A 60439-nucleotide genomic window follows, 5' to 3' on the forward strand; every position below is an offset into this window, starting at 1 on the left:
CAGGATTGAAAACTCTCGGGATGTAAAAACCAGACAGACACCTCTGATAGTGGTACAGGGCAAGGTACTGTGTGCTTAGTCAGTACTAAGACAAAGTCCTGGAGTGCCTCTGGGAACTCAAGGGTGGACTCAGTTTTGGGGGAACTTTAACTGAATCCTTTATAACGACAGAACTTCCCAGCGTAGCCAAGAGTGAGAAGTGTCAGCAGAATGGTGAGAGGGGATGCTGACTTAGGTGTGGTATTGCAGAGTATCTCTGCTCCATATAACGTATATTCCTGCAAGTCAGCAGAAGGGAGCACTCTGGGCTGTGCTTCCTTCCCTGTCTCAGTAAGCCCTTCTGCCATGTTTGGAGGTCCAGAACACTGCTGCTCTTTCTCCCCTCTTCCATCAGAAGAAGGATGTGGTGCTAATTTGTCCATAGGAAACATAGGACCCACACTAATGGAAGCCTCTGATGGCACACCCTTCCCATAGATAGAGGTCTAGGAAACATGAGCTAAAAAAGGAGCTGGAAAATGCTGCTTCCTCCTACAGGCAATCTTCCACACTGAGATACTTTTTTATGTACCTGTCATGTTTTGTGGCAGACTTCAAACTGAAGAGTCAGGCTATTTCTAAGCTGTGCTCCATTGTGGGGGTGGTTGTACTGAAACAATATAAAAGAAAAATAACTGGGTTCTCTACCCTGCTGGGTCCTCAAGGAAGTGAGAAGTTTGCATATAGTGGAGTTTCTGAAGAATATAAATACTCCTCTAATAAAAAACTAATCCAGAAGAGATGGGGTGCTTTTGGGTCCACAGCACATACAAGCACACATCTTACTTGAAGGACACATCCCATGCTATTGTTAGGTACAAATCCATTAAAGCAGTTTATATGGTGCATTGTTGAAGAAGGGGAGTGTCAGCTGGAAAATGCTGATATTTAAGGCACTATCCATTAATTTTTTTTTATTACAGTGTATGTTATTGCTGTATGTAGGATATTGGACATGATTATTGGCTTTTTCATTATTCCTTCCAGGGATTCACATCAAACTTCTCTGTAGATTTTCCCGCACAATGGTATCTTAGAGAACACTAACTTTGAGCCTGAATCAAGGGAGCAACTGTTGTAGCAGGTGACTACTGGAACTTTGTAGCAGTGACTTAGTTCGGCCAAATGGCCCTTAACTTTTACCAGAGCCCTTTCTCGATGTCCATGAGGTTGAGCACACTGCTTGCAAAGCTCTGTACAGAATCGCCTGTTAAAGCTGTTACAATAAATCACTTGCTTCAAAAATAGACCTTGTATTTAGAGAAGTCATGGAGCCAAGTTACTCCAAGCACACATGTTCCCTCAGTGTATATTTCTGCAGCTCTGTTAATATTTAATTTTAACTGTATGCTACACAGAAGTTATTTTTGCAGGGGAAAAAAAAAAAAAAAAAAAAAAAAAAAAAAAAAAAGCAAAACAGCTATTGCATTACTAAGTCTGTTTCTAGCTGGCACAATAAAAGATAGAGGGGTTACCTTACTAGTGCTACAGAGCTTCATAGCTTTGACTTTAGGTGTGCAAAATTGGAGGTTTCTTCCTGGATATATCACTTTGCAAAGTGATTAGAGATGTTGTAAGACTGATATACATTCTGCTGTTAAAGATTTAAAATACAAAATATGTGTACAAGTCTAGACTTCTTGTGCTTCACATGTCTAGTAGACAATGAATCCAAAGTTATGACAGCTGGAAGTTTAATTCAGAGTTTGGCAAAAATAGTCATCTCTTGGGAAAGCTATAAAGCCCATCACAGTATTTTTACAATTAGATGTTTGTTATTTCTAAACATAAAAACACTATTTTAAATCATAAAATACAATTTAAAACTATTTCCTTACCTCAAAATACACTGGCCCAAAACTGTAATGCAACATAACATAAAACAATATCAACACGAAGCCATTTTTAAAAGAAATAATATGGGACAGAGAAATAAATGGTTTTTACTCTATCACCATAAAGCACTGTAGCCACCCTAAGCTTGTGGCTGCATTGGCTGAGGAATCATGAACAGACATTTCCAGTCCTTTTCACACCCTTTTGAATATGCAAGCTTGAATTATAACAGGCCATTTCAAAGATAGAACGAGCCATAACATTCTTAATTCACCTAAAATTGATCTTTTTTATAAAAAAGTGGTATTTTCAAAGCCATGTTTTGGACTGCTGTTACTTTGGGTGAGCAGCTGTAAGACCAGAGAGAGGTTGGAATGAAAGCTACCATGTGCTGTTTCACAACACCTCACTTTCTGAATTGCAGTACCCTTCCTATTAAAGACCCTCACATAGACAGTGCCTCCCCGGTCTATCAGGCTGTGCTTAAAACTCAGAACAAGCCTGAGGATGAATCTGAAGACTGGAGCCGCCGCTCTGCCAACCTGCAGTCTCGGTCTTTCCGCATCCTTGCCCAGATGACTGGAACGGAGTACAGTAAGTTGAATAACAGAATAACCTCCTTATCCTGATTTTAGATTCATGTCTTTCTTCTCTTATCCCAGTATTAGCAAATGATGCTTACGGAAGACTCATGTCCAGCTTGTAGTAATTGTTAGTGAGGACTAAGATCAAATAACTCTGGATGTAACTTGAGAGAACAAGAAAATCAAAGTGTTTAAGCTCACCTTATGCTTTATGAAGAAAATTATTTGAAAGTATGAGACTAATACAGGAAAAGAGCATTTGGGATCCCATTGTGCTTACAAATGAAACCTCTGCAGTGTAATCTTCCATTTTTCAGCAGCTTAGACATACAAAACTGTCCCCTTCCTTAGAAAAAAAGATAAACAACTTATGTGGCCTGTCTTTTATAGAAGTGACTTCTGGGGGTCAAAAAAAAAAATAAAAAATCCTGAATCACCATTTGTATTGAACCTATGATTCTAGCAGCCCTGTTATCTGAAGCTAGATCTGCTATGACTGTCATGGGAGCTAGAACTTTGTTACCTGTTGTCTGTGGAAATGTTTTTCTGACCACCTTGTACTAACTGCAGAGTTTGTTTCTGAGCTAAACAGAAGGAAGTTTAGGGCCTCTTCCACATCAGGGGGAAATAGTTTTTCTTCCTCATGTGAATGGGTGTTGCCTCTCAAGCTTTCCTAGGAAACAGCAGGCCCTCATTGTAGAATCATTGCCTACAGCTGGATAAAACATGGATAACAAATGAATGAGAAAGTAGTTGTAGTAGTTTCTTTCCTCTTAACATCCTTTTTCCTAGCTGTAGGATACTGCTCCTCTTTATGCTGTTCTTACATTGTCAACTACTGCGAAGTCAGCACAAATGCACCTTTAGATAGGGTTTTGATCCATTTCTAAAGAACTTATGATTTTGTCATAAAGTCAATTCCTTTCCTTCTTTCTTAAGTAAAACATTTTTTGTCTGCAGTGCAAGATCCGGATGAAGAAGCCCTGAGGAGGTCAAGGTAGGCAACTCTCTGTGAAAAATATGGCTTTCTCCTTACTGATAATTAATGTTTTAAAGCAGCATTAATATGAAAATACATTATTTTACTTTTGTCTTACAATATTTTAATGCATTTACCTAAAGATCACTAAAATTAAAATGCTACCAGCAAGAGGCATTTGAAAGAAAAGGATAACAAATTAGCATGGTTTTAAGAAAGATAGTGCAACATTTCTGAAGTGTGTGTTCAAATCTGAAAGCTCTCTGCATATGCAACTTCTATGAACTTTCCTGGGTGTGTGGATGCAATGACTTCCTAAGGCCAAAACCTGTGTAACTACTTAGTTGTGTAACTGGATAAAAATATATATTGTATGATAGCATTGAAATTTGTGAGCAATTTATTTGGATTACCATATGATTTATATTTGATTCTTCTGAAATGATACAGTAAAGGAGTTGTGTCCATCCATATCTATAATAATTTGCCTATTTTTGTTTGGAATAAATACAACCCAAATTTGTTGAATATGGAAGCACAGGACTGCTTTTGCTAGTGGTTAAATGTATTTTTTTCATACAGTCGACTAAAACCACTGAAAAGCGGATATGTTCAGAGACATAATAAGGAATTAAAAACTATCACCAACTTAAGGTGTCTTGCAGAGCCAGGAAATAGATTTATTAGCGATTCTTACATTGAGCTTAAAAACTGCAGTTGAATCAGAGCAGCCTGCATGCAAGCCTGATTTTCTGTTTGCATATTTCAAATCCTTATATCACATTAGCTACTTTAAACTCCTGGCTGTGTTTGAGATGTTTCTAATACTCAATGCACTTTCTCTTTGCTTTCTTCTTGTTGTTGTTTCTTTTTCCCCCCCTACTGCCTTGTGGCTTTCATAAAGGTCTGAGCTTTTGACCACAGTGCAAGTTACAGATGTTGAATCAGTGAGAAAGTTGTCTGTTATCTTCCCTGTGAAAATACAAGTATACTTTCAGCTTATGTTTGCTATAAGCCTTCCATTGCAGTTCACTGAAGTTCATGGCTAGATGCCTCAACACTGGGCTTCACATTACATCCCTCAGGGATTGAAATCTTCCCTCAAATGTGGTAGCCTAATTCTTATTAAATGCATTGTGCATTATCTGCTTTGATGAAATAGAACATATCCAAATCCTTTTTGTGATGGGATTTAAAGTGTTGTGCTGAACTTAGTCCCCCATACACATCTGAGAGTAATATGTTGGTTTTTTTAAGCAATAATCTTTGCAGCTGTAGGCTGTGGCCTTGGAAAATACTAGGTATTAGTAACTAAACGTTGTATCAGATATGTTGAATATAATTCTCTAGTAACACATCAGCATGTGTAAATTGCACTTTCCCATCAGTGTAACTTAAAGTAGGTGACGGTACCCGCTGTGTTTTGCATGTTTTTGTAGTTTTGAGGTATTCCTGCGTTATTCTTTTTTTCACAAGGACAGGTTCATGAGTGTATTTAGGCACAGATGTATTACCCAAAGAGGTTTAAGGGCATTCACTGGTAGAGGCAAAAATATACCCTGAGTAGTTACATGGGTATAGTGCAATTGGCTTGAGCTTTGATGCAAGGAATGAAGCGGGGTCTTCTTCCTACCCAACTGATATTATTTGCCCCATTCTTGTGGCACGATACCTGCCTCAAATGTTGCACATGTTCCACTGCAGATTTAGTAGCAGTAGCCCTGCCTAGACATGCATCCATCATACAGTGATTTTGAGGCCTATTGGCCCGCTTCTGTATAATGTTTTGGCAAGGCCCCTGCCACTTTCCAGTTTTTAAGGAACTGGATGGAAGATGGATGGAAGAACTTATGCCAGATGCACAGAATCCATACTCCACTCTTCCAGCATAATAATGGAGTAGAAACTCCTCTTCACTGTCTGCTCTAGACAGCCTGTACATCACATCTTTCTCCATACCCATAATTTGGGATCACCTGGAAGGCTTGCTGGGCTCCTGAAAGCAAAAGGTTTCCATGGAACTGTGGAACCTGAGTTTTGCTATATTCAGTGTCTTATTAATCCCATGTTGTGCTGGCATTCTGGAAAAAGCCATCATGTTTCAAATTTTAAAATGCCAGAGATTTCACAGTGTAGGGAATTTTGGTCTCAGAGCATGCTGTGAGCAATATTGTCTTTTTTGTTGGCTCTTCAGTGTAGTCTGCAAGAACTGCATGAAATGGCGGGGGGGGGGGTATGGAATGAAAAAAGCCCCAAACAGCTTATTTTGGGAAAATCTGTTTTACATACAAATAGTCACTTCTAGTTTGCTGCTTCTAACTTCGTGACGTATGCTCTGAACAGAACCCATAAAGCTTGGGAGTTTGCAGGTGGAAGAATATTCCTTTCAGTTAATATTAATATTAATACATGCATCGTGTGACTGTTCTTTGCTCATGCCACTGCTATTTTGAAGGCACACATAAGATGATAACTTGCTATGAAAATTCTGCTGCTGTTATGACAACTGTTACAGAATATTTTCTGGAAAGATGGGATCCATTTCAAGCCAAACAAATGTTTCTGAACACCTTTGCCTGGAATGGAGTGGTATATCTTTAAAGCACTGTGGGAATTCCTAGATTTCATGTAAGACCCACTGTGGCTAGTATGCTCCAATGTACCTTGAAAAAATGCCACCATGAAGTTTCAGCATTTCTGCTAGGAATACTTCATATTTTTAATTACTTAAAAGCATAAAAAACAGTTTGAGCAGTATTACATCAAGACTCCTATAGGACTGCTACCTGCAGGACAGAAGATTTAGTAATATCAGTGAAATTACTTTGTTGGCATTTACTCTGTTTATTGTTTTGTGCTTGGTTCAGCCTGAGGAGTAAAACCAGTCCAGTCTCTTCATTTCTGTTTGGCTGGTTTCACTCAAGTTTTGCTGCATTAACAGAGTTGCCTTCCGTTTTAGTTGTAAATACTGAGGGGAGAATTATCCTGTTTATAATCAAATATTTTTTTAAAATAACAAGAACATTTTCCATTATTTTTGATAGACTTCTTGACTCTGCTCTCCTCCCAATCCCTTTTTATTTACAAAACCTGAATTTAAACTATAGAGCATCTATAGATTAAGATTAAATCCTGAGGCGTGTGCTGAACATTGCTTAGCACCCCAGTCTGCAATCAAAGGTAGCTAGGGGTGTTTGCAGGAGGTAGTAAATACTTCTCAGGACTGTGCTTTGAAAATCCTGTGATATTCTGCTTTTGGACAAAAATGACCAGAAATATTCATGCAAATGTCAACACTTGCACTCATGCTGTGAAAAGCTATAGAAAAGTACTGCTGAAACCAGTGGCTGGTGGTTCTTAGAGGAAGGACAGCAGGAGACATATAGATATATATAGATATAGATATGCTGACCTACATATTACAGTATGGAAAATATATGCATTAATTTTGGTCTTGTACAGATTTAACTTTCACTGACTGCTCCGTGGGGTGGAGGGAAGGAAAAGCTGAAGGAACCTGCTGGCAGGAAAACAATGGGATTACATTGCATTTCTAGCAAAAGCAGCCCTGTAATATCAAGCAGAAGTCAAAGAATATAAGCTATATCATTACTTCTCAGAATTTAGTAACTACAAATCCTTTCATACGTGGTCCATAAAGAATCACCCAGCCCTCTTTGTGCTGATTTGAAAGCTGAGAGAAAAACATCCAAATAAATTGCCATTGCCCTAGTTATATAGCAAGAGAGTGGTAGCCATGGTCCCTAACCCCTTTCTTTCTCCCTCCTTTCTTTCTTCTCTGTGTGTCTCTCTGTCTCTCTCTTTCTGTCTGTCTGTCTCTCTCTCTCTCTCTCTCTCTCTCTTTCTTCATGCCACAGGGAAAGATTTGAAACGGAACGTAACAGCCCACGCTTTGCCAAATTGCGCAACTGGCATCACGGCCTGTCCGCGCAAATCCTTAATGTTAAAAGTTAAAAGCCCACATTTAGCAGACAAATACGTGAGGCAGAGAATTACAGTAAGAAAATTAATTGCTGCCCAGAGTTAGAGCATAAGAGTGTCGTGTCATACACACTGCAAAGATTTACTGCTAGAGCCTTTCTCTGTCTTCAGTAGACTTCTGTTGTTAGCCCGGTTGCCATTCATTGTCACCAACAGTAAAAATAAGGATACAGCCCATTTCATGGTCTTCATTATAAAGTAGATTAGCTTTTGTCCTTTACTACATCAAATGTAACTTCAGTATACAGCGCAATCACTGTTGTGCTCTCTTGACTTAATTCTATGAGAAAATGAGAAGGAAGTTATTGATGGAATTTTTTTAGGAGGAAGAGGAATGAGACTTTTACTAAGTCTTCACTGCTGTAAAGATAACTAGGAGAAAGAAAGATTGAAAGGAAAACTGGTTGAGCCTGCCCTAGGCTTTGCTAAATGTACAACATATTTAGTTTGCATAGTTGAATGATGCTGTTTGAAATAAGATATTAGTAATGTAAAGTTATATTTCTTCCATATATTACACGGATAGAAGTAATTTGCTAAAATCATTACTGTATGCTTTTTGTTGGAAACCTGAATTTGTCATTATATGAAAACCAGAGATAGCTGTGATTGCACAGGATCTGTGAGGAAATGACATTTTGCTAGAGGTGACTTTGGATTGAGAATAATACTTAGTACTACTGGTACACTGAAGTTTTTTAAAGCATCTTTTAAGTTTTAAGGAATATATAAGTATTAAGGAATATGTTGCCCATTCTGTTGCTTTTGCTTTGACCCACATTTTTCTGTATATAGCAGCATGCTTTATCTGAAATAAAAGGTTTTAAAACTAAAATAACTATGTGCCTGTTTTACACAGTACTTTATTCTGGTTTAAAACAATTCCTTCAACTGATTATTAAAAGGAGAACGTTTCTTTCCACAATCGAAAATTTGACCAAAAAGCTTTCCCCTACTACCTGCAATGCTTACTGATCTTTAGGTTACCTGACAAAGCAGTTGAAAGAACAACAGAAATGAAATAGTATTGTATTTGGTATGAATGAAAACAAAGCATAATTAATAGATGTTAGATGACAACATAGTGATAATATCATTCAACACTGCTATTTGAATAATACGCCTTCTCTGGCAATAATTATTAATTTGTGCCCATGGCAAAGGCAGTTGAGATGCTGGTGCTTAGAATGGGATCTTCTTCTTTCAACATTACAACAGTGCTTTGCTTTTAAGCTGTATCAGCCAAGATATGGCAAACCTATACCAAAGGCCCCAAATATTTTTATTTTCTGTTTGAAGTGACGAGCTCCTTTTTTAGTTTACGTTCTGGTGATTAAATGATACAAAAAATGCAACTCGGTTAAACGGTTTGTGGTTTCCATAGAAACACTTGATGTTGGCCTTCAACAACCTACATTACCCATCCTTAGCACTGATTGAAGGAAAAGGTTCTGGTAATAAAACACTGGACTCTGCAATGGAAGGTTGACTCTGTTGCAGCCCTGTCTTCAGCCCTCTGCATATTTTTTTTTCATTAACTTCTATTAACTGCAAATTAGGTACCTTCATCTGGTAGCAGGAATTCTGATCAAAGAGATTAGTGCATGAGATTAGATTGAAACTCTCAAACTTTTTGCTGCTTCCAAACACTTGGAATTTTTATCAGCAGTTCATACAAGAACAAAGTTCATTCAAACTCCCATTGTTTTTCTGTGTTATAGAAGGAAGGAAAAGTTCCATTCATGAAGGATTTTTCATTAATCAACCAAACACTGGAGTTGTAAAGGAAAAAAAATATCTATCTATTGTACTTAAAAAGAAAAAGTATTTTTTTACTATTATTTAAGAGTACATGAACACTAGATAATTTTAAAATGCATTTCACTTAGATAAGTACCACAGCAATTCAGTAAGCATACCATTTAATATACAACAGTACTATATCTTTTCCTTACGGGAACACAAACATGCTAATCGTACCATCTTATTAGTGCCTTTGGAAATTCAGCATAACTGCATAAAATAGGAGCAGCATTTTAACTTTTCCTGAATGTTGCTTAGATCAAACTTTGGTTCAGAGTGGGTGGATTTTATTTTTTTTATGGGAAATTGTGATAAAATTTAAAATATCCATAGGCAATTAATTTTTCTACATAAATATCAAATTTACCTAATTTTAAAAAATCTTCCAGTTCTGATTTTCAACCAAATTAAATGGTTTTCTGAATAAGCAGCAATACAGTGTTTTCACTTAAATAGGAATTGTGTATCTTTAATGTTTTATGAACATAATATAGACACAGTTTGTTTCAAATGGTCTTTATGCATGTACTATAATGAGAGAGAATGGCTAGATTATATCTCAATGTTTACACTTGATGTTATTTTAAAAGGTATTTTTTAATAATCAGAAAAGCATAGTTTGATCAGATATGGAAGTAATGCAGATGTAATTAAGGAACCCATTCCCCTTAGCTCTCTTTCAGTGGCTTTAATGATAAAATTTTAGTGCATATAAACCTTATAGTCAGAGAAATAGTTATAACTTTTTTCCTGGAGGATACAAAACAGAATCTAAAATCTCTCCAACTTTGTGGAATTTCAATTCTTTGTGTAGTTACAGGTGAAAAAGTAATAGAAAAATTTTCAATAGTTGGTAACTTTGGGAACTTTTGCAATAATAAAGACCTTTTGTGAAAGCATTGTCATTAATCCCTAAAGCAAGACTGTTTACTACAGCATATTTCTACTGCTTATTCCAGTCCCTCCCAAATAATCTCTTAAGTGATGGGCTTTGTTGATTAAATGGTCAAATTCCTCAATCCAGTTTCTTGGTTATATTTAGACTAATAATACCTTAACTCTTACTCCTCAAAAATCTGCCTTTATGTTGTCATGGTGATCCTCAAGACCAGAAAATGAATGTTATAGATCTTTCTTTATGTAACTATTAAGAGGCTTTGTTTTTCCCTCCTGAGCAGGAGACAGACTTTTTAAGATGGAGAAATTTGGCTAGATTTGTCATTCTGTTACATGTCCTTGCTAGAGGCTGTAACAGACTTAGTCCTGATAAGAAATTAACAACTTTAAGAAACCACTGGCAAAAGGTTGTCTACCTTATTTTTAATATATCCAGGCTTATTTCACTGTAAGGTGCTTCTAATGGACCAACTCCATCTTACAGTGTTTCTTGACCATTTGCAGGTCTGCTGTTTAGCATAGAAAATTTAGTCTCTATTAATGACAGGCTTAAAATAGGCTCTTCATTGAAGACTTGATGAGTCATGTCATTTTTTGATATAGCACTGATGATAGGCAGGTGTATCTGTTCCACACTGAATATATTTTGAACAATGACTGTTCTGCTGAGCAGAGGACAATGGTTGGTAAAAATACTGTCTTCTAAGTAGCCTCCATGCCAAAAATAGAAAAAAACCCTCAGGACGTGGACATTGATATTAACCCCCTGCCCCTCACAACACTGCCAGTAAAGCATAGTGTTAAAAGCACTTAATGAAGATACAGCAAAGCTGATGCCAGTAGGAAATCAAAACCAAAAGGCCTTCCAGGTAAATCTGCTTGTCTGGTTATGACACAGGGAAATGCACATTTTCTGCTGTGGTATAAGCCCATATGATCTAAACTAACCTGTTCCCTCAATACTGCTGCCTTGCCTTCTACTCAAATGGTCATCTCCTCACCTCCTACAGCGCTTCGTTTGCAGCAGGATACTGACTGCATGTGGTGTGTGCTGCTGGGGTGTGGCTAGAGTGTGACTTCAGGAAAGCAGGGACTAGAACTTGACTTCCTTTCCTGCATGAAAAGTTTATGAAAGGAGAAAGGTTCTTTGGTTGCTTCCCTTGCCTCCCTCTTTCCACACCTGCCTGCATGGGAAGGAGAGTAATCTTTTGCTATTTAATAAATAGAGAGGTCACTTTCTCTTAGTTGTGGTTTCTCTCTCATTATGCATAAATGTGTGGAGTATTTCTTCAGTGGCAAAGAATAAGTATTTCAGGGACTACTTTATCACCCTGCAGCCTTCTCCAGGGCAGAAGAGGCATTCATCATTTTTTTACTTGTGCACTTAGGTTCCCACAGGGACTAGGTTGATTTTATGGCTTCTTTAGTGGTGTTTACCATGAGTTTCAGTGACTGAGACTATTGTTACATGTATCAGAAAATGCATGGATACTTGCACAAGCTTTAGTTGGCAAAGTTAAGAAGGTAGAATTTTGGTTTGGTACATGGCAGTACCCAATAATTACTTTCTTTAATCTGTTAGACTTTAATGAAGAGCTTTCTTCAATATACATGAAAATGAATTGACTAAAATTTGCTGACAAGCACAATAACATTCTTTGTTCTTCTGCTCCTTATCAAAGCCATCTGACAACACTAAGACGAGCTAAGGCACCTTGATCCCCTTCCTTTGCTAGCCAGAATTTCCAATTATTAGCATTTCTTACCTGTACAGTTGCCAAAAGCTGCATAACTATATGCTAATGAGATTACCAAAATCCTTTTGAAAGATATTCCTTATTTTTCCATAACAGCCCATGAAATAAAGCAGACTTCTATAGATAGCTTTCTCGTTTAAGGAGTATAACTGCAATAAGAGTTATAAACACATCAGTTGAATATATTCTGATCCCCACTTACATTTTAGTACCTAAAAAGTGACAAAAAATACAGGAATAGTGAAATAACTTGATTGTATCTATGAAATTATGAATGAAACCAGAGGGGAAAATTGACCAAATATCATGTCTTTTTTCTCCAAAATACTCCTGGAAGTTCTGTGGGAAAAATTAATCATAAAATTCTTGTTTTCAAGCCAGTTCTCTCTAGAACCAATTGGTGAAAGATGGCAACCATAAGGTATGGTGTATCTACTTGAATGTAGTTACTTAAAGTTGAAAGAATGAGGCCCCCAAAAGAAATCAGCAAATACCACAAAGGTTTCCTCAAAACAGTTCATAGAGAAAGTCATGCATAAGCTAACAGAGCTCGGTAAAGCTCAAGATTCAGTCTTGGGGTGGGAGGGTGTGTACTGACCTGTATTTAACATCTTGTCTTTACCATCTCAGTCTCCTGCATGTTTCTGTGCAGCACTTAACTTCTGCATGTGCAGAATTTAGTATCACTCTTGTTCCTACTGTGCAATCTTTGAGATTCTCGTATGCATCCTCCTGCTGATGCAGATGGCTAACCAAGACACCAATGCACACTGCTGCCTTTCTCTCTGACTACTCCCTTGTGCTGCCTTGGGTCCAACAGGGAAAAAACAGTTCTTGCATGTAGCAGGCTTTCCATCAAGCACGTGTAACCCAGGGGTACTCAGCTGTGGTCTGTGGATCATCAGGCTGATTCACAGAGCTTTGCTTAGGGTGAGCTGGAGAACTGGCTGCTAGCATAGCACTGCACTGCTTCCTTTGACTCCACTTCTAAATTGCATTAATGTCAGCTAAATTACCCTAAATACTAATAACTTCCTGATACTTCATTTCCACATAAGAATTTGTTATAGTTGACCCAGAATGTTATATGATGACCAATAAGAGAGAGAGAAAGTAAAAAAATCCTGACGAGAATGTATGGAATAAAATGTAATCCACATTCTGAAAGAATGACAACTGCTCTAATTCTTACTGCTTACTTACTTGTTTCAGATGCAGCTTCCAACTTACGATAATTACACGTAGAGAAAGTATTAATTTTCTTATCATTGATGTGAACAAATTAAAAAGTAGCTCCAAACACCTACCAGCTGAAATTGAGATCTATGGGTTCTTCTCTAAGCTTCCCTGGGAGAAGTGAATTCATAAGGAGAAAGAACACTCCAGTGAAAGGGAGATAATATTCTGAAACATATTGCATCTCCAATTGCTCCACATACTCAGAATTTTGCAGTCTTTGTTCTTACTGAAGTCGTGTTTACCAACAAGGTAAATTGGAGTACATGTACATGCATGCCAAATTTCACTATGTAAATCTTGGAAAAGAGTTATCTTAACTTTCACCAACAGCAGTGCTGCTGTATTTCCAGCTGCATTTATTTGACTGTTAAATACAACATACAGCATACCAGCAGAAGCCACTAAAATGCATCCATAGGAGGTATTTGCCTTGATTTTAGTGAGCTGCTCTGGTTAAGTTCCATACTACTTGTTGAGAATGAGTTGCTGGTTGTTTTTTCTTCCACTGAATATATGATGCTGTTCCTGTTCTGTGGCACTGTCTGCCCAAACAAGGATACCTTCTGGGAGAAATGTATTTCCCTCTTCTGGAAAGCAGACATACTAGCAGGATATATTGCAATCATTTTGGCGTGGGCTGCTCACATTCTTAACTAGTGGCTGAAAAAGAGAGACTAGCTCTTCTACCCTTTTCTTTTTCTTTTTTTTTCTTTTTTTTTTTTTTTTTTCTGATCGCAAGCTGATGTTTTAATTAAACCAGCATGATAGTTGTCTTCTGTCCTCTCCAGTTAACTGCCTGTGATTTCTTTGTCTGTCTTGTGATATTTCTGTTAAGAAAAGAAATATAGCTTGGGGAAAAAAAGACAAACAATCTTAATGGGTTTTTATTCATCTGACCATGGCAAAATTCTCAGCTGCAAATATAGGAAGGTAGAAGTAGCCTCACTGGATGAGAGCAGCAGTGACTCTAGCTCAGTGTCCAGTTTCCAACATGTCTTTGAAACAATAAATGTTTGGAAGGGAATAACAAAATAGCTTTCACACACCTTATTCCCAGAGACCCTATAAGAATTTTATTTACAATAATGTTGTGACTTATGCTTCTTTAAAAAGAAATAGTGTTTGTAGGCGAACATGTTTATGTAAATGTAAGTACTTTAGGATGAAAGTAAGAATTGTAAGTCTAATAAGGACAAGTCCACAATATAGAAAACATAATATTTTATTTCAGTAGATATAGACCCTAATAATCTGTAAGTCTTAATAACTATTTCCTTTTTGAAAGAAGGACAGTATACATCTTAGGTGTTCTATAGAAGACTATTGGGTGATCAATACAGGAAAATAGTGATCAACTTAATGGTAGTTTTTATTTTTAAAATCCATAATCTCTTATTAAAGAGGGTGAGCTGATTTTTTAAATATATAATCAGTTGGGATTCAGGAGAGCTTATTTCATTTCTTTGTCCTGCCATGGACCTTCTTTTTGACCAAGAGCAATTATATTAAGTTCCTCCTTTGTAAAATGAGAAAAATAGTCTTGCTCCATGAGAATATGGAGAGTAAAAAAAAATGAATCAGTATCCACTTACTGCTTCAGTACTGAAAGAGAAGAGTCAAAGGACTGTGTGATATCTCAGGATGCCTGGTGTTCCTTATGTCATCAAATCTTAATTACATATTGAATTATTTGGTCTCTACATCACTTTAGTGGAACTGAGAGGAGCTATTCAAGGGAGAGAGTCTAGATCTGTTCTTCTCTAAGGGAAATGGAGGATGCACAGGCTCCATATATGAGGTCACCTCTTACGTGTACATGTTTCTTTGGGAATCTTCTACATTTGGTTTCTAAAAATATAATAGAACAGGAAAGTATTCCAATGTCCAGTACATACAGTTCAGATTCAACAGACTCGTTTATTGGAAAATCTCTGAAGTTTCTTCTGGCTCTTTTTAGGATCAAATACCACACACAAACTTGGATTGCAAATTAATTTTTAATTTCGTTTATCAAACTATTACAGTTCTTAGTGTGTGAGAGGGAAAGGCTCTGTTTCTACCATTTGATTCACTCTGTCTTCATGACCATATCATGTCATGTACTTGAATGAGGAGGAAACATTTAATCATTTCCATTGGTAATACACTGTGTAATTGGGAAGACAGTGTATTGTATAAAAAAAATCTTGTTTGAGATATATGTCCAACACCTTATAATCTGTGGGAGTTGCATTGTTCTTTCAGAACAGTCATTGCTGAAGGCCCATCTATCAAAAGCCATTTCAGCCGGGGACTAAAAGGGCTGCAGACATAAAACCTATTAATATTAACTCTCTCAGACAGCTCAAAGAAGCCTGTGTAGCCACAAACTGCTCATAATATTCTGAGCTAAATTCCTTCATGTTGTGAAGGTATTGACTTCAACTGAGCCTACCCCAGGGATGTATTTGACTCAAAAGTAAAATTAATTCTGCATTTAGTTAGCAAAAAATATTTGACTGCAAAGCCTGGAAGTCCAGTAGTCTGTTCCTCAAAAGGCAAGTGTTGCCAATAAGAGACACAGCTGATGTTGAGCCTTTCCCAGTCTTAGCCTAATGGGAATTACTCCTGTTGACTGGGAAGAGAAACAGTTCCAGGAAGCAAAACCATGAAGAAGTATTGGGTGCCTTTGAGCTCATCTTTGCCTTTACTCTCTGCCTTTTCCTTTGCTTTTTCTGTGGAAGTATGTTTACTATACTTCTCTCTCTCTTTTTAACTTTCACAACTTCCCTGCCGTCATCACTCAATGTTATTTCATACACTCATGCAAAAAGCTGTAGTGAAATCCTGACCTCAGAGTCATGTTTTCCTGTATTCTTTGGTATAGCCAGAGCTAGTGGAGTAGAAAAGTTTGGATCAGATTAATAGTAACAGCAGAGGCCTAATGCTGCTCCTGCCTGACCCCAACTCCCTGCCTTTTGGTCTTGACTGTAAATTCTTATAGAATATTTGGTGACATGGGAAATAAACAATGCTTTATTCTTTCCAGGCTGTGACTGGTTTTTTTTTTAACATTCTCGCATGATGGTGGCTCTCCGTGCACTAACAACTCCCCCTCATATATGCACAGATTCTAATCCATCCTGCTCTACCTCATTTCATCCTGGCTTTCTTGTACCTGATGTTCCAATGAACTCACAGCTTGGTTGCCATCAAGGTAGTGTTTGGTTTCTCATTGCTTTAGAGTGGTGAACTAATTGATCTTACTAGGGTATTTCCTTTTGAGACAGGTTCTTCCATTCTGACCATAATGACATTCTTAGTCAGACAGCCACGTCTGAGGGTCATTTCAGATCTACTTCTGAGTTTGAAAATCTGGCTTCAGTTCACATAGTTTAGGGCTTATACTTTAGTTAGAGGATTTAAAAATTGGTGGAGAACACCTATGCCCAAACCTTTGCTGACATAAACTGGAATGTTTTTTATAACTTTATTGGAGCTAAACTACAGAGAGAATATGTGACTGTACATTTGTATATATGTACATGTGCATAGATAAGCAAAGAGAGAAATAAATACTACTGAAAATGTGGAAAATATTAACAATAGCTTCCAAATACAATGTAAGGGAATAATTGGAGCTAAAAAATCCACATAATTCAATACATGCCTTCCTTCCAAGGATTTTTAAGAAAGAAGGTTCAGCTGGGTAAATGAGGATATTTTGGGTTTTGTTTTGTAATTTGATTTCCCAGATAAGAAAAACTTTCTCATTTGGCATATTTCAACTTTAAACATGTTGAAATTCCGGGACACAACCACATACTGAATTGCTAAATATTGAGACTCTCTCAATTAATTAACATAATTGGATTTCAAGCTTGGTAGACTAAGGCAAAAAGAGTCTATTCTTTATGAAAATACCTATGTCTTAATTTTTACAGGTATATAATTGCTTGCACTTAAACTGATCAGTTATTTTTGTAAGCTTGTAGGAGTTTTTACAGGACAACAGCTTAATTGTCTGTTACTGAAACTGAGGCTGACTTAGCCCTCACCTCAATGAAGGAATGTGACTTTACATGTTTCTAATCTAATTTAGACTGAGAAAACTAGTATTTACTTGGGTAGGACAGAGAATCTTTAAGTGATGCCAGACATGTTATCCATCTTGTATGAGTCTTTGTTGACCATTTAACTCCTTATCACTTCAAGATACTGCATTCTTGAGGGCTGCCAGGATTATTTTTCCACGTGGATTTGGCATCACAATATGTTCCACTGGAATGTTCTTGACATTTTCTTTTAAGAGTGAACTTATTCAAGTCAAAACTATGCTTGAAATTATATACATACATATGTACAAAGTCTAAGATGTAACCGTTGATTTTCCTTCATTTTACTTTAATACTAGAAACAAAGTTGTTTGCAACTGAGAGAAACCATACAGTAAACCTCCCTATCTTGTGGATTTCACTTGGAGAGCTGAAGTTTCTCACAACTGTGTTTAAAACAACCACTCTAGGATGCTTTCTGCAACCAAACATTTCTCCTCAACCCATCTTCTTTCTCCCTGGTGTTTTTATTTCCACCAGTGGCAATTGCATTTACTTTATTCATACTGTATCCCCTCCTTCCACAGAGACAAGGAAAATGTCACTGCAGCGTCAGAAAACAGGTAACGTTTGTTGTGTGTGTTTTGGCTTACCTCCTAGTCAGAGTTTACCTCCACTTTTCCCAGGTTATACTTACCTCAAAACCATTAAATTTTACACTGTTTGAGCAGATGATGAATGTAGAGATTTCAGCTAAGTGGATTTGTAGGCATTTATTTCTAATGTAGACTTCAAAAACCTATGTGAGGCTGGGCAGGCAGGGATATGTTGCTCAGAACTTACAACCTGAAAAATAAGAAGCTTTTCTCAAATGGTCTTGAAATGAAATATTGTCAGTTTGTGGTGGAATTTTAAGAAGAATTTCCATTTTAAGCTTTATTTAGCTTGGTCAAGATGTTTAAAATATCTAAATAGTGTTACCTTTTTGGTATTTTAAGAATACTTATACATCAGATTCTTGCATATCTTGATTGATCCTTGATGGATTATGAGGTTCCAAACATACTATTTCTGTAAGTAGGTACTTTCATTTCTAAAGTTGCTTTCTTCCAAAGAATCTCAGCACATTTTGCAGCTACATACAGAAATGTATTGTTTTCAATTAGTTCATATACTGAAACATACAAATACTGAAACACAGGTACTTCTTCAGTGAACCTGACCAATTGAGTAATGGAGCAAAGAAATGCCTCTTAGTTTGTCATGGAAAGAGCTCTCTGCTTTGCTCTGGCTCATTGATTCCTGCCTAAACAATGTGTAACCACTTTGTAATTTTCTTTTTTATAAGACTGCTCCCATTTGAACAATGGTTGCACTGAGTTAAAATCCAAGTGCAAGGATTATCATTACTAATGACACAAGCAATGGCACTTGGTACAGTAGGGAAAATTTTTATTTTTAATTATGTCAAAAGAAGGAAATAAACCTCTTTATTCCTGTTTAGAAATTGTATATAACTAAATTGGAAAAACAAGTAACACATGTTAGCATTTCACTAGCATTTTAATTTGTGTAAAATTGTCTTCAGGTCTATGCAGCTGCTCCAGTGAAATGTTTGGGAGTTTTGTTGTGGTTTGTTTGGGGTTTTTTTATAATTTTACTTTATTTTACCAGGAAGAAATTCTGATGTGTGAGTGTTAGTGTCATACTACGTTGCCTTAATCTTGTATTGTTTGTCATACCATAGCTTTTCTCCACCTCCATTATCATCACAGCTCTGCTATATGTCTTATTTTGATATTCCTAGCAATGTGATTTCCAGATTTTATACAAGGTACCTCTTTTAATTCTTAAAGCCTTTCCTGGTCCTAAGTGATAATAAGCTAATGAACTCTCAAGACTTGTCATGACTTCATTTGCTATATCATTATGATCTATGGCAGAAGGAATTTGGAGGTACAAAAAGAAGACACTGGATATTTACAGATACAAGTCTTCTTCCAGGAAAAAATAAAAGATGGAAAAACAAAGCCTTTATTATTAAACCTAGACTTTTCAGTTCTGAGGTTCAGCCCTTTGATTACTTTTTTCTTCTCTGCAGCCTTTACTCCATCTAAATAACAACTGCTATCTTAAAGGGCCTGATATTAGTTTCTAAAATGCTGTCTTATTTGGTATGATAGACAGCAAGCACATGTACCTCTGAAAACAACAACAAAAAAATTGAACAAATCTCTTTCTATTAAACCACCAGCTTCTTCCATGGTTGAAATTCTATTTCTCTCTCAAACACCTGCTATTGCCAAAGAAACTGGTGATGGGATAACAAATACCTCATTTACAACCCCATTGTAATCTTTGTTACCCAGGCCTACAGCTCCTACCCATGCGCCACAGTATGTGACCTCCAGTACTTGGCATCCTCCTAAGTCAGGCACCGCGGATGCCAACACTGAGCCAGTGGCCTCCAAGGGGTCTCTGGGGCTTGGAGCGGGTACAAGCCAGAGGGAGGCCAGTTTCAGCACTACTGGCCAGAAAGTCCCTCTTGCTTCATCCAGTAATCAAAGGTACACTGTGATGTGTAACTGCATAACTGACCTGGTTTGGAGCTTTGGAATGGTTTGGTAATAACAACCTCTAACTCCTTCTGTTAGAAATGCCCATTGCCTAAAAGGCAGATGTTCAAGTTCTGCAATTTCCATCAACATCTATTTCATGTGGGTTTTACATTGCCAGCAGCACTCTGAAGGATCACACCTAAAATACAGAGATGACAGTCATTAGGAACCTTCTGCAGAGAAACAGCAGCTGGTATCATTCACTGTCTTTCAAGAAACATCCCCATAGTCAAATGCAAAACTCTTCCATGTTATGTCTTTCACTAAACACCTTCTCCAGCACTTTTTTCCTACAAATGCCATGACAAGAGATAATTGTTGCTATTCCTTTTTATTTTTGTTCCCTATTATTTCCAATTCTTTACAAAAGATCTGTTGGAGGATTTGTAACAAAGAACTGCATGCATTACATCAAGTAGACTAAGTACTGCTTTAATAACCCACTCAATTGTTACTTGGAGAGAAAGTTTCAGAATTTAGGGCTCTACTGAAAGAAGTGTAAACTGCAGGTATTTTTTCAAATGATAGTGTGTTTGTTGCTGTGTTTTCTTATTATTATCCTCTTAACCTCTACTGATCTGTGTTTCTTTTCATGAGTGTAAATCAGCTGAGAAGAGGTGTGTGTTTGTTTTCATCTACATAAATCACTCACATTGTGCATTTTATGTTTGTTATCACAAATATGGAGATGTTTGAGAACATCCATTTCATTTTTCTTAAAATCCAAAACACTGTAAAGATGAAAAGTGTACAGAATGAGTGTATTAAAAAAAAACAAACAAGAAACTTCATAACACGTGTTGATGTAGCTGTTATAATACATGAACTATTTTATAAGGCAGCATTCACATTTAGCAGTTCTTAAGTCTTCTGCACCTGAAGAATTAAAAAAAAAAAGTATCAGATTGAAAATCTAGAAAGGAGGCAATTTGGGTGAAAAAAAAGTTATTTTCTTTGAATATCTAAAGAAAACTTTTTAAAATTTGTAGTTGTTAAACTAAAAGTCAAGTTAGTCTGAGTTCTTTCTATAAAATTGAGTAGAGAATTAATTACCAACTAATAATTTATGTAACCAGATATCACTGATTTTTGAGATTGTATCTACTCCACTTATATTCCAATTTCTTGTTCTGCTAATTAATCTAGTCTGCAGGAGGGTGATCAAGCCTCTAACATTTTAGTCACATAAAAAGAACTCTATCAAACAGCATGCAAGTTAAAATTGGTTTGTATTTTAAATTTTATGAGGTATTTGCATTTGTGTTATGTCTTTGTCCAGTTCAAATCTGTCTTCAGGTCCATGGCCAAACACATTCTCATCTTTTCTTTTTTCTTTCCTGTAAATATTTATCATTCAGTATGTGTGTTGGTTAACATTTTGGAGGTTACTACAACAATTAATTAACTTCACTGTTTTCTTCTATTCAAGGTATGAAGTCTTGATTCTTTTGAAATCTGTAGCAAACTCCCTTTCAAATCATTGAAAAAAGAAAGACAAAATAGGTGAAAACCTAGTTTGCGTTTGTTTTAAGGACATACATTAAGTTCCATTTTTATATTCAATATAGTGTCAGCACTCTCCTGTTTGCCAAATCAAAGATGTGCAAGTACTAAATTTTGATTCAACACCCTTTAATGTGGCAATTCCAGTACCCACTGTTGCACAGGCTGAAAAAAATCCTGTCTTGAAACTTGCTGACAAACTAGCCTGTGATCTGTAGCTGTGCTCTGTAACAGGCAGCTGCTCTTCTACACAATTTGTGTAACTGATCCTGTATTAGCTCAGCAGAATTTACATCTAATGCAAATGCATCAGCATGGAAGAACTGATACAAATTTAAAATCCATACTACGATGCACAAACTTGTGCTCAACTTTTGGTGTAATGATTTGAAAACTAGAATTGCAAACAGGATGAGTATTTTCAGGAGCTTACTTTTTATGGATATAATTACAGATGAAACTCATAAGGGAGAAAATACTGATTTCCTGCTTTTAGTATGGGCTGCATTCAACTTTGAAATGGGTGGGCATAATAGCCACACTTCTCTTTCAGCTAATGAAGCAGTAAAATACTCAGCTGAAATAAGACACTGTTATTTATACTACTAAACCATACAAGAAGGAGAAGAAGAGGAGGAGGACAGGGGAAATGGGACAGTCCCCTGAAAAGCAAGGGCTGTAATGAATTCTGAAGTACCAAGCACTCATTTTAAGTCCTGAGAAGTATAACTTGTTCAATCTGTGCTTCAGAGAGAGTCAGAAGGATGTTTTGGATAGAATGGCTGAAAGACAGAGTGTATTTTCACAATGGCAAGGTCACGTAGGAAGAAAAGCTGAGAAAGAATGTTTGAGGGTTGAGGTTTGGCTGAAAACGAGGGGTGGAACTGTAAGGTTTCTTTTGTTATTTGATACTTACTGTGCTCAGGAAATAATACTTTGGGCGTTCTTTGTACATTGCACAAAACGATCATTTAATTCCATCACTCTCACAGGAATAATTTGTAAGAGCCCATAGATGTGACAATATACTTATCACTTAGATCAAAAGAAGTAAAAGGTACATCCATGAAGTTCTTGTATCACTGCCTCAAGACAAGACAACTATGTCATGCACAGTAATGCTGTGATTAAATAAAAAGTATAACTAATAAAGAGAACAGATGTACAGCACAGTCGTATGGCGTCAAGGAAAATGTCCCACATGCACGGGGAATGTGTGCTTATACTGTCACTGAAGCTTGTGCCCCAAAATAGTATAATCTGAAAAGTCAAATTGCAATTTGTTGTTTTTTCAGTGGCTTATTTGCTCTATGAATAATAATTAAGAAAATGCTCAGTAAAATTGGCCTAAACACAAAATTAAGCTTTTCTCTTTTCTTATTTCCCCCTTTTAATTTTAGATGACCAAGTGACTTTTGTTAGATTTATTGACAAGTGAATAATGAATGAACATATGTTGTTACTAAGTTCATTGGAACATTTAGCAAAAATCTTGAAGTTGTAAGTCCATTTAATGATTTTTATTTCCTTTTTTTTTTTTTTTCATTTGATGTAAGAGCTAGTGGAAGGCAATAAACTGAACCTCTCAAAAGGTTGGTTCATTTCTTAGCACTGGTTGGCTTTGAATAAAGTCCCTTGCAAAGCTCTCTAATAGGTAACTTTGCCCCATTTATCTGTCGATAAGTTATGAATAATACTTTCCAAATCTGAGTGAGGCTGCAAGGCTGAAATATGTTAATAAGCACTGGGTGCTCTGATAGTAGGTGATGAGAGACACTAGTAGTTGAGTAAGGTACTAAAATCTCCACAGGATACAAGACTACATTTTTATTACTGTTCTTTTCAACTAATCTATTTTGCAATCAAATAAGGAGAAAATGAATTCAAAATTAATATTCCTCTGCTCTATGTTATCTGCGCCACAATAGCAGAAGAGAGCTAGAAGGAAAACAACTCATGCTTATCACCCAAGTGGTTTTAAAACTGGTGTAGTAAAATTCCAGGCTATCCCTTGCATTTTGCCTACTGCTCTATGTGTAAAGAGGGATCTTACTGTTTGATGGACTGGCCAGTGTAATGCAAGGGGAGCTAAGGTCAGAGGTTTTTAAACATCTTTCCACTACTTATATTGCATAAAACTGATAAAACCCAACACAAAACTGTACTGACTGGGCATCTAGACCATCAGAAAACTGATGTTACAAAAGTATGATTAGATTATTTAAATTGTTTTTCTTCATCTAATAAAAAATTTACTCCTAACATCAGCTCCAGGAGTAAGTATTGGGTGAAATTTATCCAAGTTCAAAGGGTTTGTGACAGGTTCTTTGCAACCAATTAAGTACTGCATGCAACATTTTCTACCACTGGCTTCAGTGGGAGCAGGACTTTAGTGCTGTGTGACTTGTGGGATAAATTTCAGTCAAGCAGGATCAAAAGTGCATTCCAGTCCTAACTGCACATCTGAAAAGGCCTAACAAGTATCTTTTTTTTCTTTGCATAATTGTGCTTTCTTTTTCCTTAGTAACACAGCCTGCTACTATGTTTGCAGCTCCAGGTTCAAACATAGTAGGTTTTATGCTCTACGTGTAAATACGCACCTTCTTAAGATGCTTCTTGTTTTATTTAATTTAACTCTAATTAGTACCCCTGTTGAGCATGTTCCAGTGTCTACCAGTTCTGCCTCTGCTCCTGCACCACATGCTTCAGCACATCAACCTGCTACTGCTGCTCAAAATACAGCCAGCCTGATGACACCACCAGCAGCCACCTCAGTAGTGCAAGAGTCTTTCTCATCCTCCTTCCAAAGGTAATGCTTCCTTGCTTGGTCATTGCACAGATATACCTCTGAATGGCTCTGAAAATGCTGCATATACATTCTTCAGAATGTACTATGTAAAAGTTGTAGCCTCTTCTATATGCTTTTACATAATTTGGTGTGTTGTCTTACTTTGAAGTACACTGTCCATGTTTGCAAATAATTTGCAAAATAAAATTGCCCTAAAAAATGTAGCTTTCAGTCTGCAACGCAGCTTACGTTTTCAGAAAGCACATCTAGTGTTAAAGCTAGAAATGTTTTTTCACGACTTGTAATACAATCAAAACAACTTCTTGTAATAGTTACTTTGGTTGAATGAAGGTTCCTTTAACAGGTTTCTGCAGTATTACACGAAATAGAAAATTAGAAAATGTCATTTACTCACACAATTGAGCTTACCATATCATAGCAGATGTCAGTAATACATGGGGGACAACAAGGAATATATCAATAAAACCACACATTTGATGATTGACTTGCTCTGTATGATATTAAGTCAATTAATTTCTATTAGACTTATCAACTCTCTGTAATGAGATTTACCTATAGAGCTAAAGTGAGTTGTAAGGAGGTAGGCATTCATAACACTTATAGTATAGTAGGAGTTAAAATTGTGTGTTAAAAGTTTTCAGTCCGTGAACAAACGTGGGATTTATACTGCTGTCATTTACAGTTCTTTTATTACTTATAGTAATTTTTGAGACAGTAGGAATGAATTCTTTTGGTGCATATTATTTTATTTGGTTTTTTTGCTATATGAACATTCCTAAAAGATGTATGTTTTAGCATGTTGTTGTGGGTTTTTTTTCCCTTGGATTTTAAAAGCCACTTCCAGTAATATAAATACTTCAAATAACTGAGACCTAAGGTGTAGTCTGTCATATCTTAGCTTTGTGTAAAGGGAATCTGAAATGTTCTCTTGGCTTTATTTCTTCTTTAATTTTCACTGGTTGTCTTACATGATTAATGTATGTCGACGACTTTGTTTCTTGCTTCAGTCAGCTTAACCATGACCTACCAACTCCCGTGTTTTTATCCCAGTGCAGGAAAATCAATCATCTAGCAAGCAAAGGAGTTTTGCATAAGGTATTATTCTGTAATTCCAAACTGTGCTGTAAGGCACTTTCACGTGAAATAAAGGTATGGATTAAATAACTTTTATTCCTCAGTTGAGACTGGCACATGAAGAAAATGGATCATCTAATATATGCTTCAAAAATAAATGTCTCTACTAAACTGATTATGCCAATGACTTGTGTTTTAAATCGGAAAATGTTTTGTCTAGTACTGCTTGCATATTAAAAATTTTAGCTTGAATGCAGACTCAAACATCTTTAGGTCTTGCAGATAAAAATGTGTTGTTGACCAAAGTTCTGTCCTGAAATACTGTCTGTCTTAGTTATCAATAGACTCTGGTTTTAAGATTTGTATATAATGTGTACATTTTGTCTCGTGTACTGTAGGAATGTGCTTGGTTGTGGTATTCTGTAAGTCTGCAGATGTGTGCAACAGAAAACATGTTCCTAGTAACTGTGCAGCAGTCCTCCTGGATCTGAACTCCAACAAAGCTCGATTCTGATGTCACTATTTTTGACTCTGTTACATTACTTTGTACATGCTTTCATGGTTTTTACTGTGTCTTCTGCAGAGTGCTTGCAGCCCCCAGCTCTCTTTCACAGTCAAAGCCTTTCCATGGGTCCAAGAACATGTCGTTAGCAGCTTCTACTATTTCATCTGCTATCTCATCTCAGTCTAGGTATATCTGTAAATCTCTCTTCTTTTGAACTTAATTTGGTTTTATTCTGTATTCCTTCTCATTTTTAAGATTTTCATCATCTTAAGAGATTGGCTTGGCAGAGACTATAGAAGAGCATGAGGCATTTAAAGGAATAGCCTTTTTGCTTATCTTTCATGTTAAAACTGAGCTAGGACACATGTCAGTTTTAGTTTTAGGGTATGTGACCAAAAGGTCCTTTTGGGACAAAGGTACTTCAGTTGGTGGGTTTGTGTCACTTTTGCCATCTTAAAATGAAAATATTTGTCTAGTGACTCTGTGTGAGAATGACTTTTTTTCTTGGTGAAAACAGAAGATCACTGAAAGCACAGACCTTTTATTACAATGTAACTAATGAAAGACACTAATAGGGAAAGTTACCATCTCTAGAAAGAGAGAATGCTGCTGTACAGCTCCACTGCTAAGCCTTTTCATTGCATTCATTAAACATTTTCAAGACTAGCAGAGGAAAAAGCAGCAGATTTTAAGATTCGTTATTTGAGCATAATCTTCAGAAATAATAAAAACTGAATCAACAGTACATGTGAGTTTATAATTATCCATGTCTCTCTTTTAATATAAAAAGGTAGTTAGGATTCACCTGAAGGCAGTGTTGGGCATGAACAAAATGTTGATGTAATCAGGTTTATATTATTGCCTACCAGACATCAGAAAGGCATTTTTACACTTGAGGGAAAAAATTCTATTCATTGACAATTTCTGGGTATCTTGAATGGGAGGGTACGAGGGGAGGCCTAAAGTAAACATCACATGTTTAAAATGTCAAATCTACAAATTTTGCAGTTTTAAGAGATGGCTTTATTTCAGAAATAAAATTTACTTTGGATTTTGTTTACATTATTCTGTGAAGCTGTCTGATTAGGTGAAGACAAACATGGATTTGAAAATTAAGAATGCAGCTAGTCAGGGGCACCATTCTCAACTTGGACTGTTCAGTTAATAGACTGTACTCAGAGTAAGCTAAAAACATGAGAAACCTGTATGAATATGTGAATCATAACATCATTTAAAATCAGTTATAAAAGTGGTAGATCTCTATAAATCTTTCAGAGACAGATAGTTTATGACCATGGAAAATTCTTAAAGTGAGGCTGCCCAAGCAGGCACCAGGCATGTTTTCACATAATGGTTAATGCCTGCATACATTTTTTTAACTGAAGGCTGTTCACTGAAGAAGCTTTAGTTCCTTTGTATTAATTGCAGAACTATGGAATAGACCTTCTGAATCCCACAACAGGCACTCTTTGAAGTAGGGTCAGGAATAGAGAGTATAATAGTTACTTGAGACAGATCGACAACTGCTGGCAGAGCTTTCATTTTCCAGGCCAGCTTCTGGTATAGTAACTCAATGCAAATATATTTTGTTATCTTCTGGGTTAAATCTATTCCTCCATAAAAGATCCATTTTAATTGCTGTCTTGGAAATGACAGTTAAGCAAAATTATGTATAATTTACGTACAAAAAGCTAATAAATTAGTATAAAGATAGCCATTATTTGCTGATGCTACTTGCGTGGCTGTTGTAGAGCTAATATACTGTTTCCTTTTACCATTTCCACTTTAATTTCACATTCCTTTCAGGGGAGAAGGGAAACAGTATGAGGCCTTGAAGCTATAAATTTATTTGTAGTTTTGTCTCAATATGGACTAATCAGTGTGAATCACATGTGGTTTTAATGAGTAGTGAGGATTAAAAAAATCACCCTGAGATATTAACACTTACTTCCAATTCCAGTGTCTTTTATCTCCTGCATTAGAATGGCATGGACCATTTTACACTTTCCTGCCCCTTTGAAAGAAAGCAGGTTGCCTGGGAAGGCTATGCCTCTCCTTTGTTAAAGGTTTTCAAGATATCACTGGATAAAACACTGGGCAGCCTCTGAGCCAACCATGGTTTGAGCAGGAGGTTAGTTGTTAGACCTCCAAGAGGTCTCTTCCAACCTGAAACCATCTATGAAAAACAAGTATCCATTCCAGAAAGCAATGTTTCAATCAGGCTACTAAAAACTATTGCTCATACCTGGCAATTATTTAAGTCAGAGATGTAAGATCGACAGCATAACAGCTTTATACAGTACTGCCCTAAAAGCCTGCTTGCCAATGGATGACACAGGCATCATGCTGACCTGCCCTTCAAGCTGTTATTAGCAGGCAAGTGTTACTGTCTTAGCTAATACATCTCTTGGGATTTCAGTAATTCAGCAGACCTTGGGACATAAAGACAAGTCAGAAATTTGTAGGACCTGTAAAAAACTGGTTTCCTCATAATCAGGTATAAGCAGCAAACTCTGGGTTTTTTGGGGTGGTTTTTTGGAGAGTGGTTGTCCTGGTTTCAGGCAGGATAGAACCCATTTTCTTCCTAGTAGTTTTACTTTTCAGTCAAGTCTCTTCTAAGTAGCTGCACCTGCTGAAATTAATAGCATTGTTTTGCAGCTGAAATAGGTTCTTTATCTTTGTGCACTACTTCCATGTTTGTTTGAAAAACTGTAATGTATTACACCTAATATATGCAAACATAAGGAACTAAAACTGGCTTCTAAATTAATTTATAATGCAAATTTCTGATTGTCTTATAGTTTTCATTTAGAAATCAAGCAATGCATTAGCATGCCAAAATACAGACATAAAAATACAGTTTCAGCTTGATATATATCACAGGACCATTGCAGCCTTTAATTTAATTTTAGTTGAAAATAAAAGATGGATGGCCTTAGTTACAGCAATGTCCCCATTCTGTGTAACATGCTCAGGTAGAATGAGACTGAGATTTTACCACCACTGTTCTAGTGTGTGTTGAGATAATTTTTTTTTTCCCTTCTAGATACCTTGAAAAAGTCCATCAAGAAAATACAGGAGTATTTCTTGATCAATGTCTTTAACTATTTATATGTCATTTTAAGCTTTGGTAGAGCAGTTCTATAGTGATTTTGCTTTTGTGAGCAAAGGCTGAATACATAACAACTCACATGAGTTAAATCTTTATAATGTTCCTAAAGAATAATTTTTTAAAATAAGTAATTAATCCTTAAGTGATCACATTATTTGTACTTTTAAATCTGCAATGTTAATCTTGCTTTTCCACTTAATGAGCTTACTCACAAAGAAAAAAGCCTATCAGGAGTGTTTTAAACAACTTAAGGAGCTAATCCTTCCATCTGGAGGGTAAAAGTAGTGAGACAGAACTTAAGGAAATAAATGATGAAGAGTTACAATTCTAGTTCTAAAAGGAAGGTGTAGCTTCTGTGGTTCTAGGATTTTAATCCAAGCACTGTCTGTGGTAAAGGGAAGGAAAACTCTTCTCCAGAAGCTGGGGGAATAACTGGCATATGATAGGCTTCTGGCAATTCTTGCAAATGTGAGCTGTGCTCCTGTGGGATGCGACTGTTGCCATGTAGCCCTGCACTGCTCTGCTTTCAGCCAGTAGGTGTGTTCATTCCGAATCCTCTCGTTTCTCAGGTCATATATTTTGCAGGTTTTTAAGCACTTCCAGTATTTACATAAATTAATCATCTATATTCTGAAATTATGCTGCTTCTCAAAAAAAACCAAACACCACAAAACTAAAAAAACAACAAAAAAACCCCACCACCCCAAAACCTCTATCTGTTTACCTAAGACTGAGCAGTTGAATGGTGCTTTAAGGGAAAAGTTTACATGATGGGTTGGTATTCAACTACTTCCAGCCTGTCCTTTCTGTGAGGTTTTCTTAGTTGGCTCATAAGCTAGAAAATTTAATTGATCTTTGGACTTTGATTCATTGCAGACAGAAGATTTGATGTAACTTACAAAGACACTGACAAAAAGGAACTCATACTTATTTTTCTGTGCTAATACAAATAAATGGTGAATGTCAAAGCAAGCAGTCCAGTGGTTGAATCAGAATTCTACAACTAAAGAATGAGCAAAACTGGATAAGGGTAACTTATGGAGCAATGTGCTCAGCTCATTTATTATTGTTACAATTATTCCGTTTTCAGCATGATTCCTAGCTTAAGTAAGATAAACAATATATAATGTAATACTGCTCTTATATAATTATAAATATGTACATGTTGTTAAGAGCGCCTCTGATTCATAAGGAAATTCACTGTAGGACAATGTATCCCAATTTCCTTGGTGTACTTTTTCAAATACAACTTTTGTCTCATTTTAGTTTCAACCGGCATTCTTCCACCTCCATCAACTACCAGTCAAAGAGGTATACAAATGTTTTGTGCAGCTACTGTACCTTAGAAGCAGTTAACAAACCAGTTTATTGCTGCTAGTAGGCATCTAGTGAAGTATTAACATAAATATTTCTAAGCAGATAATTTTTACTTTCTTTTTCTGACAACTAATAGTGTTTAGAGTCAGTATTTAATTTGCTGCCTGTCACATGCCATTGGCTGCTACAGATACATTCAATAAGGGCGCTTTCACTGCTTTTCAAGATGCCATTGCTTCCTCTTCTATCAAAGCATCTTTGATCCTTATGACATCTTTTTATTCTTTCTTTTCTATATATTTTTTCTCCCTTTTTCTTTCTTTTAATCACATGCTATTTCCTTTAGCAGAAATTTTGATAAATCTTTTAACTTCACTAAAACCCTTAATGATGCATTGTAACACTTTACTTCTCTTTGACAAGCCTATTTATCTTCCTTATTGCATTTAATATGCATCATAAACTTGCAGAAGAGTTCAGCAGTTGACTTCTTTTAATTTTGCCATGACTTTGGTACTATTAATATTTTTTGTGTGTGTGTTGTTTTTGGTTTTTTTTCAACTTCATTGCCCTGAACATACAAGGAAATCTGGTGGCATGGTTTTACCATGCTATTAACATTAGGAAACACTTGAGTTGTTACTATTTTCCTTCATGACAGTCTAAGTATCCCTAATCTGGCTCAGAACTTCTTTATGCATTTTCTGCATTAAGAGAGCTTTACATGAGTCTTTCCAGCACACATCTTGGAGCAGACTTTCCTGAGTGTATGCCAACTTCAGATTAAGGCTGTATGATGCATAATTTAATATCTGTTCATGCATATTGGAAATATTGATCCCTGATCCTGTGAAGGTTAGTATGTTTTACTGGTTTTCTGTCTAGTTTATCTTGAATATTAGATTTTAAAGCAAGGGAAAGCCTTTTGCTAGTGTGTATTTAGCTGAAGGCATTTTGAAAGCTGCATGTGAAGTCAGTGTACCTGAAGTGTACATTTTCCTGTCTGTGCTACGGTAGGAGTAATGGTCCTCTGTCCAGTGACTCCAAGTACAGTGTGATCTTATGCACTACAGATGAGGAGGTACGAACGGAAAGTAACAAGTCTTCCTGTGCTTAGAACAGCTTTGGCAGTTACAAAATAACAGCACGGGTCACAAGGAATTGACACTGAATACAAATCCACTGAAATAGTTTATCTTGGAGAGTCGGTTCACTCATGGTATAGTGGGCCCAAATCCAGCCCTAAGCCCTAAATTAGGTACAGAAACAATTAGCTATAGTCATTGTAACAATAGTTGAGTTTCTAGGTCTAACTAAATAGACAAAATCAATTAGCCTGAGGCAGCAATGTTATGTGAACAAGATCTGTAGTATAAGCATGTCAGAGTAGGAGAAAGCTATTTTGTAAGGATAGGCTTATTTTGTTCAAAGTTAAAAATAAAAAGTTTACATTTGTCAAAATGCCTTGCTGGCTTTGCCATATATGAAAATTACAATATTGTCTCCAGGTGGTATCTATTTCCACTATTAAAGAAAGTGTAAGTCAGGTTGGACTAATGGTCTGGCAAAGCTGGACGGCTTTTTTCTTATGCTGACAAATATTTTCCTATAGACAAAGCCATTATGGAAATAACTCCTGAACTGTCAGCAGAAATGGACAGGGATCTAGTTCATACAGATAGTGAAACTGAAGGGAGAAAGAAAGTAAAACTGTGTGATAAAGGTGAGAATGATGTTCAGTAGTGAATGGTTTTTATTACTGCACACATCTCAATATCTGTTGCTCCACTTCCTTGTATTTCTTTGTCTCTTGCTTGCTTCCTAATGCTCTTTTAGTGGTCTAAGAAGTAAAATCACTACAAATAAAATCATCCTTAGTAACAGGCAAAGAGAAGAGGCATATTATAATGCATTACCGTAATCAAACCGAGAATCACCTTCCAAGCCATAGAATAGAGAAAAACAATTTATTATTGATGTTTGGAATATAAATGTTTTTTAAAGGTCACTGCAGTCTTTCTGAAAAGAGTACAATGCTTAAAAATGGTACTTAGTATTTGTTGTAGTAGTAATTCTGCTCAGCCAGTATCATTTTAAGTCAAGATACCCCTCATTGATTTACTTTAGGCAAGAACAGGCTTGTTTGTTTGTAGACGGACAGCAAATCCAAACTTTGTATGTGTGTTTCTAAAGCCTGATCCCCTGTCAAAGTTAGTGTTCTTTTAATAAATGTCATATTATTTCAGTAAGCTATTTTCTGTGACAAGAGCAACTTGGCATTATTTTAAATCCTTATTCAGCTAATTTTTCTTTCCAAAGAATTGTCCAAGACTTTCTTAGCAATGATAAAGACTAATGAATCTCACAGCATTCTCTCTGTAGCTCTCAAGGACAGTTCCTCTCGGAGTGCTTTGGAAGCTGCCATATCTGTTATTTCATAATCAATAATTTTTGTTGTTGATAAAGTTGCTCATACCTGCATTTTGCTTTTAGAAACACGAGCCAGTCATATACACCAGTCCCAGTATCAGGACTGCTGCTTCTGCTGCTTCGAAACAGAGAGTTGTTACAACTGCCAGCATAAAGCCCTCTGTCTACCAGCCAGGTAAGGTGACTTCAAACTAATGAAAGGATTCAGAAAATAAATGTGCATGCATTGGAACAGTCTGCCCAGGGAAGCTGCGGATGCCCCCTCCCTGGATGTCTTCAAGGTCAGGTCGGTTGGGACTTTAATACAACCTGGTCTACTGGGAGGTGTCCCTGCCCATGCAGGGGGTTTGGAACTATGTGATCTTTAAGGTCCCTTCCAACCCACTCTATGATTCTTTTAGAAAAAGAAAATGCAAAGAATACAGCTTTTGAAATAGGACGCACACATATCAGTAAAGAATTACATACATGGAACCAAATGCTGCTAGTTGCTAGTTTTGCTTCAAATTATCTGAAGATCAAAGATGATGGTGTATTTGTATTCTGCTTTAGAGTGAAAATGTGGAACAAGAGTAAAAGCAAGGGAAAAACCCTTAGGAATAGCTTAAGACTGCACAACTCAGAAAGGAGATAGAATAAGTGAAGGTAGCTTGAGTAGGATATATTAGCAAAATACATAGGGCCATGTATTCATATATATTTGAAATAAAGAAGGACCTGTTAAAGTACTTTGTGATGCTATGCTTCCACTTCCCACAGCTCCAGTTAGTGAAGGAATATATTTCATTATTCATTCATATGGAAAATATGCACCTAGACGTTATTTAAATTCCCCTTGTATTGATGTGTTACAAATGGAGGGAACTTCTAAACTAGTGATGACCAAAATATGAACCTTCAAAATGAACAAATTAAATGAGGCAGCAATATAAGTCTAAATGCAGTTCTGTTTCAAATTAAGCTTGTTCTGATCTTAGAAAGAGAATTAAAAAGTTGACAGTCTTGTATCTTGACAGTCAAGTAAATATGAAGAGGCCAAGAATTCTAACAATCTTAAATTCTGTCTTCTGCAATGTTCTGTCTCTGGATCTACTAAAATTAAACCAGTGCAAACTAAGACATAAAGCAGACAGACAGATGAGTTGAGTGATCTTTGTATTTGAGATAGAAAGGTGAAAAAAGCCAATTCAGAACTATCATGAGCTATTTAAGGATCTCAAATTGAATAAAAGTTTGAGCTTCTCATTTGCTTTTGGTTAAATGTGTCAGTATATACCATGTTCTCCTTGAAAGCAAATGTTATTATTTTTATATTGAAAAAAAAAAAGGGAAAAAGGAAGACAGAGGATTTATTTCCATAATGCAGAACAGAGCAAACTGTGGCAAGTCAAAGTATCTCCTAAATGCACTGATTGATACTAAGCCAAATGCTCATTTGGGGGAAGTATAAAGTCCAGTTCTCAATATACAAATCTGCCACAGAAGTAAGTTACTAGCTCTATCCAATTAGTAGCTGTATCTGTGAAAGAAAAAGCTGGCTGTTGAATTAGACTCAGAATAAGAGGCAATGCTTTTGTTTTTTCCTGTGATGGGAGATCATCTCTGCAATTTCTTATACTGCTGGTTTTGAGCCCCATTGTATCCCAATTAAGGCTTAAAATATGGAAGTATGGAAGCTATAACCTATGTCACTATGTATCCAATTAACTTACTTCAACTTCTATTATTATCTGTCTGTGCTGGAAAACTTTTACTTTGCAGGCACTGCAAGGATATAATGTACTCTAGAAGACAGTAGAAAATTCAGAATATTATATAACACGTTACATTACAAAGACAAAATTTAATTAGCATTAAAGTTGGCAGAGAAAGAAACAGTAAGTTTCCCTGTGTTGTTTAGGAGTTTGAGATACACAATAAAGGATTCTAAAATACCTCCACAATTAAACCTCAAAAGGACACAGGTACAAAAGAGATTAAAGAAAGATATTTTATTGAAGATGTCTGGGTTTTGTTTTTAGAGCTTTATATATTTGATGTAGTAGCACTTTATACTGGTTTAGGAACATAAGCTGGCCCTAAAGACAGTTGCAGTCCTGATCAAACAGGAAATTTTCACTTGGGAAGTAATGAGGGAAACAGGGTTTCCTGTGACAGATGGGAAAGCTCAATAGTACTGTGAAACAAACTGTCAAGACAGTTAGAAAACCTCCTCACCCAGCTTTTCCAATCCATATAAATTCTGTCCTTCAGTGTAAGATGCAGCCTCAATTTGAGAGGACCAGCTGTTCTCAAATTATTACAATCACAAAATCAATTTTTTTTCTTCCAGTCTTAAGTGCAACCTCAGACTTTTGCAGTAACTGCACTCTAACTTCAGCAAACAGTTTCTTAGACTTCTGGTTTTGTAAACCCACTGTGTGAAAAAGCAGAAATAGTGGAGATTGCTGTAAAGATTACTGTAAAGATTTGCAGTGTGGAGTTTGGAAGAAGAATGTATTTGTGCTAGCACTCAGAGCTAAAGAGAATGAGATTACTTGCTTACCTTAAAAATGTGGGCCTGCAACTTCAAGATGAAAACACCCACCAATAGGCTCTTAAATGCAAAATCCAGAAACATGAACTAACCACTAAGAGGGTTCACAAGACTATTATAATCTGTCTCACATTGAAAAAAAAAATGATGGGGTTGAATTTGGTTAAACTGAAACCAATCTCCAAATGAAACTGCATTGTTGAGTATCTGGCTCAGGTAGGAGTAATCAGTAAGTCTACACTTTAAAGGAAAGAAAGACTGCTACTTTGACCTAACTCTGGTGGGAATTTTCTGCTGCTTTGTTGTCTTCCTATAGAGAAGACTGTGAGCTCCATAATCTTTTCCCTTCTCTGTCCCATAAATTTCATAACCCGTTTTTGAGAATAGATTTATTTTCTGAACAAAGTCCACTAGATGGCAGTAAGAAAGCAGATCTTTCCTTTTAAATCCTTAAGTCCAAACAAGACTACTCATGTATGCAAAAGTGCTCAAGAGTAAGGACCTGATCTGGTCTTTTAGAAATTGGTAGGAAGATTCCCACAGATCTCAATGAACTTTTGACTGAATCCTAAGTATGCTCAAGACTAAAATAGTAGGCTATATAATATATTTCATTTTATATTAGTCTAAATAAGAATGCTGTCTTCTTTTAAAGGAGTTGTTGCATTATCTGATTTGCCTGTTTTATACTATATACTGGAAACGTACACAGGAAAAATTTGGGCTTCAGTGATGTGCCCACAAGCCAAATAATTGTGATTATGAATTATATTTGTTACTGGAGATAATTGCTAAGAATAACAATTGTGTGTTCTACTAACAAAGGAAGTAAAAAACAAAAAAAGAAAATTGTTCTCACAGTGTCAGCTAGTATGTAAGACTAAAGCATTTGAGACTGTGAATCTTTACTAAATTAATCTTTGGTAACATGCCTTTTTTATCTGGAGGGAAAATATCCTTTGACCACTAAAAAGCTGATAGGAAGAATTCCAAATTTCCCAGAAGCAAGGAATTGGCTTCTTTCTACCTCTGTTAAGAAAGCTATCAGGATAACAATAGTCCAGTTCTTTCTTTCTTACTATAATAATATTAAAGGCCTGAGAGAAGTGAAGTGATAGAGGCTGGGTTATCGAATTATTTAAACTATTTGTTTCTGTACAGTGAAGGGTCAGCTCATATAATAATGATACTTTGAGAGTCTGTTCTCTGACATACTGAATCTTAGTGCTTTTTACCAGCAAACAGCACCTTTTAACTGCTGCACATATGTTCAAAGACACTGAAATATATAAACACACAGAGTTAATTCAAATGGCAGAAGCTGCTAACACAAGAGAGTATTCATATAAACTTAGGGATATAGCTATAAGATAACAAGGTAGTAATTCCCTTTTCATAGAATCATAGAATCTTAGGGGCTGGAAGGGACCTCGAAAGATCATCTAGTCCAACCCCCCTGCCAGAGCAGGGTCACCTAGAGTACATCACATAGGAATGCATCCAGGTGGGTTTTGAATGTCTCCAGAGAAGGAGACTCCACAACCTCCCTGGGCAGCCTGTTCCAGTGCTCTGTCACTCTCACAGTAAAAAAATTTTTTCGGATATTCACCTTGAACCTCCTATGCTCCAATTTACACCCATTACCCCTTGTCCTATCACTGGTCATCACTGAGAAAAGCCTAACTCCGTCCCCCTGACACTCACCCCTTACATATTTGTAAACATTGATGAGGTCACCCCTCAGTCTCCTTTTCTCCAAGCTAAAGAGACCCAGCTCCCTCAGCCTTTCCTCATAAGGGAGATGTTCCACTCTCTTAATCATCTTTGTAGCTCTGCGCTGGACTCTTAGCTAAAATATCAAAGTTAGTGAAACCTTTCAAATACATTGCAAGGACACTATTTTAAATCAATAGTGATTTCAGCCTGTTCACAGGGGGGAAATATGTTGTAATAAATCCAGCCTGTAAAATTAAGTCATAATGGCCAAAAAGAGAACTCAGAACCATTGTAAACACACAATATTTGTCATTTTGCAGTAATTCCCCTGATACCTTCTTTTAGCAACTGAAAAAAAAATAAAAATACTTTGCTATTTTATTTTACTGTGGCAAGTAGAACAGATAGAATTAAAAGAAATAGAAGGCAGAGAGAATGAAGGACAAAGATCCTTTCACAGTGTTTATCCTTCAAAGGAGTCTAGATTAATCTGAACTCAGATGAAGCATATACTGTCTATATTGGTTGGAATAAACACTGGGAAGATAAAACACTGATATTGTGAGATTAAGGAAGAAGAAATGAAAATTTAAGAGGTTGTAATCTGAATTTATTGAAGATAATGATAGAAAAAGACATCAAAATGGTACCTGGACTGCATTTGTTCTTTACTTCTGGAACTCTGGGCTTGAATGTTTGACCTTTTTGTTGGGCCCCCAGTGGGATACACTGCCATGTTTTGCATGAACAAGAATTGGCTCTTAGGGGAGGGAGAACCCTTTCACAAAATGGATTGAGCTAGAAGTCACTTTATTTAATTAGAGAGCCTCATCATTGGGAGCCTTTTGAACTCACCAATTAGAGATGAAATATTGCCTTCTAATTTTGCCTAGCTTAATACTGTAATACATAAATAGCAACAGCCCCAGGGTTTAAAGAGATTGCATATAAACTTGCTGTTCTGAAATCTTTAAACACTGTTTACCATTCCCAAGTTTAAAAAAAAAAAAAAAAAAGCCTCAAGCTAAGGTGGGATACAATTTTATGAAGCAGAGACTTTGTTGATGCTGAAGCATAAGAGTTTTATCAAGAAGATGCATTAGATTCAACTCTGAATTCAATAAAGAAGAAAATCAGAGATCACTGGGTGATCACAGTGGATTGATATATATGCAATTTAAGCACTTGAAATTTGCAATAATCAGTGTGTAGGTTATTCTATGTGGCAGGGTGTGGGCGCGGGAGGAGTGTTATGTAGAACAATATCTTCTCAACACTTAATTATCCAGGTAGATCCGTGTTACATTTGGAACTCACTTCTTGGTTGAAATACCCTTGTACCTGCAAGTGCCTTAAAACTGTACATGTTGTATTTGGTTGTCATTTTATCGGCACTGGGATCTACTACCCAGAGTGTTTGCCTGGACTGCAGGAGAACTGGCTTCTGTTCCTAAATGTGTGCTCTCTCATTTGGGCCAAACACTTCAACTCTAAGCTTCTGTTCCTCCTCACACAAACGATAGCTCACTTTGGGTTTTTTTTTGCAAAGGAAAAACTGCTTTTAGTGCCCCTGTACTTGGCAAAGTGAGGCAGTTTCTTGGGCAGTGACTTCAGTCCTACGCAATGCAAGGTCTGATGTTTTGAAAAGAGCAGGGCAATGGGAAAACTTGTCGGTATATGCAGGCTGTGGCTTCTGCTTATTTTATGTGATAAAGCTCCACCCAAGATTAGAGTCTGGTGCACACAAATGCAGAGGCAGTCTGCTCTTAAGATTTTCTGTGATAGTCAAAGGGTGGAAGAAAGGAAGTGTAATATTCCTGTTTTATACTTGGGAACTGAGGCACAGAGATACTACGCTTTGCTCGAAGTTATACAGGAAGTCTGTGGCAGAGCCAAGAGCTGAGCTGAGATCAGTCATAACCACAAGTCTGGCCTTCCTCTAAGTGCTGTTGGCTTTGTTTTGCTAGTCATGTGAGTTGAATTGGCTCCCTCAATATTGCTTCCAGTGCTCTCTATCTCAGTGTTCTCTGTGTGAGCCTGTTGTTCTGCAGAAACCTAGGAGTAAAACCTACAAACTATAGATAACTGTGACATCTGTGGAAAATGCAGCATTTTAATGAATATAACAAGATCAAAATGTAAGCATAAATTCTTATTGAAATTATGGGGAATTCCCTGTAAAACTTTATCATACGATCTGGCCTTTCTATTTTTAACTTGTCTGAAACCAATTACATGGCAGTCTTTGAAATTATCACAGAATTGTCATATCCATTCCTACTAGAAAATCAAGAGATGCTTTTGAAAATGGTCTCCATAAAAGCCAGTACACAATGACCTCTGTAATGCATGTGGGTTAAAAGTCAGTGATTGTGCTGATATCCTTGGCTTCAGTCCAGAGCTAATGAGCAATAATGGGACAGATCATAATTAACTGTCATCTAAAGTTTTTATTTTTTGTGTGTCAGAGTACCCATTGGTAAGTGTTACTGTTTTGCCATTGAAGAAAAAACTTTAAAATCCTTCTTGTTTGTGTTTTTTTGGTTGTTTTTTTTCGAATACTTAAAACAGCACCAACACCAGTTCATTCCTACACCCCTGCCAACGCTGAGCCTGCAAGCCGTCCTCCCTGGGTAACAGATGACTCCTTTTCCCAGAAATTTGCACCCGGAAAAACCACCACCACTGTCACAAAGAACATCCTACCAAGGAGTGGTCCAGTACCATCCCCTGCCCCAACTTCTGCGTATCCATCTTCAGGTTCAACTTCTTCCCAGGCTCCTGCAATAGCCCGGGGAACAGTTCAGAGGGCTGAGCGTTATCCAGCCAGCAGCCGAACGCCTCTCTGTGGGCACTGCAACAACATAATTCGGTAAGGGCATGAAATTTTGAAGAGGGAGGAGGCAGAAGAAAGTCTCAGAGGCTGGATATTGTACATTAATATATAGTACCAGAGCCTAAGACTCAGTTAAATTGCTCAGCAGGGATGTCTGTTTGCTACCTCATTAATTTAACATTTCCAGATCTCATTTTGCTATTCTGAGGCTTGCTTTGTATTGCTGCAAAGCTATATAAGCTAGTGTTTGTTTCTTGGATGCTGTGGCAAATCATTGTTTGTTTCTTAAACAAGCTTCTGGTCCTAAGGTACCCCTTGAAGGAGGTACGTACAACTTCATTGGGATGGTTAAGGGTTGGGGGGTAGAATTATGGAGAGAAAAGAAACGAGACCTCATTTTAGAACAGCAGCCAAATGTAATTGTTGCTTTTGTGTCTGGAGAAAGATAATGCCTACACTCTGTTACCAGTGATTCATAGCATGCCTCTCTTCTCCTCTCCCAATTCATTCTATTGGACTTGTGCCCATTGTTACCCTGTACACTGCTAACCAACTTGCAGTAATCCATGTTTAATGACAATCTCCTCCACTAAAAGGAGCTAGTTTGGTGATGTGGAACTGCTGATTTTTGCCCTTTATGTATTCTGAAATGGAAAGACTCCAGTAACAATCACTGTAGCCAGTTAAAATAGACTAAATCACTATCTGCATTGATGCATCTTCCACATAATCAAACAGCAAGTTGTCATCTGACAGTTTGACATTTCTAGAACATGCCACATGCAGTGCTCTTTCAGATGAAAGAAGGCAGGAGACTTTAGGAGCTATTGTGACGTGTGGGTGTGTAGGTTTGGAAATTTGCCCGCTTTTCACGCTTGCAAATAGTAGTGTTATCTTGCATGTTACAACCTTTGGCCTTTTCTTTGCAGATGTTTATAGAGACCTCTCGTAGCTCTGCAGCTATAGAAACAATTGATGATTTTTCCAACAGCTGTTTGTTGCCTTTGACTAAACAATAATGAAACATATTAACCTATTGGCAAAGCATTTGAGTCATGATCTTGAAAAAGACTGGTTTTATTCAAGCTTCTGGATCTTATTTCAATATGCACATTCATGGTACAAGCAGAATGCTTGTTTCATGTATATGCAGTGTCTAACAAAGTGAGTTTGTAATCAGGGTAATTCAATCTTTTTGCAATATAAGTAAGATAATTATGATTGTTTACAGGGGTCCTTTCCTGGTAGCTATGGGTCGCTCTTGGCACCCAGAAGAATTCAATTGTGCTTACTGCAAGACATCTTTGGCTGATATGTGCTTTGTGGAAGAGCAGAACAGCGTGTACTGTGAGCGCTGTTATGAACAGTTCTTTGCACCAACCTGTGCCAGATGCCACGCTAAGATCATGGGGGTAAGAGAAGAGGCTTAACCCTTTCTCCATTGTGTGGTGCACTGAAATAGTTCAGACTGTAAACAATGAATGTAAAGATTTAATTATTTACCCCCTCTGTAATAATAATTTTCCAGCATGTTGGAAAATTAGAAACATACTATCTTGTCATTTTTATCTAACCAAAATATTGGATATTTCTGTACCTCACTCAACTCTGAGACGGAATATGTAATTTCATTACCATCTCACTGACTGTAAAGTAACACTTTCTGGATAGTTCTTTACAATCTGATACACACTGTAGCTCTTTCTTTTCTTTATAGCAAGAGACTTGATCTATTCTTTTTTTTCCTTATACAGCAGTTGGTCTAAAGTTCAATAGAAAAGTCAGTGATAGAGAGCATCTGTCATCTGTTTAGTGGCCAGCCCAGCCTTAATCCATGGCACTTGGGAAGGGGCCTATTGCTCTTGATGCACCTCACTGGTAGCTAGCAAAACAGCTGGCAAGGGGAATTGTGCTGACTTTTTATAGTTAAGAAAATACAGAATAAACATAAAGATCTGAATTCCAAAAAGGCAGAAACAGATGCCACTTTTGACTGAATGCGCTCATGCTTAGGTACAAGTAAATTTGCCTTACATATACCTTGGATGGTAATGAGTTTGGAATACCCTAAAATGATTTTAGCTATGTATTTGTGCATGCTGTTAGAGTAGATATATTACATGATTCTCTTAAATGAGGAAGCAAGGAGAACCACTCTTTTTTCACTGTTTAGCTGTCAACTTTTGACATCTTTCTGAATGTTGATATGACAGACAAGATGCTTTTCTCTGCACTTGCCAATTAGGGACAAAAGCATCAGACATCTATGGTGAAGCTCTGGCTCCAACCAAGTCCTGCTTGCTACTGCAGCAGTAGGAGTAATTTTACAGCAGATTACTGACTTAACTTACCTAATTAATGATGGCATGAATCAGTTCCCCATTCATTTCATGAGGAAAATAGCAAAGATGCCAGCTGCCTCTATTTATATTAATAAGATTTCTGAAATCTGTTTTTTTGCTTCTTAGCTCAGCGAGGCTCGTAAATGGATCCAAACCTGTTTATCAGTGATACTTGTTTTGCAAACAGTAATGGAAGTTAATGAATCTCAAATAGTGATTCTCTAATGAGATATAAGGCAAACATAAATTGGACTATTTTGTCTATTCACTGGATTGAAAGCAGGGAAGAGGACTTTAATCCCTTTTGTCACAGTCAATGACAATGAAAAATCTTACAAAAAGGAGAGTCAGAGTCTGCATGTACAATTGGAAGCAACATAAAGTAGGATCTAGATTCTCAGCTGGTGTAAGTCAATCCTGCTTCACTGAAATTAAGGAAGTTAATTAATTTATAATTTAATATGAAATCCGTACTGTTTGACAGAGATACACAGTCAAACATCACCTTGGGCACAATTAAGTTTGACAAATTAGCAGGTAACCATGCATCAGAGCTCAGTGCAGCAGCTTCTGGACATGCAGGACTTCTGTATGACAAGACAAGAATGAATCAGTAATAGAGATTGCTCCATCCTGATAGAAAAAAGAAGCTGATAAAATCTATATACTCAGTTCAAGAGAGTATCAGTTGCACAGAATTTTTTTGTGATGAACATATGGCCTAGGAGCAGACATGCAGGTTCATTTTCACTAATCACATAAGTCTAAAATGTAAGAAACTTTTATATATATATATATGTTTTTATATTAGTTTGTGAGGCATTCTTGTGAGAAGCTTAAAGAATTGGTGTCTAAGTTGCTTTGGAACATTACACTTAAATCACTTATGCCCTTCTTGCATTTCTTGGTCTTAGAGAGAAAATTACTCTTCTAACAAATGATTCTCTTGCATTGAAGAGTTCATACTAGTTGTGTCAAAACAAAGGAGAAAATAATCAGAATCTTTGTGCAGAATCTCTCCTGCAACAGTGACTGGGCATGTTGATACAAACAGCTGGCTGAAATATGTTGCTTCATTTTGGCAAACACATTGTTCTGGAAAGTTTGCAGTCCTATTTCCTCTTTCTTTCCAAAGGAGCCCAATTTCTGTCATACTTCCTTCTTTTGAGGAGGGGAATTGGCTGATACAGAAGGGAAAAATTTAGAGCATCTCTGCCTTGTATTTTTCTTTAGAAGGTAGTTGCAGGGCATGCTGTTCTGCTTAAGATTTGTCGTTTGTTTGTTTTGCAGGAAGTGATGCATGCCCTAAGACAGACTTGGCACACAAGTTGCTTTGTCTGTGCTGCATGTAAGATGCCATTTGGGAATAGCCTCTTTCACATGGAGGATGGAGAACCTTACTGTGAGAAAGGTATGGTGAACTAGACAGTTCTGCTCAGTAATCATGCACTTCACGTTGTATGGCAGCAACATAAGAATAAAGCAGCTGATGAACAAAATAAAATCAGTAACCTATCCAGCATGGATTTTGTTTCCACTCTCCACATATATGTGTTAATAACTTTATATGATGGACTGGCAGAGAGCACTGATCTTCTGCTTCTAAGTCCCAGAATGCCTTACCTCATTTCTCTCCCTTCTGTATTATGATCCTTACCCCACAAATCATAAATCCACTCATGGAAACTTAAAACTATCCTTCTATAGAACCTTTAAGATAACAATCACTGGTTATTAGATGTTTTTTTGTATGACCGTATCTGTCCCTACAAATAGCTTCCATCTACATTAAAGCTAATTTAAAACTAATGTGAGAAACATAACTTTAAATTTCATTAATTTTTTGTTTGTTTTCTGTGTTTGTGATGACAACTGCCATGCTGACATGGGGTGTTGCGCTGCGTTTATGTTTGGATAATGAAAGAAAAGCAAATTTCAGTGTGTTTCAGTAGTAGGAAACTGAGCAAAAACAATGAAAAAATTCATCCTCTAGAAACTTTCTCTTTCTCTTGGACTTGATGTGATAATGTTAAGAGTTTGTTCTAAGTTTGCTTTTTCTTTTATTTTAGATTATATTGCTTTGTTCAGCACAAAATGTCACGGCTGCGATTTTCCTGTTGAAGCTGGAGATAAATTCATTGAAGCTCTTGGACACACTTGGCATGACACCTGCTTCATTTGTGCTGTAGGTTCTATCCAAATACTATCTCATTTCTTTATAATCATAAATTGTGAAGACCTGAAAGCGGGAATGACTAACATATGCTTAAGGATGCAGAGGGATTTAATTTCATGTGTAACTTGCAGATGGACAGGGATGGGAGTCATTTCTCTTCTCATCCATAAACTCTTACTAGAACTATTAAATTTGACCATCACAAGCAAGCACTTTCTAATAAAACAGCCAGTTTTAGAGAGTTCATACTGCAATATATAGCACTATTGCTGTTACTCTTTACAACATTTACCAAATAAAGACAAAGCAGGATTTAAAATAAATTAACACCATACTGAACAGTATAACCATAATCTTACTTATAAGGCAGCATAGTTTGTATTTCCATGTTGAATTCTATTGAAACTTGCAAAAAAGAGCCTATTTAGACAGAATGGATAGTAATTAGCATAGAAGTTGGTCAAACTCATCAATCTGTGCTGTGCATGCAGCTATATAGTGTGGCCATATTCCCACATTCTGCACACAAAGTAGTAAAATCCATATGATAATCAGTGCTTTTCATATGGTTCTAATACAGCTGTGCTGCTCTACAACATATTATTCCTAAGGAAATAATATCTAGAACCTCTAATTAGCTAAAAATAGTATGTTGGCCACACCAAAAAATGACAGTGACAATTTCTAATGTTTGCTGAACTCTAAAATTTAGCCTGAAGAGTAGAAAGTACAGCAATGTTTATAAATATCTAAAGCTAAACTAGCTACTTGTCTTTCAAGGGTACGGAGAAGTGGGTGACAAAAATATCCTGTGAAAATTTAAGTCTTTTTGAAATTCTATCATACTAGAAATGTTAAGACAGTGAGTTTCTTTCACAAACTAACAGCTATTAGTCTGAGACACTTTCTCTGAATATTTTGTGTTCTTTTTCACTTGTTCATTTAACTGCATTCTCAAGTATTTATTTAAATTAGCGACCCAATTTTTTGTGGAGGTGACAGTTCGGTTAATGCAGTTCTCACAGGAATTTTGTTATGAGCTAATTTTATTTCTTTTACTGGGTTAAGGAAAATACAAATAAATGCATGACTTTTAATTTCTAATAAGCTATCCTCAGGTACTTCCATGTGATTTTCCTTCCACTTGCAGTAGCACATCACTGATGGTCTTAAGCCTGCTGTAAGCATTAGGAATAGTGTTTATTCTTATTCCTAGACTCTAATGTGTTGACTTCCTTAAGAGGTTCTAGTCAACTCTGACCTTGCAAGTGGTGTTGCACTACCTTGTGTAGACACTGAACCAAAGCAGTTTAAGCTGAAATAACCTGGGCTGTCCTGCCTCAGCCATGCATTCTCACATGCTTTGTTATATCAACACCAGCACTTATGCAGCCAGGCAGAGAACTCTATGGGTTGAAGAATAACCCAGTAACAATAAGTAATTACTTTTCAATGATACCAGCTGTCTGAGTGACTCACTCCTTGATCACAAAAGCACCCCCAGCAAAACGAAGTAGTAACGAGAATGAGCATCTAACGATACCACGGCAGGATGGTACCCCTGGGGCCCAGGCACCTAAACAGAGCTTTTGTGAAATCATACCTTACATTCATCAGAATCTGGGTCTTAAAGACCGAGTTAGCTGCATGTGCTTCAGTGTGCCACTGTCCTCTGATGGACTATACAAGCACTGTCAGGACGTGCTGAAACTGCCTAGGGTATTGTGTACCCAGACTTCATTTTGATGGAAACTGGTGAACTTAGTGGGTAGTGAGTGGTGGCAGGAAAGTACAGAGAGGAGAGCTGATGGAAACCAGAGCCTAACCTTAACCTGGAGTAGGCAAACTACCAAGGCATGCACTTTGATCCAGGAAATGAGATGCACTCCCTTCTGCCAAAGCAATGTTTGAACAGAAGAGAAATACAGTTGAAAATAATCTTTCTCTCTTTTTTTAAATTATTATTCCTTATTGTATTTGTTTTTAATTCCAGGTATGCCATGTGAATTTGGAGGGTCAGCCGTTCTACTCCAAGAAGGATAAGCCCCTGTGCAAGAAGCATGCCCATGCCATCAATGTTTAAAAGAAGAGCTGGTACACTGGAGAAAAACAGATCACTAACTGGGCAATTATAAAGTTGATAACCATGTGTAGCGTTTCTCTTGGTAAAAGCTAGGAGGTTGATACTTCTGAAATTTAATCACTTTCATAAATGCAGAACATGCTTTTGCAAAGTTCATACAAAAAACCTACTGAATGAACAGTTAAAAAAATGACTGGTTCATTATTAGATCAACAGTTGGGGGAAATATTGACATTAACTAAAAACTGTAATATAAAAAGCACTGCACAAATACAGTTTCAAATTAACAACCCCCAGCAGTTTTACTGCTTAGACCACACACTAGTGTTTAAAAGCAACTGGAAAAGTCCTTTTGTTATAAGCCATTTTCTTTCATAACAAGAATGAGTAAGTGCCACATGTACAATCATCTGTAGAACCGAAGGCTGTAGCTTTCAAAGGGAAATAGATCAGGTTTTCCTCTATGAAAAGTGAGTACTATTCCTTTATACTGTGGTGCTACCTCATAGCATCAAATATTTTAGATTCTTTCCAAATAAGAAGTCTGCCTTGAATCCATATGTAGCTGGAAAGCCTAGGAGATGATCTGTAACTTAGTTTGAAAATAAAGTGGAAACAGAATTAACTCCTTCCATAACTCAGTACAGTTGAGAAAAGCATGCTGGGTCAACCCTGCTAGTGCACTTGTCTGATAACATGCGCAGTAGATTAGTTCACTTTCACATCATAATGGAAAAGGACAACTGGCTTTCTCCTAATTGCTCTTATATTGAATGGAAGGGAGCTGGCTGGCAAGTCCAGCTTTTAATTTGAAACCAGTTTTTTTTTGCTCTTGTGGAGAAAAATATTCAAAATTGCTTTGGTTTCTAATTCAAATTGCTATCAGTGGGAGGCAGGAATCTACATCTGGACCTTCTACATCTGGACCTTCACATGGACTAACACAAAAGGGACACATCCATCTAACACAGCTAGGAAGTGGGAGATAGCTTGCAAAAGTTCCCTCCCTACTTTATCCCACATACTTAGGCAAAGAACACCTTTCCCCCCCCAAAATTAACATTGATTTAAAATTCATAAGGCAGCATAACACCACACGGGCACATACTCTTTAATACTTATGTCAGTTTAAGTGCAACACATCCTGAATTGTAGTAGTGTTTGCCATTGTAGAGCAGCAGATTGGCTGCAGCAATTAGGATAACCATACAGTGATCTCTTCTAATATTTTAAAAACAACTTTCAAGTTGTTCAAATAGTAATTTTTTATTATTTTTTTTGCAAAAGAGAAAATACCTCTAGTATGGATAATACTTTTGAATTTATTTTTTAAATATTAATGACAATGGAGACAGTGCTGTCTGATAGAAAATCAAGTCTAAGTGCAAAGTCTGATCATTATTCAATTTTTATTAATTTCTTCAAGTGAGAATGAAGATGTGTATGTTGACAGCTTGCAGTACTCACAGCTTTGAATTAGTATTTTTGAGGCTGAGAATGCATTCTGTGGCTCACATTCTGGTGCCATCTGCATCCTATTTTACCTTGTATTACATCACATAGCATTGTTTGCCTTTTCCCTCTGATGGGTAATGGTCATTTTAAGAGAATTGGTGTGTCTTTTCAGGGGTGAAGAACTATCCAGAGCTGGGAAAGGAATAAAAGACATTCAGAAGTCTAACATGAGAGTTAAGTTAGCTGCGGGCAGTCCGCATCTTGGACAAAAATAACGACCTGGACTGCCTGTAGCAGGTTTTGAAATATATGACCTGTATTTATTAGTAGGTATCTTAGCTCTCACTGATCTGAGTGCTACAGGATCAGATTTTTGTATGCATGAATTATTCCAAAACACTAGTACATTATATGCAAAGCCTTTTTTTTTTCCTATAGCAAACAAATTTTCTGTTTTCAGTTGGTGCTGAGCTGGTGTGAATATGGTCCCATTAATTACAAAATCCAGCTATCTGGCTCATAATATTCTTACGAGGACTACATTGTCATAATGGAAATTAAATATTTTGTCACTTGTATTTGACTTCATTAAATACCTTTTCATAACAATAAGACAATTCTACATTTCCTTTTAATTTTTGAATGGCATTCAACATAATATTGTTTATTACTTTGTTATTGAAGAGAATTCATATCAGCATATTATATACTAAGACTGCATTGAAGATACTTTTTAGGCAGATTTCTGTGTTACCCACTGACTGGGACTAGTCTCTTACTATTAACAACAAAGCAGGGAGTCAGACTCCTTGGGAGGATGCAAAATGTTAGCACTTGTGATGCCTAAGTAGAATTTAATGAGGTCTTTTCCCTCTAATCTGTGTGTGTGTCTTCCTCTCCTCCTTCCCTGTCCATTTTCCTAAAAGCTCCCTTTTCACTGGCAGTGTGAAGAATAAAGCGTTTTAGGAGATGGTTAGAGCTGGCGAGCTGCAGCTTAGGCAGGGATACAGTCTGTGCAAAGATGGTGGTAGGCAGCACAGCTGGGACTGTTCTTCTTCACATTCACAGGGAAGACAAGGTTGTCAGCTGAAGTGACCCAGGTCAGCCTGTGAGTTGCTGGAGTGCACAGGGGTGTTGGAGACAGGCATCTCAGTATGGGCAGGAGAAGGGAGGTTTGGATCAGAGAAGGGAGATCACCTGGGTTGGCCAGAATGCAGAGCTTCTGGTGGAGTGTGCGTGCCCACTAGTGACGTTGTCAGTTCGTGACAGTGTGAAAAGGTGAGGCATTGGGAAGGGGGAAGCCCTTACTTGAAGCTGAGGTTGGAGGGGGAATGGCTAGGTAAGGCCAATTTCACTAAGCTGACATGTTAGAGTTTAGGTGGGGTAGAGGGAGGGAGGGAGGAATAGGTAGGATCGCTCACTAGTCAGGGAAAGGGCTTGAAGCAAGAAGTGAGAGTACAAGTAGCTTACAATAGTCCAGAGAGGCAGCATAACTATGTATAAAAGAGGTGAGCAAGGAGAGGGGGTACAGGATTCAATCTAGTCAAGCTAAAGTCGGTACTACAGAAAGGCAGTACACAGTAAGCACAGCAGAGCAAGCTTGCAGAGTGACAACACTGAGTCCTGAAAATCTCCTTTCTAATGGCAGCCATACTAACTTGAAAGCGTCCTGAAAATTTCCTTGGATAGAGAACCTGCACTGTAACACATGCCCCGACTCCAGATGGTGTCTGAGCAAGTGAGATGAAAGCTAGTTTACATATCACTATATGAGATACAGTGATATCTCTGAATGAAGAACAGAGATACCCTGAGGATTATCATGTAATAAATTTCCTGTTTTGACTTGTGCTGCTTCATAATGTGGTCCAAAAATAGGGAATCCACTTACCCGCCCTTGAGATCTATATTGATATGATTTTTTGCACATATCTGAACCAGAAATTTGTGAATAATGAGGTAGTATTTTAACTTTCACAGGGGTAGAATACCACATAACTGCTGATACTCTTCTGCTACATGTTACCCTTGTGATATAGAGGGGAGAAAGATGTGCATATATATATATACATATATATATATATAAATTCAGAACCAGGCCCTTCAACAATCACTGAACATAAACACGTTACAAAAATATGCAAGATTAATGTTGTAGACTTGTTTATATTTTATGTCTTGTACTAGATGCCTGGGACAAGTCCTAAGTTACTCTAAATGTTTCTTTTTATTCTAATTAATGTGAGGTTTTACCTAATAAAACAAAGATACTGTACCTCTGAATGATCAAATAGAAAGACCAGTCTTTTATGGGATTAAAAAAGTGTTCAGTAACTTTTTGGTCAAAGGCTTCAAAAAATATTTTTATGCTTTTCATCTTTTTCTGTTATTTTTGTGAAACAGGATAAATTTTTTCTTGAAAAAAGACTGCTTAAAAGCAGTCTGAAAGAAAACACTCATGACTCGTTATGCATTTGTAAAATCAATACAAAACCAGCAAAAAAATTTACTTTGGTCCTTCGGTGGTCAGTACTTTGGGTGAAATGTTTTGTTAAAGATTATTTGTATTTATGTTTAATAATGTGAATGTCCACAGCACTGAACAGACTCATTAGTGTCTAATGCTGGGCACACTAATTTTTATCTGCAATACTTGTCTCCTAGTAGCAGATACTAGCTTGTTTAGTATTTATAGACATCAGAATTTCAAACTGAGTGATTTCTTGCCTGCAGTGATCATATTAGAAGTCTAGGTTTTATAATATATTGACATGTTGACTTGATGCCACAAGTGCCCTTGCTTTTAAATATGTATTTTTTTCTTAAGTTCTTAGTTATTTCAGAAACAGAATGTAGTGTGGTTTATGAGGTGTGAGTAACTACCTTGCATGGATTATCTGTGCCAACATGAATAAAACAGTCTGGTAATAAAAGGAATGTGTAAATACAGTTAAACCTTTATGATTTGTGCATATTTATGTGGCATTTGAACAGCTGACAGCTTTCAGCCATGTAATACTGATAAGAAAGCATACACAAGCTTGTACTCTCCACTTCAGACCTGAAAATAAAAATTAAAAGCATTGGTTTTGACCTTAATTGTATATCAGTCTTTAATGTTTTATTAACCAAATAAGACTGTTTTAAACAAATGTTAGTATGCTTAAAAGATGTAGTGTACTAATAGTACATGTTGTAACTTAGCAAGACTTGTATAGTCACAGGCCTTATTGTGTCAACAAATATTGTTTATAGTAACTTTATAAGGAATGGGTAAATTCTGTCTTAGGTTACATCAATGCACCTGGGAACAAAGTTTGATTGCACAAGTTCAGGTGGGTGTTCTTCCATTTCTTAGCAGAAGTTACTTCAAATAATTACAAAATGTTTAAAATGTCCTCATTGAGCTGTAGTGCCAAGAAACACTTCCCAGTGAAAGGGTATCTTCATGTAAGTGTGGCTTATAAAAGCAGCCATTTTGTGCATTCCTAATACACACGCCTCAGGAATGCAGGATTTTTTAAAGATACAACTAATTATATTAAATCTAATTAAGAAGTTAGATGATAAATGGACAGACTTGGCTTTAGATGGCATTATGAAGTACAGCATCAGGAATTGCAACTTTGTTCGCTTTTTTTTTTTACAGCCCTAATTTCTGTTAGCAATGTGCATACAGAAAATGCCAATTCAAAAGAATGAACAGAACATAGCAGTTTTGAACTGTCAGAAAATTGCATGTTTTCCAGATTGTCTGTTCTGACCTTTAACCTTTGCACAAGACAGTGGTTCCTAGACTGCACTGTGATCCCTGGAGTGTTCAGCTGTTGGAAGTGGAAGCGACAGAGGCACAAGCATAGCACTGTGCCAGCTCATAGGGCGCAAAAAGTGAATAGAGCAAAGTTCATTAGGAAAGGACATGGTACAAAATACCTTGACAAGTGCTGCGTTAAGAGATTCTTAATAGAAGAAAGATTACGAGTTGCTCTGAAGAAAATGGTGATTTCAAAACTATAGGCGTTGGCATTGTTTCCCCCCCCTCCCCCCCTCCCCAGTCCGAATCATCAATCTTAAATTCAGCCAGTTTCTGTTGATTAAGAAGGGAAGGAATGTGTGAATAAGATTGCTGAAACCATTATTGACTGCACAATGAAATGCTTTGTTCTTCCAGCCAAATCAGAGTTATGGATGAGATTCAGATTATATCCATGCATAAATTCTGTGCTGTATGCCTATAAAACATGCCCTTAGATAGCTGTTAAAAATACGGTTTCTCCTCCTCTTAGGAAGATTACATCAAAACAAAACAGAAACAAATGTGTGTTGTACTAATAAGGACCGTCAGACTGAGTCACAAGACTTTTCTGTGTAATAAGGACAAGCAGAATGTGGTGGGGTTTTTTTAACAAAGCTAAACTTTTGAACAAAATGTGGTAGGTTTGTGGTTTGTTTGTTTTAATTTTCCAGATTTAACTATTAAGGAATAATAAATCAGTATGCATAAAGTATCATTAATAAATCTGCCTCTACTACAGAAGTATTTTCTAATCTTACTACTTTAGAATTCAGATTATTTTCATTAATGACAGAGATGTTATGGAAATTCTACTGCTTATTTTTAGTATGTGTAGTGTTACTTAAAAAGAGCTGAGGCCTTTCTGAAACTGAATTATTTGTTTTTCTTTGAATTAGAAGATATAGATAAAAATATAGCAACTTTAAACTGAATACAGGTAATGATTCTTCCAGTGCTTGTGGAATGAATACTGCTTGCTACAAGAAGGCAAGGAAACTTGCTGGGTTTCCATAATGTTTTATTCTTATGGGGCATTGAAGAGGATGTTTTGGATTTTTAGGAAGCTTAATAAATATCTATAGCCATCATACAAATATAATTTCAGAACAGAAGAATACAGGATTTGCATTATTATTTTCAGAGCTAGTTAATCAGACTAGAAAACAATGTTGGGATCAAGGTTTAGTTTTATTTAAAGAGATCTTAATGATGATGAATGCAAGCTTTCCTATATGCATGTGTGTAACACGTATGTGGATTAAAACACTCAGAACTCAGGCTCCAATTTCCTATAAGTAGAAGTGTTTGGTACCTGCAGTATTTGAGCCGAAGTCATTGTCACATAGTCCATTTACTATACATAGCGTCATAATAATGCATGAAACTGAGTGCACCTAGAGACCTAGTTTTGTTATCAGGTAGGTATTTGTGCTTTATGAGGTAACATCTGTAGATTTCTGATAGATAGGAGATGAGGGAGCAGAAAGAAGGGCACCCCTTCAAAAGTACGGCTTTGTATTAAAAAAAAAAATATTAACTCAGGAATAGAAATGTTATTTGTGCTTTATAAAGAGTAAATACATTATTTCACAATCAAGTGTTTTTCTGCAGTACCCAGTGCTGCTGGTAGACCTGCAAGTTTCTTGACCTATTTTCTTTTTCTTGCTGGAATTTTTTTTCCCTATACTGACTCTGGGGACATGGCAAATCTTCCTATGATTTCTGCACATGTGGAAGCCTGACCAGAGTTGCTGTTACACATGCTTGCAAGCTGTGTAACAGTGTGGGGTAAAAAGTAATGTGCTCTACTGCTAGTGTGATTGTATTCAGTCAGCCTACTGCATACTGGGTATACCAGATTTACTGATTTATTGTGGATATACAATATATATGACACCATATGGAAGTCTGTTTACTTGCATCTATGTTAAATGGCATCTGTGCTACCCTGCACATACTTCTGGCCAAGTAATCCTTGCAAGAAATGTGATAGTGCTATCCAGAGAGATTCAGTTTTTAGTTATTGCATTAAATTTAGCATACCTGAATCTCAACTGTGTTGTTACAAAATAATGACAGAGCATAGTTATCCTTTGAGACTATATTCCCCATGCCAGCTCCTAAAGCAAAAGGAGAATAGGGCTGTGTTTTATATGGATGATGATTTTCTGCCGTCTGTATTATGTAAACCAGCTTCTGGAATAAGAGCTTTTCTAAGTTGCCATTCTTCTGTTACTTTGTTTTGACACCAACTAGACCGAATTCAAACTTGCAAAGATTTCATTTCATTTGGCCGAATATATTTGTGCTAACACTGAAGGATTCCACATCTTCCCCATGCCACTTACTCAGCTTTGTGTTACACAGCTTATAATGGATTGGAAAGTCTGGTGGTGGTAGTTACACCTAGGCACACAACCATGGACTTTTAGGTTAGGGGGAGCATCCTAAGGTTAAATTCTTAGTGGCAAATATGTATATACACATTATTTGCCTTTTACTTACAGGGCTGGTGGCTGTTGGAGACTTCACTGATTTTCTCAGCATCACAGAAGCTACTCTCTGTTCAGAAATTCTCTAAAAGCAGAGAGTCCATGTTATTATTCATAACGTCCAGATTTGCACTATTTAGCAGAACTTCTAACAGTTTTTGCTCCTATGAAATTCCCACCAAAAGAATTCAAGTATGCATAACAGGGAAGTGCTGGACTGTTACTACTCTTCCCTATCTCTGGGTAAGAATCCTCACCTCCCTCTGGTTTCGGAAAATTCGTTGGCACAGAAAGGTATAAATGACATCTCTGTGTGCCAACTTCAGAGAACTTTGCCACAAATACTTAAGCTGAGATGGTTCTACTCATTCCTTTAAAGGACAGTGACAAAGTAATCTGTTTAATCTCATAGCATTCAAAAAATTAATAGAGCAATAGCTTTGTAAACATTTTTTTAGACTTTTATTATTAAGTGCAACTACTTAAAAGTGAAAAATTGCTATCAAAGAGGGCATATGTGAAATTAGTAAAATGAAATAAAAATGCAGGAGAGTGAAAATGCAAATAAAAAGTAGGTTTTAGCATAACAACCATCTAATTTACTCTTCCTTTATTCCTCACAGGATAATTCACTGTAACTGAATTAATGTTGAAATACTCAGTAATAGGCCTTGGTAAGGAAATAGGAGCAGTGTATCAGGATATCCTTTTTCCGCTCCAGAGTACCAATACTTTCAATTTTATATACAACGGAAGTAATTAATTGTAACACAAAGAAGCACAGCTGTGTTTCCTGATGGTCACACATGTAATAGCTACTATTGTTCAGCACTTTGAGTATGTACACTGAAAACTGTTCAGCTCCTTTAAACATGTTATATTCTGGGGATTTGATTTTCATTAGTAGCTTTTGAATTTATAGTGGAATTTTAATATGATACTATCTTAAATCCAATCCTGCATCCCTAATCAGGTAATTTTTTGCTGATGCCAGTGGGAGTTTAAACTGAATTAGGTATAGCTGCCAAATCCAGAGATTTCCAGACACAGGCCAATTTCTCATTGGAAGCAAAGGAAGTTATAGACTATTTGTCAAGATTTGCTTTTAGTTGTATGTGTTTTGTTAACTTGTTCAAGCTCCAGTGCCATTACATATTCAAGTATCTTACAGACTTAAGGCAGAAATCTTTATTACTATGCCTTTAATTTTATCACTTATTTTCAGACATACCAGCTGACTGCTGTGACTGAAATACCAGCATATCACAGAATCATAGAATGGTTAAGGTTGGAAGGGACCTTAAAGATCATCAGGTTTTCTTATTATTAATTTAGTAGACATATTATTTTGATCTTGCTAGATTATGGGGGGGGGGGGGGGGGTAGTTGCATTTTGTTAATATTTAACAGCAATGCATTAATGGTTTAAAATATGTTTAGACTGAGAAAAGAATTAAGGATTTGATTAATTGAAATTATTTGGTTCATTTGTTTTGTGTAGGATTCAGATGTTTTGTTCTAACAAGCTCGGAACAACATAGGATTTTCAGTCTTATAAATGTCCATCTCTGTAAATCTCTACATTACCCACTACAGCTGCCAGACACATGTCCACTTCAATCCACACCTGTTGAGAACAAAGCTATTATACACACCAAGACAGAAATCGTATGTATTTAAAAGAATTCTCCTTGTTTAAAACAAGGTTTAAAAAACATATCCTTTTTCTGCATTGGTTCAGTTTCTGTTGCTGAAAAGGATCATTATCAAGAAGTGAAGTTTTTGTTACAAAAGCTTGAGGGGAGGAAGCATCAGAACCAGTAGGAAAAATGTTAATGCAGTGTGGTTTTGGATCTCAGGATTATTCAAGCTTGTAAAAGAAAGTAACAAATACTTGTTACAGAAAAAGGTGGAGGAATACAAACGTGTCTTAGATACAATCATTCTGAGAGAAGCTAGTAGTTAAAAGTTTCTTGCAGATCATTTGGCACTGCAGACTGATAGTTAATTCAGAATATACATTTTAAGATCAGCATTAGAGTCTAACTCTAAATAAGATTTTCAGACCAAATGAAAACTTTCATGATTTTATTTGCATGCACCTAGGGTTTGTTCTCCAAACAAACCAATGTGAGTGAAGCACCCAGGTTAAGCCTCTGCTGAACCTACAAGTATTTTATTTTTCTGTTTAAGACTTCTGTTCTTACTACCCAACACAGGCTTTAAGAAAAACAAAATCATGTGAAATGTTTCTTTGTATTTTTAAGGACAGTTGTCTCAGGGTTTATTGTGGCCCCTTAAAAAGACTATGTTTTTTGTACCTAGACATTCATAAACCAGAAACATACAGTTCAACTAAGCATAGAAGAAACAAAAAAGCAACGGGAAGTTGCGTTATTGGCTGGCAAAATGTCTGCTGGAGCACTTTTAGCAACAGGCAAAGTGCTCCCATTACTACAGCCCTTTGCAAGATGCAATGGAGTTCCCTGCTACACAGCTCAGCAAGGAATCAGTTCATACCATGCAGCAGCTGCCTGAGGTGCAGGACACATATGGCCACTGTGTTCTCCTTCCTCCCTGTCCACCTGCACAAGGCTAAAGACGAATCTGGTCTGCAGAAGCTCAGAAGCAACCCAAAATACACCAAGTGCTCAAGCTGTAGGACGTTTCCTATTTCCTTGTGCGTGTGCTCTGCACACTGAGTTGTTATACTTTGGAGTATCTCCACAGTGCTCTCCAGTGCTGCTCTGTGCTCAGTTCCACATCATCCTGGCTGGACTGAGGGTAGGCCAGGGCTTGCAGTGCCAATTAATGCTTCTGCCTTTTTACTATTAGTACCTGACTAGCAGAAATTAAAAAAAAAAAAGACACCTTTCTTCACATATTTGGTTCTGCCTTATTGAATTAATTATACTTACATTTAAAACACATAATAAAATCCATGATATTTCTAAGTATAGTTGAATAAATTTAAAATCAAAAGAATGTGCTTTCAAGTAAAATAATTCTGAAAAAAGACAAAGCCAAATTCACATCATTTTAAGTGAAAAAAATGTGTCCCTGGCTAAGGGGTAATACTGCTTTAATATGTAACATGGAATATTTATTTTGGTAACAGTAAGAGAGAAGTACTCATCTAATTGCAAACAGTTTTCAGAAATATATTTGGACCACATATTTAAGACACATGAATTCCAGAGACTGAAGAAAAAATGATCTACAAAGAGAAAGTCCTATCACATGGATGACCTTCACCCTATATATACCTCTTTATTCCTACACATCTGATATTTAAGATTTGCAGCTCCCAAGTGATTCTAAGAACTAATAGGAAATTCCTGGAAAGGAAATGACAAAGAAAGCAGCTGGAAAACTATCCAATTAATGATTTATTTATTTATTTTTAAATACAGCTCTCTTCATCAAAACAGTCTTGAGCTGCTTCTTCAATGTTTCATGTTAAGACTTCCACATCCCATCCCAGTCAAATGTTGAATGAACCTATGTTTATTTTCAGATTTTCAGACTACACAATCTTGTAAGTGTTGCTCAATTAACAAAATAAATGCTTCATGTTACCATGAGGTTATGTGTCCAAGTTTTTGCAGATTCCTAAACCTTCACCAGGTGAGATGTCTGTTACTGATAATTAGCTCACTGGACTGGAACCCTGTGACTTTCTAAGTGCCTATCACCTTAAGGTGTTCATCTTCTGGTTGAAATAGGTATCCCTACCTATCCTGCGAGGTAAGAAAAGCAAAACCAATCAGGTTTGATTCTTCATGGTTTACTTGTCAAAAACCTTAGGTTAAATTTCCTTTCCAAAAACCTTAGGTTAAAGTTCCTTTTCTTCAGGGAAATACAATTGGGTTCTCCAGGCTGTGCATAGTGCCAGTCTTCCATCATTAGGCTGAACAGCTCACATGTCAGGATTGGTCAGCAATCCTCCTCCCAAACAGACTGTATGATTGTAAATATGGAATTATAGTCTATTGACATTGTTTTCATACTTCTGTTATAAATCCATATGTTTCCAAAATTACAGTTAATACCTGTTTGAAACTGAAAACACATTGTTAAGTACTGCACTGTAGACACCAGGGACTTTTCGTCAGACATCCATCACACTTCAAATACTTTTTTAAGGTTGTTATGATTCACCATTTAAGACCAAGTTCTGCCTCCTGCAGCCCTGATCTTATGATAATGTAGTTTTATAAAACTACTGACTTTATTCTGTGATTAAGAGGAGTTCTTACACTGTGCTCATTTATGCAGAGGATAGGCATTTTGGCCATGGCAATGCAAACTTTACCCTCAGCAATGCTATTTCTGATCTGACAGGGACTATCATGTGTGGTATCTTCAGTGCCTCAGTGCCTTGAGAAGTACTAGCCAAGATGGTAATTGGTCTGATATGCAAATTTACTCACTAGAAATTGGATTAAAATAGCTGATCCTTTTTTCACAAGTGATCAGATCAATTAAATGACTTTTGCTAAATTAATGCATACTGGATTCAAATCAATATGTAGAGTCTGAAAAGCACAGGACTGTATTACCACGGATTATTACCTACAGAGTTGCTAGCTCTAGCAGCTCTCGTTCTGGTTGGGAGCACACACACGCATGTTGCATTCTTCTTCCATATTGAGCGTTTATTCTGTTGCTATAATCTGATAGTAGACAGAGTGGAAGAACAGCAGACTCATATTTTCCTCTGAAATTATAAACATAAGCATACAAGTTCTGTATTGCTTGGCATGAAAGCTGTGATTCTGTCTGTCTTGCAGGCTGTCTTTGTTTTGGACACTGACAGATTTTTCTGGATGATGGTCACAGGAAAAAAAATTTCTAAAAGTCTAGAAACACCAGACCTGTATTTTTAAATGCCTATCACCATAGTACCTGACCACCTACATTTACTAGGTGTGCCTTTAACTGCCTACATTTTAAAGAAGTCCATGAAACGGATAGGTTTGAAATCATAATTCCTCCTATGTTATGTAGGATTGGATGCAAACTAAGCACTTGCCTAACAATCCGTGAGTATAATGCACATGAACGACTTTGCAGAGCCAAGGCTCTCATCTCACATTCAGAGGCGACAGCTCTGCAGTGGAACACACATTTACAAGTCCTATCTGATACCAGCAAGCAAAAATGGAGCTAGGCTGTGGAGAGGTTAACAAAATAAGCAAGCCCATGTTTCCCACAATGTATGCACATGTGGCTATTTGGCATTGATACTTGAGATTGTGTCCCAGTTGGTTACGGTATAGAAACAGTTTATCTGGGCAGGCATCTTGACACTAGCAATTGCAGGTGTGTCCTGAAGGCCTAAAAGGTGTTTTGGTCAAAAAGGGAAACAAAGTAAGTTTGTATGAGCTATATGATCTTCAGAGAGACAGGGGACTGCTGGAGAGAGTCCAGTGTAGGGCAACAAAGATGATTGGAGGACTGCAGCAACTCTCTTATGAAGAAAAGTTGAGAGAGCTGGGACTCTTCAGCCTGGAGAAGAGAAGGCTGAGTTTACCAACGTCCATAAATACTTAAGGGTGGAGTGTAAGAAGGATGGAGTCAGGCTCTTCTCAGCAATAGGACTTAAAGTAATGGGCATAAATGGGAACACAGAAAGTTCCATCTGAACATAGGGGAAAACTCCTTTACAGTGAGGGTGACAAGGCACTGGAACAGGCTGCCCAAGGTGGGTTGTGGAGGTCTCTGGAAACACTCAAGACCCGCCTGGATGCAGCCCTGTATAATGTGCTCTGGGCTGTCCTGCTTTAGTGGGGGAGTTGGACTGCATGGTCTCTAGAGGTCCCTTCCAATACCAATGATTCTGTGATTAATTTCCCCCCATAGTTGGCTTTGTGTACAAAGCTCTTGACACAGAATAACCAAGTGACAGGACACGTGAACGGGAAAGCACATCCCAAACCTAACTGCTGCCACTTTGTTGAGTGAAGGCTTAAAAAACGCAGCCCAGGAGGGAACAGCATGGTCTCCCTGCCGTGTAACTATGCTGTCATTAAAGCTCCTGTGCTTCTGCTGGGAGACATCACTTGAAGACAGACAGACAAATGGTTACTTTGCTAATTTGACTTAATGATGAGGAGCTTAGACATGCAATGCAAATCATGGCCTTCAGCAGCCTTATCAACGAGCAAAGCAGCTCACTGCAGATGTCATTATGTATTCCAGTCTAACTATCTGGGCTTATTTATTTAGAGATAGAGGAAGTGGAGAAGAGCAAACGAACAATTCTGTCCTTTGCAACGGAACTTTATGTCTCACGTGGCACTGCAATGTCAACTTTTCCAGAACCGTTCTCCATGGAGCTAAAAGGCCGGTTGGCAGCCCGTTTCCCCGGCGCTGCCGCCACCGCTGCCCGCTCGCTGCGCACCCCGGCTCGGGCCCCGTTGGCTCACACCAAAGCCGCTGCATTCATCCTCCACCCCACCCACTC

General features: G+C 37.0%; 2 protein-coding genes across 2 annotated transcripts in view; both read left to right on the plus strand.

The window, feature by feature from the left end:
• LOC104391781 (LIM domain-binding protein 3-like) overlaps nt 1-7413 on the plus strand; it is a 75376-nt gene extending 67963 nt beyond the window's left edge. The window contains exons 7-9 of the mRNA XM_010001119.1: nt 2300-2469; nt 3420-3456; nt 7317-7413. Coding sequence (XP_009999421.1) covers nt 2300-2469; nt 3420-3456; nt 7317-7413 — 304 coding nt within the window. The remainder of the gene's footprint in view (nt 1-2299; nt 2470-3419; nt 3457-7316) is intronic.
• Nucleotides 7414-19613: 12200 nt separating this feature from the next.
• On the plus strand, nt 19614-46390 carry LOC104391805 (LIM domain-binding protein 3-like). Its single transcript, XM_010001147.1, is given in 9 exon segments — nt 19614-19737; nt 23959-24100; nt 32602-32639; nt 32642-32713; nt 39362-39662; nt 40858-41038; nt 43259-43379; nt 44038-44153; nt 46138-46390. Coding segments are annotated over 9 exon segments (1185 nt in total). The 3' UTR covers nt 46228-46390.
• Nucleotides 46391-60439: the final 14049 nt, after the last annotated feature.

Source organism: Chaetura pelagica, unplaced genomic scaffold (genome assembly GCF_000747805.2).
Source record: "Chaetura pelagica isolate M959 unplaced genomic scaffold, ChaPel_1.0 scaffold346, whole genome shotgun sequence".
NCBI lineage: Eukaryota > Metazoa > Chordata > Aves > Apodiformes > Apodidae > Chaetura > Chaetura pelagica.